The sequence below is a fragment of the Coregonus clupeaformis genome, chromosome 16 (assembly GCF_020615455.1).
Source record: "Coregonus clupeaformis isolate EN_2021a chromosome 16, ASM2061545v1, whole genome shotgun sequence".
Lineage (NCBI taxonomy): Eukaryota > Metazoa > Chordata > Actinopteri > Salmoniformes > Salmonidae > Coregonus > Coregonus clupeaformis.
This window is the reverse complement of record NC_059207.1, coordinates 36,778,022-36,850,110: the sequence shown is the minus strand read 5'-3', so window position 1 is coordinate 36,850,110 and position 72,089 is coordinate 36,778,022. Positions and strand designations below refer to the sequence as shown.

Below are 72,089 nucleotides of genomic sequence, written 5' to 3'. Positions count from 1 at the left end.
GTCGTCAGTCCAGCACAACCCGTGCCTGGGTCATATCCGGAGCCGGATCCGCCGCTGAGGCGGAGTGCCCACCCGGTCCCTCCCCTGTTGTGGTTGTTTGGCGCGGCCGGAGTCCGCGCCTTTGGGGGGGGGTACTGTCACGCCCTGGCTCTGGGGACTATGTTATGTTGAGCCAGGGTGTGTAATTCTATGTTTGATTTTCTATGTTGGGCTGAGTGACTCCCAATCAGAGGCAACGAGTGTCAGCTGGGTGTCTCTGATTGGGAGCCATATTTAACTGTCTGTCTTTCACTTTGTGTTTGTGGTTTCTTGTTCATTTCGGTTTGTGTTAAACTGTAGACGTCACGTTATCGTTTATTGTTTTGATCGTGTGATCAGTAATAAAAAGATATGTTCACCTTCAACGCTGCGCCTTGGTCCTCATCTCTAACCAACGATCGTGACACAAGCAAGATTTCTGGCTCTCACAGACCTGTAACTTCTTCTTTAAGAGGCTCCTCTGTCCTCCACTCGTTACCTGTATTAATGGCACCTGTTTGAACTTGTTATCAGTATAAAAGACACCTGTCCACAACCTCAAACAGTCACACTCCAAACTCCACTATGGCCAAGACCAAAGAGCTGTCAAAGGACACCAGAAACAAAATTGTAGACCTGCACCAGGCTGTGAAGACTGAATCTGCAATAGGTAAGCAGCTTGGTTTGAAGAAATCAACTGTGGGAGCAATTATTAGGAAATGGAAGACATACAAGACCACTGATAATCTCCCTCGATCTGGGGCTCCACGCAAGATCTCACCCCGTGGGGTCAAAATGATCACAAGAACGGTGAGCAAAACTCCCAGAACCACACGGGGGGACCTAGTGAATGACCTGCAGAGAGCTGGGACCAAAGTAACAAAGCCTACCATCAGTAACACACTACGCCGCCAGGGACTCAAATCCTGCAGTACCAGACGTGTCCCCCTGCTTAAGCCAGTACATGTCCAGGCCCGTCTGAAGTTTGCTAGACTGCATTTGGATGATCCAGAAGAGGATTGGGAGAATGTCATATGGTCAGATGAAACCAAAATAGAACATTTTGGTAAAAACTCAACTCGTCGTGTTTGGAGGACAAAGAATGTTGAGTTGCATCCAAAGAACACCATACCTACTGTGAAGCATGGGGGTGGAAACATCATGCTTTGGGGCTGTTTTTCTGCAAAGGGACCAGGACGACTGATCCGTGTAAAGGAAAGAATGAATGGGGACATGTATCGTGAGATTTTGAGTGAAAACCTCCTTCCATCAGCAAGGGCATTGAAGATGAAACGTGGCTGGGTCTTTCAGCATGACAATGATCCCAAACACACCGCCCGGGCAACGAAGGAGTGGCTTCGTAAGAAGCATTTCATGGTCCTGGAGTGGCCTAGCCAGTCTCCAGATCTCAACCCCATAGAAAATCTTTGGAGGGAGTTGAAAGTCCGTGTTGCCCAGCGACAGCCCCAAAACATCACTGCTCTAGAGGAGATCTGCATGGAGGAATGGGCCAAAATACCAGCAACAGTGTGTGAAAACCTTGTGAAGACTGACAAAGTATTGAGAAATTTTTGTTATTGACCAAATACTTATTTTCCACCATAATTTGCAAATGAATTCATAAAAAATCCTACAATGTGATTTTCTGGATTTCTTTTTCTCATTTTGTCTGTCATAGTAGACGTGTACCTATGATGAAAATTACAGGCCTCTCTCATCTTTTTAAGTGGGAGAACTTGCACAATTGGTGGCTGACTAAATACTTTTTTTACCCACTCTATATACTGGGTTTAAACGAAGAAGAGGTTAGAGCGGCCATTGCAATCTGGGAAACGCTGCTCTCCGGGTGATCTGGACATCCGTAAACTCATGCTGAAATCTTGTGATATGAATAAACCTTATGATCAAAGTTCAGTATGAGCGGACTCCTTTGTTCAACAGCAATAATTACCAGCATTGACTCGACACTACACCTGTCAACTATGTGTCTGTCTATCCCTGTTCTCTCCTCTCTGCACAGGCTATACAAATGCTTCACACCGCGTGGCTGCTGCCACTCTAACCTGGTGGTCCCTGCGCGCACGACCCACGTGGAGTTCCAGGTCTCCGGCAGCCTCTGGAACTGCCGTTCTGCGGCCAACAAGGCAGAGTTCATCTCAGCCTATGCTACCCTCCAGTCCCTCGACTTCTTGGCACTGACGGAAACATGGATTACCACAGAAAACACTGCTACTCCTACTGCTCTTTCCTCATCTGACCATGTGTTCTCGCATACCCCGAGAGCATCTGGTCAGCGCAGCGGTGGCACAGGAATCCTCATCTCTCCCCTGACCCATCTGTCTATCTCCTCATTTGAATTCCATGCTGTCACAGTCACTAGCCCATTCAAGCTTAACATCCTTGTCATCTATCGCCCTCCAGGTTCCCTTGGAGAGTTCATCAATGAGCTTGACGCCTTGATAAGTTCCTTTCCTGAGGATGGCTCACCCCTCACAGTTCTGGGTGACTTTAAGCTCCCTACGTCTGCCTTTGACTCATTTCTCTCTGCCTCCTTCTTTCCACTCCTTTCCTCTTTTGACCTCACCCTCTCACCGTCCCCCCCTACTCACAAGGCAGGCAATACGCTTGACCTCATCTTTACTAGATGCTGTTCTTCTACTAATCTTACTGCAACTCCCCTCCAAGTCTCCAACCACTACTTTGTATCCTTTTCTCTCTCACTCTCCTCCAACACTACTCACTCTGCCCCTACTGCGATGGTAATGTGCCGTCGCAACCTTCGGTCTCTCTCTCCCGCTACTCTCTCCTCTTCCATCCTATCATCTCTTCCCTCTGCTCAATCCTTCTCCCTCCAATCTCCTGATTCTGCCTCCTCAACCCTCCTCTCCTCCCTTTCTGCATCCTTTGACTCTCTATGTCCCCTATCCTCCCGGACGGCTTGGTCCTCCCCTCCTGCTCCGTGGCTTGACGACTCATTGCGAGCTCACAGAACAGGGCTCCGGGCAGCCAAGCGGAAATGGAGGAAAACTAGACTCCCTGCGGACCTGGCATCTTTTCACTCCCTCCTCTCTACATTTTCTTCATCTGTTTCTGCTGCTAAAGCCACTTTCTACCACTCTAAATTCCAAGCATCTGCCTCTAACCCTAGGAAGCTATTTGCCACCTTCTCCTCCCTGCTGAATCCTCCTCCTCCTCCCCCTCCCCCTCCCTCTCTGTGGATGACTTCGTCAACCATTTTGAAATGAAGGTTGACGACATCCGATCCTCATTTATTAAGTCAAATGACACTGCTGGTCCTGCTCACACTGCCCTACCCTATGCTTTGACTTCTTTCTCCCCTGTCTCTCCAGATGAAATCTTGCGACTTGTGACGGCCGGCCGCCCAACAACCTGCCCGCTTGACCCTATCCCCTCCTCTCTTCTCCAGACCATTTCCGGAGACCTTCTCCCTTACCTCACCTCGCTCATCAACTCATCCTTGACCGCTGGCCATGTCCTTTCCGTCTTCAAGAGAGCGAGAGTTGCACCCCTCCTCAAAAAACCTACACTCGATCCCTCCGATGTCAACAACTACAGACCAGTATCCCTTCTTTCTTTTCTCTCCAAAACCCTTGAGCGTGCCATCTCTAGCCAACTCTCCTGCTATCTCTCTCAGAATGACCTTCTTGATCGAAACCAGTCAGGTTTCAAGACTGGTCATTCAACTGAGGCTGCTCTTCTCTGTGTCACGGAGGCTCTCCGCACTGCTAAAGCTAACTCTCTCTCCTCTGCTCTTATCCTTCTAGACCTATCTGCTGCCTTTGATACTGTGAACAATCAGACCCTCCTCTCCACCCTCTCCGAGTTGGGCATCTCCGGCGCTGCTCACTCTTGGATTGCGTCCTACCTGACAGGTCGCTCCTACCAGGTGCCTTGGCGAGATTCTGTCTCCGCACCACGTGCTCTCACCACTGGTGTCTCCCAGGGCTCAGTTCTAGGCCCTCTCCTATTCTCTCTATACACCAAGTCACTTGGCTCTGTCATATCCTCACATGGTCTCTCCTATCATTGCTACGCAGACGACACACAATTAATTTTCTCCTTTCCCCCTTCTGATAACCAGGTGGCGAATCGCATCTCTGCATGTCTGGCAGAAATATCAGTGTGGATGTCGGATCACCACCTTAAGCTGAACCTCGGCAAGACGGAGCTGCTCTTCCTCCCGGGGAAGGACTGCCCGCTCCATGATCTCGCCATCACGGTTGACAACTCCATTGTGTCCTCCTCCTAGAGTGCGAAGAACCTTGGCGTGTCCCTGGATAATACCCTGTCGTTCTCCGCTAACATCAAAGTGGTGACCCGATCCTGCAGGTTCATGCTCTACAACATTCGCAGAGTACGACCCTACTTTACACAGGAAGCGGCACAGGTCCTAATCCAGGCACTTGTCATCTCCCGCCTGGATTACTGCAACTCGCTGTTGGCTGGGCTCCCTGCCTGTGCCATTAAACTTCTTCAACTTATCCAGAACGCTGCAGCCTGTCTGGTGTTCAACCTTCCCAAGTTCTCTCATGTCACCCGCTCCTCCGCACACTCCACTGGCTTCCAGTTGAGGCTCGCATTTACTACAAGACCATGGTGCTTGCCTACGGAGCTGTGAGGGGAACGGCACCTCCTTACCTTCAGGCTCTGATCAGACCCTACACCCAAACGAGGGCACTATGTTCATCCACCTCTGGCCTGCTAGCTCCCCTACCTCTACGGAAGCACAGTTCCCACTCAGCCCAGTCAAAGCTATTCGCTGCTCTGGCACCCCAATGGTGGAACAAGCTCCCCCACGACGCCAGGACAGCGGAGTCACTGACCACCTTCTGGAGACACTTGAAACCCTACTTCTTTAAGGAAAACCTGGAATGGTATAAAGTAATCCTTCTTCCCCCACCCCCCATTAAATTTTTTATTTTTTTTTAAAGGTGGTTGTCCCACTGGCTATCATAAGTTGAATGCACCAATTTGTAATTCGCTCTGGATAAGAGCGTCTGCTAAATGATGTAAATGTAATAATAATAAATAATATGCCATTTAGCAGACGCTTTTATCCAAAGCGACTTACAGTCATGCATGCATACATTTTTGTGTATGGGTGGTCCCGGGGATCGAACCCACTAGCCTGGCGTTACAAGCGCCGAGCTCTACCAGATGAGCTACAGACGACCACAAATGTAAATGTAAATGCTGTTGTATGTTATTGCTGTAAGAGCGAGTTAGCTAGCATGCTCGAGATGAAATGGTCACATAATCCCCTGCTAATTCACAGTTATTTATATGCTAACAGACTAATCACGGATCTACAGCCATGAACATACTGTTGTTGTGCACATCTAATGTGCTTCCTTGTGTCTATCTTCAGATACTTACATTTATTGTATTTTGTTCTATCTTTGTCATTGTTATGATATTGTCTGATATTGACATGCAAGCGACGAATTGCGAATCTACAGCCATCAACATACAGTTGTCCTACACATCTAATGTGCTCCCTTGTGTCTATCGTCAGAAAATAAACTACTGATCAACTGGGACCGCCACACCTGTTACACTGGTGTCGAGACCAGTCTTCTTGTCTTCGTGGGACATCTGTTACACTTACATGGACATTTCTGTATCCACTATAGATTGTTATACAATTATATAAGAAACTACATCTCTCAAAGGCATTCAGACCCATTCTTTACAATATTCCCAGCCAATAATAGCAGATTCAGCAGCCCATCAAAAGCAAAGTCTTTCACCTTGGAGTAAAAAGAAAAGAAAAATGAAAATACATTAGAGGGGGTTGTTGAGGGTAAATGTAAGCCTATGTGCTTGTAAAAAAAACATATTCAGTTTGAATGTTTCGAGGGAAATTCTCCAGGGAATCTCAAGATGTTGTCTGTGCTCCCCTTGGTGGTGAATATTTTACATACAGTGCACAGTCTTGGGCCTTGAATTATGTGTGGATTTTTTTTTTATTACTGTATGTGTGGTTTCTAAGAATTCTTACAGTCCATGGAAGTTCATTGTAAAATATGTAGATGTTTTAAATCAGGCCAGGCTTTACCCAAAGCTGAGACTCTAGGGATTGAGTGAAGAACAGTGTTGTGAATCTGAGGAATCCTTTGGAGAGTCTTTCACTAAATCCATTGGTCAAGACTGAGAGGATTAAAAAGTCAACAAATTAAACTAAACCACTCTAAGGCTCATATATCCATCTGCTTTGCCCAAACAGACCTGAGCAACCACGCTGCAATGGGGCACCAGCCTCTGGGCTCAAATGGTCCATGATTATGGGGTGAGGATTTAGACAAGAGTGCAGTAGTGTTAAGTCTTCTGACTATTAGGGAGCTGAAGCCCCCACCCTGACACAGCCTGTGGTCAGGCCTGGAGTGGAGTGAGTCAGGCTGGCTCATATGCAGACAGGATGATTGGGCTTTTTCATGAGTGACAAACATTATAAACTATTAAATCCGCTGAGTTTCTGACCCTTTGGCATCTTTGTCTCTTTTATCCTCATCGCCCTGAATTTTCTTAGGCATTTTGTATGGTGATGAAATGCAAAGGGATTTAGTCTAGCAGAGATGTTCTTACAGTGCATTCGGAAAGTATTCAGACCACTTGACTTTTTCCACATTTTGTAATGTTAAAGCCCTATTCTAAAATTGATTAAATTGTTTTTTTCCCACACAATACCCCATAATGACAAAGCAAAAACAGATTTTGAGAAAAAGTAATAAAAATAAAACTGAAATATATCACATTTACATAAGTATTCAGACCCTTTACTCAGTACTTTGTTGAAGCACCTTTGGCGCTACAAGCTTGGCACACCTGTATTTGGGGAGTTTCTCCCATTCTTCTCTGCAGATCCTTTCAAGCTCTGTAAGGTTGGATGGGGAGCGTCGCTGCACAGCTATTTTCAGGTCTCTCAGAGATGTTTGCTCGGGTTCAAGTCCGGACTCTGGCTGGGCCACTCAAGGACATTCAGAGACTTGTCCCGAAGCCACTCCTGCGTTGTCTTAGCTGTTTGCTTAGGGAGATCCTGATGGAAGGTGAACCTTCACCCCAGTCTGAGGTCCTGAGCGCTCTGGAGCAGGTTTTCATAAAGAATCTCTCTGTACTTTGCTCCGTTCATCTTTCCCTTGATCCTGACTAGTCTCCCAGTTCCTGCCACTGAAAAACATCCCCACAGCATGATGCTGCCACCACGCTTCACCGTAGGGATGGTGCCAGGTTTCCTCCAGACGTGACGCTTAGCATTCAGGCCAAAGGGTTCAATCTTGGTTTCATCAAACTAGAGAATCTTGTTTCTCGTGGTCTGAGGGTCCTTTAGGTGCCTTTTGGCAAACTCCAAGCGGGCTGTCATGTGCCTTTTACTGAGGAGTGGCTTCCGTCTGGCCACTCTACCATAAAAGCCTGATTGTTGGAGTGATGCAAAGATGGTTGTCCTTCTGCCTAGAAGGTCAGCATCCCGGAGTCGCCTCTTCACTGTTGACGTTGAGACTGGTGTTTTGCGGGTACTATTTACTGAAGCTGCCAGTTGAGGACCTGTGTGGCGTCTGTTTCTCAAACTAGACACTCTAATGTATTTGTCCTCTTGCTCAGTTGTGCACCGGGGCCTCCCAGTCCTCTTTGTATTCTGGTTAGAGCCAGTTTGCGCTTTTCTGTGAAGGGAGTAGTACACAACGTTGTACGAGATCTTCAGTTTCTTGGCAATTTCTCGCATGGAATAGCCTTAATTTCTCAGAACAAGAATAGACTGACGAGTTTCAGAAGAAAGTTATTTGTTTCTGGCAATTTCGAGCCTGTAATCTAACCCAAAATTGCTGATGCTCCAGATACTCAACTAGTCTCAAGAAGGCCAGTTTTATTGCTTCTTTAATCAGCACAACAGTTTTCAGTTGTGCTAACATAATTGCGAAAGGGTTTTCTAATGATCAATTAGCCTTTTAAAATGATTGATCAAATCAATTTGATGTTATTTTAATGGACAAACTAATGAACGGTAGTGTATGCTACATGTTAACATCAACAACAGTTTATTGCATTTTGTCACGCCCTGGCCTGACAAAATGAGTTTTCTTTAGTTGGTTTGGTCAGGGTGTGAATTTCTATGTGTACATTCTATGTTTGTAGATCTATGTTGGCCGGGTGTGGTTCCCAATCAGAGGCAGCTGTCGATCGTTGTCTCTGATTGGGGATCATCATACTTAGGTAGCCATTTTGCCTACCTATGTTGTGGGATCTTGACTCTTGTTTGGCTTGTTTGTGTGTAGCCATTGTGAGCTTCACGTTACGTTGCTTTTGTTGTTTTGTCGTGTGTTAACTTCGTGAAAAAACATGTATGTATTCCATGCTGCACCTTGGTCCAATCCTGTACTCAACGAACGTGACAGAAGATCCCACCACCAACGGACCAAGCAGCGTGCCCAGAAGGAGCAAACACCCTGGACACAACGGGAAGCAACATTGGTAGATGTCCTCCTCGGTTGGGGGAAAATTACTGAGGAGGAATCCGTCCGTTACGGTGAGGTAATGGAGGAGGGCTGGAGTCCGGATCGACGGTGACTCCAAAATGCGAAACGACGAAGGAGACCCGAGAGGCAAACCCAAGAAAAAAAATTGGGGGGGGCACATGGGGTGGTCGACGAAGCAGCAGGAGGCCGTGAAAGGGCTGACTGTGGAGGAGGAGGCCGCTATTGTAGAGGTCCTCCAAGACCTGCGGATCAGCAGTATGAGAGAGGAGGCCACCATATTACGGGGGCTGTTAGAGAAGAGGGAGCAGGAGCTCTCACTTCAGAAGGAGGCACTGCAGGAGGCCCAAAGGGAGAAGGAATTAGTGGGTGCACGGAGAGAGGAGCTGGCCAGGCAACAGGAGGAGCTGAGAGAGGAGTTAACCCTCAAGCAGCAGAGAGCTCGGGCCTTAGAGCAGAGGCTGGCGGAGCCAGGTTTAGCAGAGCCAACTCCCCGTACTCGCTGTAAGAAGCGTGCGCCTTCACAGCCCAGTGTGTCCTGTGCCAGCGCCCCGCACGTACCGTGCGAAAGTGGGCATCCAGCCAGGATGGGTTGTGCCAGCTTTACACTCCAGACCTCCAGTGCGCCTCCACGGTCCAGTATATCCTGCTCTGGTTCTACGCACTGGGTTACCAGTGCGCCTCCCCAGACCGGTACGCCCCATACCTGCTCCTCGCACCAAACCAGTGGTGCGTGTCTCCAGTCCGGTACGGCCCGTGCCTGCTCCCCGCACCAAACCAGTGGTGCATGTATCCAGTCCGGTACGGCCCATACCTGCTCCCTGCACCAAACTAGTGGTGTGTGTATCCAGTCCGGTACGGCCCGTGCCTGCTCCCCGCACCAAACCAGTGGTGCGTGTCTCCAGCCCAGTACGCCCTGTACCTGCTCCCCGCACCAAACTAGTGGTGCGTGTATCCAATCCGGTACGGCCCGTACCTGCTCCTCACACCAAACCAGTGGTGAGTGTTCCCAGTCCGGCACAGCCTGTGCCTGCTCCTCGCACCAAACCAGTGGTGCGTGTCGCCAGCCCGGTACGCCCCGTGCCTGCTCCTCGCACCAAACCAGTGGTGCGTGTCTCCAGTCTGGCATGGCCCGTGCCTGCTCCTCGCACCAGACCAGTGGTGCGTGTTCCCAGCCCGGTGCGGCCCATGCCTGTACCTTGCACCAGACCAGTGGTGCGTGTCCCCAGCCCGGTACAGCTGGTGCCAGAGCAGTCCGCTCCACCAGTGTCTAGTCCAGCTCCGGTCAGCTGCTCCACTCCAGTGCCAGAGCAGTCCGCTCCACCGGTGCCCAGTCCAGCTCCGGTCAGCTGCTCCACTCCAGTGCCAGAACAGTCCGCTCCACCGGTGCCCAGTCCAGCTCCGGTCAGCTGCTCCACTCCAGTGCCAGAGCAGTCCGCTCCACCGGTGCCCAGTCCAGCTCTGGTCAGCTGCTCCAGTCCAGAGCCAGAGCAGTCCGCTCCACCGGGGTCCAGTTCAGCTCCTGTCAGCGGCTCCATTCCAGAACCAGACGTCAACCCCTCTCCAGGGTCGGGGCCTCCCACACCAGGGTCCAGACAGGGCTTGGTGCATCGCGGGGGGATTGCTTGTCCAGGCCCAGACGTCAGCCCCTCTCCAGGGTCGGGGCCTCCCATACCAGGGTCCAGACAGGGCTTGGTGCATCGTGGGAGGACTGAGAGGGGAAGCATCGCGCCGAGGTCGAGACCGGACCAGGGGTGCAACGGGGAGGCAGTAAGGGAGAGGACGTCACGCCCGGAGCCGGAGCCGCCACTGAGGCTGAATGCCCACCCGGACCCTCTCCTAATGAGTCAGGTTGGTGCGGCCGGAGTACGCACCTTTGTGGGGGGGTACTGTCACGCCCTGGCCTTGAGAGCCCGGTTTTCTTTAGTTGGTTTGGTCAGGGTGTGAATTTCTATGTGTACATTCTATGTTTGTAGATCTATGTTGGCCGGGTGTGGTTCCCAATCAGAGGCAGCTGTCGATCGTTGTCTCTGATTGGGGATCATCATACTTAGGTAGCCATTTTGCCTACCTATGTTGTGGGATCTTGACTCTTGTTTGGCTTGTTTGTGTGTAGCCATTGTGAGCTTCACGTTACGTGCTTTTGTTGTTTTGTCGTGTGTTAACTTCGTCAATAAACATGTATGCATTCCACGCTGCACCTTGGTCCAATCCTGTACACAACGAACGTGACACATTTATGTTTTGTAGTTTGGAGAGATACAGTGAGGGAAAAAAGTATTTGATCCCCTGCTGATTTTGTACGTTTGCCCACTGACAAAGACATGATCAGTCTATAATTTTAATGGTAGGTTTATTTGAACAGTGAGAGACAGAATAACAACAACAAAATCCAGAAAAACGCATGTCAAAAATGTTATAAATTGATTTGCATTTTAATGAGGGAAATAAGTATTTGACCCCTCTGCAAAACATGACTTAGCAATCACAGAGGTCAGACGTTTCTTATAGTTGGCCACCAGGTTTGCACACATCTCAGGAGGGATTTTGTCCCACTCCTCTTTGCAGATCTTCTCCAAGTCATTAAGGTTTCGAGCCTGACGTTTGGCAACTCGAACCTACAGCTCCCTCCACAGATTTTCTATGGGATTAAGGTCTGGAGACTGGCTAGGCCACACCAGGACCTTAATGTGCTTCTTCTTGAGCTACTCCTTTGTTGCCTTGGCCGTGTGTTTTGGGTCATTGTCATGGTGGAATACCCATCCACGACCCATTTTCAATGCCCTGGCTGAGGGAAGGAGGTTCTCACCCAAGATTTGACGGTACATGGCCCCATCCATCGTCCCTTTGATGCGGTGAAGTTGTCCTGTCCCCTTAGCAGAAAAGCACCCCCAAAGCATAATGTTTCCACCTCCATGTTTGACGGTGGGGATGGTGTTCTTGGGGTCATAGGCAGCATTCCTTCTCCAAAGAAGGCGAGTTGAGTTGATGCCAAAGAGCTCCATTTTGGTCTCATCTGACCACAACACTTTCACCCAGTTCTCCTCTGAATCATTCAGATGTTCATTGGCAAACTTCAGACGGCCCTGTATATGTGCTTTCTTGAGCAGGGGGACCTTGCGGGCGCTGCAGGATTTCAGTCCTTCACGGCGTAGTGTGTTACCAATTGTTTTCTTGGTGACTATGGTCCCAGCTGCCGTGAGATCATTGACAAGATCCTCCCGTGTAGTTCTGGGCTGATTCCTCACCGTTCTCATGATCATTGCAACACCACGAGGTGAGATCTTGTATGGAGCCCCAGGCCGAGGGAGTTTGACAGTTCTTTTGGGTTTCTTCCATTTGCGAATAATCGCACCAACTGTTGTCATCTTCTCACCAAGCTGCTTGGCGATGGTCTTGTAGCCCATTCCAGCCTTGTGTAGGTCTACAATCTTGTCCCTGACATCCTTGGAGAGCTCTTTGGTCTTGGCCATGGTGGAGAGATTGGAATCTGATTGATTGATTGCTTCTGTGGACAGGTGTGTTTTTATACAGGTAACAAACTGAGATTAGGAGCACTCCCTTTAAGAGTGTGCTCCTAATCTCAGCTCGTTACCTGTATAAAAGACACCTGGGATCCAGAAATCTTTCTGATTGAGAGGGGGTCAAATACTTATTTCCCTCATTAAAATGCAAATCAATGTATAACATTTTTGACATGCGTTTTTCTGGATTTTTTTGTTGTTATTCTGTCTCTCACTATTAAAATAAACCTACCATTAAAATTATAGACTGATCATTTCTTTGTCAGTGGGCAAACTTACAAAATCAGCAGGGGATCAAATACTTTTTTCCCTCACTGTATACAGTATATACCACACCAAGAAATAAACAAATGCATGAAGCTAGCTAATAGTTGGGAGCAGTATCCATGGTAACCCATATTGAGTAGGACCAAAAAAAAGGCTGAATTGATTTCAAAGCGAATGAAGTAAAGTGCTGATGGGAGCTGCCCATGGAGACCATAAAAATTTACTTCAGAATCCGGAGATGAATGAAGGTGAAATTGCTTGTAAATATGTAACAGTCTGTGAGTGCACTGTAGATTAGATCCAGGGGGTAAAGCGTTCTACCTAATTTTTGGATGCAATGAGGTAAACAAAATCCAATCACTTCCCCATCCATTCCGTATTATCAAGAGTGACCAATGAGAGGTTTATATTATGCCGGATGCTGTGCAGTAAGGGGAATATTATGGAACCATACGGTATAATTACAAACTGGATGAAGCCTACCAACCAGACCCTTAGAGCAGATCCTCAAAGCAGTCTTTAGGGCATACTGTATACTGCTCGTATTGTCAATTCAAGAATAGACAATACTATTTGCTACTGCATTCTGCAAACAGAAACTCTTCTCTGCTAGTCTCCTGAGTGGCAGAGAGACATCCTGGGGAGCGGTTTAATTAAATCTGTGCCACACACTTCAGTCTCTCATTCTTCATCATCTGTCATGTTGGCCAGGGAGACTCAGTGGGCTTAGACCATGTGTGCAAACATGACCCAGACCATCATTTGAAGAACACCCATGAAAACTAGTGACTTTCCTCTTCTAGAAAATTATGTATGTTGGCCAAATTCTGAGCCTAATGGATTCTAAGACACAGAGAAATGCATTGTCATGTGAAGTTTAACTTAAAGGTAATCAGAGCTTTTAGATGACACATTTAGTAATTTGTTTATTTATTTTTGAAGAGTAAGGTTGCAATAGGAGGTAATTAATGCCGTGCTGTTAAAAAGGCCTTTCATGACTTGACAGACAACAATTCTTCAGTGCTTCAGTTAATAGAATCAATGAGCTCTTTGTAATTATGCTATGGCTCTGCCGTCCACCATAGGACAGCTCCCATCAGTGTTGAAACCACCTCAACAAAGTGACTGTACAAGCCTAAGATAGGCCTACATGGTTGAAGAATGAAAAAAGCAATCACAACTTATGAGATCAACATTTGTTTTTCATTTCACAGCTGACCAAAAATGCAATCGCTCTACTTGCAAAATACTAGCAAATCTCCAGATTTACTTTCAGAGTGTTTTTTATTTCAACAAGAACTGAGTTAGCATACCGTGACAGCTTATCTCCCTAAATACGATCGTGAACACTTCATAGTGTTGACTGAATTTCCCATTTCATTACTGTAAAGTCTTGTAAAATATGCCCAGCCATCAGTCATTCCCTAATGTGATATGTCAGATGATGAGCTGTGCTGTTTGAGGTTGTCATTTTCTATTCTTATCATGTGAATCCTGCTAATTATTGTGTCTGTCTGGGTATCAGACAGTCAGAACCAGATGCACCTGTGCTCACGGCGTCTCAGGGCTGTTTAAGTAGGTCAGCTCTAGAAATATCTCTGTTCAGTGAGAGAAAGAGACATCAGGGACCCCCCCATCTCTGCCATCTCCCTCCCTCCCTGTCAGTGACAATGCAAGGCTAATGTTATCACAAAGATGTCCCAATCCTTTATTAAATCCTTTATTAATCTCAAGCAAGATAATGAGAGCTAAACACTGCATGGCAGACTAACAGTACCAGTCAGGGCTTGTGTGGAGCTGTAGACCTGAACTACTTCCTAAAAGCTTTTAAATATGTTTGCTGTATTTGCTCCTTTAACTAATACACAAAGTTGCATTGGAATGTGTGTTATTTTGTCATATTAAAACACTTTTCTTACTTCTGACAGATTGACAACATCTCATATGTCACTGTCATTTCACCTCCACTCTACATCATGGGGTTGTCAGTGGTTGTCAGTGCGATTCTCATGTCATATCATATCAACTCGAGATGTGGCGGGGTAGCAGGAAACGACACTAAGCCATTTGTATGCCAGGAGATCAGAGAGTGATTTTGTGCAAGTGCATACTTGTTCAACATGAAATCATCTCATCACTGTCTAGATGAAGGTCTCTATAGGACTAAAATTTAAATGTAAAATGTCATCAGATATTTCAGAAGATTTATGGTTGGGATAGCATACTTAGATTATTCATATACAACATAAAGCTAAAAACAAACAAGCAAACAAAAAATTATGTTGGGCTATGAAGCAAACCCTCTGTCGAGAGTACAGAGACCAAGACGGGGAAGGAGTAATAACAATCTCCTCTGTATCTCTTTGGCTGGATGGGGTAGATGCTGCTTTTGTCTGGTAGAATAGTTCCAACAGTAACAAGTAGTTTTTATTGACACTACAGGGCTTGTGTGTTTGCTTGTTGTACTGTATATAAACCTTGAATTAACACATTTGTTGCACTGAAAAAAAAAAAGAAAAAAAAAAGGCTTGATCATCTTTGGATATTTTCTATGCGTGCTCTGTTTAAATTAATGGGATCACTTCAACGTTGGCCTATGTGTGTAGTATTTTGTACTAATACTGGCACTAAATCTTATTCACCAGATCTTTCCACCTCATACCACATTCATTATCCCTTTTGCATAGCTGGCATATTATGCATGAAAGTAGGGTACAATCTTAAAAGATTACCAGACATTTATAATCTACTCTATAGCTCTGTTGTTACTGCCAGGGCTCACTTGAAAAATAATATAAATCTCAATGTGACTACTCTGACTTCTCATTCCTTTTAAGGTGGCTCACACCTGTTGTATAATTAGGGCCCTGTGTTTTGTGGAATCATAACATGCTTTTATCCTGTTTAAGCCTTATCCAGAAATAAGAATTATACCAAAAAGTCAAGCAATTGTCTGAGGATGGTGCTGGACCATCTGACATAAAATGAAAAGGGGACAGTTTGATGAAAAAGCTTTAAATAAAGGTTCAAATCCAGTCATGTCACATGATCACGCAAAACACAGGGGCCTAGGTATAATATGCTGTATCTCTGTAGCTCTTATTACATGTTCTCCAAGCATTAAAACATTATATCTGTCCTTACAGCAATATGATAAGAAAGACATCATCAGAAAATACAATTTAGGTCACTCCCCTCTACAGTATCCCAAGCTCGGATCTCATTTTGGTGCATTGGTAGTTGTGATGTGATAAAGTTCACAGTAAAGTATACTGTAGAGGCCTTTGAGTCTCCAGCTGGTTGGTCAGTCTGGTCAGTCAGACTGCAACCCTGCACCACCTTGTGGTCACATTGGTGGAGCTAAACCTTTTTACACCAATAAAGCATAATATGACAGTTGTTCGACCTCATGTTATCGAGTAAAACCTTATGTATGGAATAGCTCTTCTACAACTCCACAAGAGGAAATTAGCCATTGGCCATTCACATTTTTGCACTGGGCTTGCTGTCATCATATCTACTCAGAATGGTAAGTAATTTTTTATCTGAATCATTCATCATTTGAATATTATGAAGACAATGGTTCATCATTGTTACAAATGGTCTTGAATGGTCTTGAACTTTATTGAATATGTGCACATGTTGATAGCATAATTATTCAGGTACATCGCAAATAACATCAAAATAACATCAAATATACTTTTCTACATGTATTTGAATACTCCACCATGATTTACAATATATGTAATATTTATCATTTTTGTCTATTTTAGATACATATAGATTTCTTGTTTTATACATCTGGCAGGCATCAATATTGACCATCAATTTCACAGAAATTCATAGTGCAGATAACACATAAAACCTTTTTTAAATAAAAAATACTTACATCTGCATTTAGGAAAACTACTTAAGCAAAGAAAAAAGGCATACAAATTGTAAACATACATTCAAATATATCCATCAAAAAGAATGTAAACGAAAGAAACATTTCAACACACGTCTATGAATATCAACAAACAGGATTCAAAAAGATTGTTTCAATTATCACGACATCCACAGGAGGATTATAACTCCAAACACAGCTATGATGTTCTCTGATGGATGTTCTCTGTTACAAGCAGAAGCAGAGAGCTGAGTAAAACAATCAAGTGTTCATCCAGTCAAGTAATCTTTTTGTAGCAGGTATCATTTGAGGTTTCTCTGATCCATTCATTCAACGGTATACCCTGACAATTCTGTTTGCTGAGTTATGATTTCCATTGAGTCCCATGATAAGAAGTGTAATAGACATTTTCAAACTTAGACATATAATCCTGAATACAAGAGAAACTAAGATAAAAAAGCTTTTTCAAAAAGTAGAAATAATGCATAATTCATGACTGTGAATGCCAGTAATGAAAAAGGGCTTAATTCCTACCCACCCCACCAGAAAAATTATAGAAATGCCAAAAATTATCAACCAAAATCCACAAGAATTAATTGCACATAATATCAACAAGTACAGCCAGCAGCAGGAGGGAAACTTGACGAATCTGCATCATTCGTAGGTCACTATCTGTACAACACTTCTATTTGGTTTTACAAAACAACATTTACACGTTTATGCACAATTTATCACAAGGGGTCACTGTGGATACACAAAGGGCCAATGCGCAGAGGAAAAAGAGGGGTTCTGCAGGGAGATTGGGACTTTCCGAATTAGCTCCAAAACACATATTGCCTGGTTGACATGGAACATACTCTTTTTGGAAGACATATTCAGTGCCCTAGAAACAGAAGGTTTCAGCCATGGGCTCAGGGAATATGTAGGGATTGTTTTCTGACCAATGATCAAAGAAGTCATTGATGTTTTGGGGAGAAAGTATTAGGTGTAGAAAATCAAACAGAAGTATACTGCAGTGGTACTGTAAATCCCACAGGGGACATACCAGTACATTTATTTTACACTGCCTAGATGACCCATGGTACATTCTTTGGCTGAGCATTTATTTGGACTAGGCTCCTTGCTCACAAGCTGTGACCCTGCTGGGAGCCAGACTGGACAGGCACCCAGACACTTTCCACTCACAGAGACAGCAGCATCCCAGGCCCTTGTGATGGCTGGTAAAATAGAGCACTGAGCTGGCTGTGTCTCTACAATCTGACAAACTGACATTAAAATCTCAAAAATATCGCTTGACTCATGTCTTATGTATTCAAGTATGATTTTGTTATATTTCATGTGAAAATACATTTGAAAGAACAAATACTTTCTACCTCAATAAAAACACATGCTTTCATTTGCAGTAGCTCATCATCCTCATTTCAGTGCAACTTATGGAAGACCTGACCCCGACACGCTTGTGTCACTTACCAGGACATCCCTGAGACAATACTATCTGACTGAACTTTGTGTCTGTGTAAGGCATGTTTTCCAAGTTGAGAGCTATTGAGATTTTGTCTTAATCTAACAGAAGAAGGGAGAGGGAGGCAGCAATGGCATTCTCACAAAAACAACACATACTTTTGCTATGCTAACTACTCTAGCTAATTACATGTGACAACACAGTTACAAGCGGCGATGTGAGTGGTTGAAATTGCAACCATATCTCCTTTATTGACATGCATCTAAAAAAACATAACATAGAATGAAAGGGCAGCTCAAACAGCTGTAGTGTTGGTGTCACGTCTCCTCCTGTTGCTCCCCTCCGGCGCTCTGATTCGCCGGTCTACTGAGCCACCGGTCTGAGCGCACCACCTCGGCAACACCGGAATGGAAACCCAACGCACCCTAATCACCTCCAGCGCACCTCATCATCTCATCACACCCCTATTTAGCCCTGGACTGTTCTGTAGGATATTGTGTGTGATTGTTTTGCTTCGTGTCATGTACTCTATATTTGTTAATTCTCTTTGTCATTGTTTGAGTAAACAATGGATGTTTTATATGTGCATTTTCACATCAATGTACATCAATGTCCATGATAGGGAGGTGTTAGTCCTATTGGTCCTTTGTGTGTTGAGGGAGGGGAAGGGTCTGCCTTTCAGTCTGTCTGTCGTTCTGTCGGCGTAGGAGGGGGCTTACTCCATCTCTCAGTCTGAGAAGAGACTGGCAAAAGATTTGCGTAGGTTGCGTATGGTCTCAGCCTTCACTTCATCCTGGCTAAGGCTGGTCCGTGGCGCTGGGGTTTCTGGAATGTTGAAGGCATTGGTAAGAGACTGGGATTTGCTATAAAGAGAGGAAATGGCAATAGAGGAGAGGAAGAGGCTATTAAAGTCATGCAGCAAACCCATGTAATGCTAAGAAGTGTAGGGCATGGCTGGAGAAAGAAAGAGAGAGAACATACATAGGGGATAGACAGAGTTCCTTCAGTTTGTATGGTCATTCCTTACATAACTGATTCAGTGCATTGATCAACTCAACTTGATATGTATACCGAATGATTGATCTGGATGCAAATGCATGCTTTTTTCATCACTCCCCCCTCCCCTTGACCAGTGTTCCTAGTTCGGGACTCTGGAGGGCACAAAGATAAAGTAATTGAACAAATTGCTTGCAGTTCCCTTTCAGTCAGTCAACTTTGGTACAACATACTATGGGGAGTCACACTGTCACGACTTCAGTTGAAGGATCTACAATCACGCCTGACAAGGCCAATGAAATCCGCGCCTCACTGGAAGCCCCGCCTTCCACAGGTGATAAGCGTGATACTCGGATTCATTACTTCAATTATTCCACTCTTCAGTTCAGTGTGAACAGGAACAATTCACGCTACTAAAACAAACAATTGGAACATGAGACTGTCTTACGTTGCGCCAACTAAACTGTCCCTTAGTGGTAGAGTGTGCTCACCCCCTGGACGTTGTGTGCTGAAGTTTGAACTTTGTTCTCATAAGTTTCCTAATCACGAACTATTTATTCAAATTGCTTGGCCTAGCTATTGAAATAAGTAATATGAAACTACTAACAAGCCGGGTTCGGGTTCGTGACCATGCCCCAGTATATTAAAATATACTAATGTTTGTTGTCTTGTATGTCTCGGCTCGGTGCATGCTCAGGCTGCCCTCGCTCGAATCAGTTTGTGTGCGAGACTAAGAGACGGCTGGCACTGTTCCCATACTAGTCCACGGCGCTTTAGGGGGCTTGGTGTTTCCGATAGTGACTTCCTCTCCTGGGTGTCCGTACCTTGGCTGAGTCAGAGTTGCGGAACGAATGTCTACCGGCTCATGTGCGCTCTGTCGACAGTTACGGGAGGCTACTCGTAGAGAGAGGGCGCCAGGTTCTGTGGATATCCCCCCCACCACCTGTTTCTGCCTTGGTTAATCACCGATTGCCTCTCTTCCCAGAAGGGTCTGGGTCCCACCTCTGTATTCCGGTCCTACGTAGACTTTTGAGACCAGGCTAGCTAACAAGCGCTGCATAGGGTTAGCTAACTTGCCGAGGTGAGCTAGCTACTGCTAGTTTCCTAAAGGTGGAATTGCTTGGGTAGCTCTCGTTTAGTATACGTATCTATCATGAAGTCGCTTGGTTATTCTAAATGGACAGTGCTGCAGTCAAAGAGGCTAGTTTGCTTAGCTTTAATTTCTGGCGAATGAAGCTTACTAGCTTTCACCCGGCAGTATGTCAATCACATTCATATTTCCAATTCCTGGAGTTGGAGAGAGTGGAGGAAGCAGGGCTTGCGGGCACCTCCGATGAGGAAGCAGTCTCTGAGAAGTTGGCTCGGGTAACCCCAGAGCGAGGGGTCTTAGCACAGGTCTGAGCGACCAGTGAGCGCCTCCACAAAAACATTACTGTGACGTCATTGCCGGAGCCCCATGTGTCCATAAGGGACTGGACTTCATCCAAGGCTATACAATGTCACGGAATCACAACTAAGTTTGTTTGCTTGTCCATGTTTAAAGGGACATTTAAAAAATGTTCTACTTCATATTCAGCATCTCCAGCACCACCCCAACATCAACATATGTGAAAATGGCACGTTTCTATGTTTTGTAGTAAACAAGATAGAGGAAGATGTGTTTCCAATGACATCATCAACCAATTAGTAGACAATTAGTAGGCAATGCCTATTCATAATTGGTTAAAATCACACGATGCACACCAATGATGTCATTGGAAACACATGTCTTCCTCTATCTTTTTTACTACAAAACAGAAACGCGCAATTTTCACAAATGTTGATGTTGGGGTGATGATGAATATGAAGTTGAACAATTTAGAAATGTCACTTTAAAGCCCCCTCAGTTACCTCATGTTCCATGGGGTTCAAGGAGCGTATCAATCTCCGTGGCTGAGAGTAATAAGTTGGGTGATTTGCTCTCTGTCCAAAAAGGGGCACTCCTCCCCAATAGGTGGCTCATACTAGGATTCATTGCTGATTCCTGCCTGTAGTTTACTATCCCCTATGAGGTGCTTCGTGATACAGGTTATGGGTTCTATAGGCGATTGGTTCCATTCCTGGAAATTATAATAAATTATGAATCGCCCTTGTCTATTACCACAGAAGGGGTCCATTTTTCAGAGCTGTCTGTCCATTTTCCAGCTGGATTACAAGGTGCTGTGGCACCGCTACCTATGACTGGTGGGTATAATAACCTTCATGATAGCGGTTTTCCTCTGGGTCTATTTCTAATGCGTGCGGTCCAGCGCTGGGTGCTAGCCGGTTACCGGGACACATCTTACTGCCTGAGTGAGGCTCGTTAAGACAGAAGTACCCCCAAGGGGCACTGCCAATCGGGGTATGTCACTGATTGCCGGAGCCCCCAAACCCAGAGTGGACCGGACAGGTTTCAGGCAAACCTTGGCACATAAACACAGTTGTGTCCACCCAAAGTTCCACAGTGTTCACGGGTGTCAATAGTGTTGCGTCTCCCATATGTGGGTGCAATGAAAAGTGTCCCTTCTCCACATTCAGACACATGGTGGTTGAGAGTGGAGGAAAGGGAAAAATATCCAATCTCTCACAGTCCACAAGGTGGTGTCCCGACCCTTCAGATGGCAAAGGACGGGAGGCTCGCTATCTGCTCCAACCAATGGCACGCATGCACAATGTTGCTCTGGATCATGCGAAAAGTGACATTGAGGTACAGGCTACAATTTGTTGCGCGTCCCCCATGCTTCTGCGGCGTCATCACATCAACTGTTCCCAGGGCCTTATTGCCTGTTTTGAGTAGTTTCTATTTCAGATCCAGGACGGCTGGTACAGCCGGTATTTCCTGGTTCCGGAAAGGGGTTTGGACTTTACGCCCCGTTCTAGAATTATGTGTCCTCAGCAAGCATCTCAGAGTTTGCATGTTCAAAATGCTCACAAACCAGCGGATGTTATGGTCCGTGCTTCCCGGCGATTGGTTCACCACCATCAACCTAAAGGATGCATACGTTCGTGTGCCCATGTGCCTCAGTCACAGAAAGTTTCTGAGGTTCCATTACTAGGCGATAGCCTACGAGTTATTGGTCCTCCCGTTTGGCTTATCCCTCTCGCCTCACATCTTTTCAAAGGTGGTGGATGCGGCTCTGGTACCCATGAGGGGCCAGGGGCTGAGGGTGTTGGCCTATCTAGACGATTGGCTGATAGCAGCAGAGTCAAGGGAACAAGCAGTGTTACACACATCCAGGCTTGTGCCCCATTTTCTGTCGCTACTGGGCACAGAAGTCAGTTCAACGTCTAGTTTTGATTTAGATTTGGTTGAGTTGTCAACTAATGTGAATTTAATCTGAAATCAACAAAACATTTCACCATGTTATTGGATTTAGGTTAAAAGTTGGGTGAAAAAAATACGAAATTCCCTTATGTTGATTACTTTTTTCAAATCGAATCAGTTTTCCCACGTTGGTTCAACGTTATCACATCAAATTTGTTGTTTGAAATGACGTGGAAACAATGTTGATTCAACCAGTTTTTGCCCAATGGGTAGGTTAAACCAGAAAAAGAGCTGTCTAACCCCATTGTAGCACATTCCATTCCTGGGTCTCAAGTTAGACTCGTACGTAAATTGCGCTTTTCTATCCCCTGTCAGGGTGTCCAGGTTCCAGCTCTGATTGCCCGAGTTTCGGTTGGGGCGCACTGCACGTTTTCACCAGTTCCTGTGCTTGATAGGGATGATGGCTTCAATGTGGCGCTCAGGTTCCCCCTCCCGTGTTTGTCGGGACGACGTGCTGGTCAGACGATGGAGGCATACATCAACAGGCAGGGTGGGACTCGGTCCCTTCCCCTCCTCACCTTGGCACACTCCCTGTTACTGTGGAGCAGTGGGCATTTGCTCTTACTTCGAGTGATGCAAGTTCACGGTTGCCTCAACTTGGGTGCAGATCACCTATCCGGGGGGGCTCTCAAGAGTCGAGACACCCCTGGGTGGTTGCCCAGATATGGGAGATGTTCGACAGGGCCGACGTAGATCGTTACGCATCACGAGAAAATGCGCAGTGACGTCTATTTTTCTCGATGAGGGACCCGAGTGCCATGTTGGGAATGGAAGCTCTGGCACACCAGTGTCTTCGGACCCTCTTTTACGCATTCCGCCAGTGGTTCTGATTCAGCCCACGTTGGAGAGGGTGCGCCGGGAGGGCTTACCATTGATTCTTGTGGCTCCCCGTTGGCCCAGGCAGCCTTGGTTCATGGAGATTATTTGCCTTTTAGGCAGGGACCCGTGGCAACTCCCTTTGTGCAGCAACCTCTTGTCCCATGCACACGAGCAGGTTTGGAAAGCGAGGCCGGAGATTTGGTTCCTATGGGCCTGACCCCTGAGAGGGCCAATCTGATGGCTAGAGGCTTACCTCTGAATGTTATTGCTACCATTCAGTCCGCAAGGGCGCCCTCTACAAGAGGGCTGTATGTGTATAAGTGGCAAGTGTTTGAGGTCTGGTGCCAAGATAAAGGGCTGGTTCCTTTTCAGTGCTCTGTGAGGGACATCCTTATGTTCCTACAGGAGCATTCGAGCAGGAGTGGGCATTCTCCACTTTAAACGTGTACATGGCCGCTTTCTCAGCATACATGGCCGCTATCCCTGGTTGTGCAGTCCTGAAAAGTGTACGTAGTCTCAGGCCAGTCACTAAACCCATTGCTCATGGCTTTGGCCTCAGCTAAATGTGTTGGGGACCTCCACGCATTATCCGTACACCCTTCCTGTACTCAATTCGCCCCAGGCGACTCTAAGGTGACGTTGCGTCCAAATGCGCCCGGAAAGTCATGACTGTATCCTACAGGTCCTTAGCTTTGAGCAATTTCCCTTTTCGCCTCCTCCTTTTGCTTCTGAAGAGCAACAGCGGTTACATGCCCTGTGTCCAGTGCGAGCTTTATGCATGTACATTGAACTGACCCGGGATATCCGGTTATGTGACCAGCTTTTGGCTATTTTGCTAATCCAGCTCGCGGCAGGGCGCTCTCTAAGCAGCGTCTCTTCCACTGGATTGCGGAGGCTATCTCACTGGCATATAGCAGCAAGCGGCAAGGGTTAGCTAGCGGTGTACGCGCCCACTCCACCAGGGGTGTGGCTGCATCTTGGCCATTGTTTAAAGGGTTGACTGTAGGAGATATTGAAAGTGAAACGTGGTATTAAATTGAAGGAATTAATCCGAGCCTCACGCTTATCACCTGTGGAGGCGGTGCTTTCAGTGAGGCACGGATTTCATTGGCTTTGTAGATCCGCGAAAGTGCAACTCCCCATAGTATGTTGTGCCTCGTTTCCCTCCTTCAGGGAACAGTAGTTATAGTCATAACATTACGTTTTGACTGTTAATAGCTTGTTAAAGCCATATTTTCTATGCTACAGTGGGGAAAAAAAGTATTTAGTCAGCCACCAATTGTGCAAGTTCTCCCACTTAAAAAGATGAGAGAGGCCTGTAATTTTCATCATAGGTACACGTCAACTATGACAGACAAATTGAGAAAAACATTCCAGAAGATCACATTGTAGGATTTTTTATTAATTTATTTGCAAATTATGGTGGAAAATAAGTATTTGGTCACCTACAAACAAGCAAGATTTCTGGCTCTCACAGACCTGTAACTTATTCTTTAAGAGGCTCCTCTGTCCTCCACTCGTTACCTGTATTAATGGCACCTGTTTGAACTTGTTATCAGTATAAAAGACACCTGTCCACAACCTCAAACAGTCACACTCCAAACTCCACTATGGCCAAGACCAAAGAGCTGTCAAAGGACATCAGAAACAAAATTGTAGACCTGCACCAGGCTGGGAAGACTGAATCTGCAATAGGTAAGCAGCTTGGTTTGAAGAAATCAACTGTGGGAGCAATTATTAGGAAATGGAAGACATACAAGACCACTGATAATCTCCCTCGATCTGGGGCTCCACGCAAGATCTCACCCCGTGGGGTCAAAATGATCACAAGAACGGTGAGCAAAATCCCAGAACCACACGGGGGACCTAGTGAATGACCTGCAGAGAGCTGGGACCAAAGTAACAAAGCCTACCATCAGTAACACACTACGCCGCCAGGGACTCAAATCCTGCAGTGCCAGACGTGTCCCCCTGCTTAAGCCAGTACATGTCCAGGCCCGTCTGAAGTTTGCTAGAGTGCATTTGGATGATCCAGAAGAGGATTGGGAGAATGTCATATGGTCAGATGAAACCAAAATAGAACTTTTGGTAAAAACTCAACTCGTCGTGTTTGGAGGACAAAGAATGCTGAGTTGCATCCAAAGAACACCATACCTACTGTGAAGCATGGGGGTGGAAACATCATGCTTTGGGGCTGTTTTTCTGCAAAGGGACCAGGACGACTGATCCGTGTAAAGGAAAGAATGAATGGGGCCATGTATCGTGAGATTTTGAGTGAAAACCTCCTTCCATCAGCAAGGGCATTGAAGATGAAACGTGGCTGGGTCTTTCAGCATGACAATGATCCCAAACACACCGCCCGGGCAACGAAGGAGTGGCTTCGTAAGAAGCATTTCAAGGTCCTGGAGTGGCCTAGCCAGTCTCCAGATCTCAACCCCATAGAAAATCTTTGGAGGGAGTTGAAAGTCTGTGTTGCCCAGCGACAGCCCCAAAACATCACTGCTCTAGAGGAGATCTGCATGGAGGAATGAGCCAAAATACCAGCAACAGTGTGTGAAAACCTTGTGAAGACTTACAGAAAACATTTGACCTGTGTCATTGCCAACAAAGGGTATATAACAAAGTATTGAGAAACTTTTGTTATTGACCAAATAAATTTTTTCCACCATAATTTGCTTAAAAATCCTACAATGTGATTTTCTGGATTTTTTCCCCTCATTTTGTCTGTCATAGTTGACGTGTACCTATGATGAAAATTACAGGCCTCTCTCATCTTTTTAAGTGGGAGAACTTGCACAATTGGTGGCTGACTAAATACTTTTTTCCCCCACTGTATATACTCTAGAAACCTACATAATTTACTGACCCTTTCCACATTGCCTTCTATCACATGTTTAAAGGAACACTGCTTTAGTTGTAAATTATATAGTGTTATTTAAACTTTCCTTTTCATGAATCACCAGAGAATTACCAGGACATTAAACATGGTCAATGGTACTTAATACAATGCCAACCAGCCTTTTGGTGTCCCTATACGAAATGTTGTTGCGAAATTGCACCTTGTGTATTCTGCTATTCTAATGCTCATCAGTCATTTTTGTCATTTTTGTGGGGTTGGGACACTCTGGCAGCCGCGGGGCCCTAAGCGGACGCTTATGTCGCTTATGCCTAGGGTCAGCCCTGACCAACATCTCATCCATAAAATCTAGCATTATCCAAAATAACAGTCCTTGTAATTTCCTGGTCATCAATGTAAAAATAATGTCTTTCATCACATAAAAAAAGGTGACAGAGTGAATTAAGAGAGAGAGAAAAGTATGACTTTTTCAGTGTAGACTGAAATTGGACACATTGAATGCAACAGTTTAATCCTGTGAATAATGATCTGGATCAAAACTTGATCAGTCATATCTACTGACTTGCCTGATCGTAAATGCTTTTAACACACAATTCTACAGTTTTTGCTAATTATTTTGTAGAGCAATGATTAAGGTGAGCACACAAATATAAGCTACAATAAGCTACAATAAAGTCCCAAGGTTTGTCAAACAAAGAAAAGGTTTGAGGGAGTGCAGGAAATTCAAATTGATTAAAGCTTGTTGAAAAATTTAGCCAAATTCTATACTAATATTTGAAAGTAACCCAATCTCACAATATTTTGTAACAATTGCAACATGAAAATGAATAATGAGCAGGACACAAAAAGTGTGAACATTCCATTGGAATCGTCTTGAAAAGACTTATCCATATTCATGCACACTCAGTCCAAACATTTGGATCAAATAACAAATCGCACTCTAAACATCTGATAACATATCCCATGACAAAATATAGCTACATAGATTTACAAACTCAATATTCATCTCAATATCTAGCCTACAGTACAGATATAACAGCATCATGCACATCAATCCCCTTCATGGAGATAAAAAGAAATGAAAGCTAAATCTGGAACACAGAATCCTCTCGTCAGTTAATTACTCATCCGTATCTAGAATGAGATAGACATAGCATCCTGTGTGGCTGATTGGTATCATATTATATCTGCCAAAAACAACAGGAGGATGTTACATCAAATATTGAGCTATTGAGTAATACAGTTGGGATACACTGAGCAAAAAGTATATTGGCATTGAATGTTTTGGAATATTTTATGAAAGCTTTGCTTACTTCAGTGGAGGGGTGGCTCCCATAGCAGGGGGGTCCTGGATGGGCTTCTGTGGGGTCTGGGGCTTCTGCAGCAGAGGAGGTTTCCCTCCGGGGCCTCCCTGGCCCTGGGCAATAGGGCGGGGCTGCTGAGTGGTAGGGGCCCCAGGGCGACCTTGCTGGGCTGGAGCCCTCTGCTGCTGGGGGGCCTGGGGGTCTCCTCCCTGGGACTGCTGCCTGGCAGGCTGGCCTGGCTTCTGCTGGGGCCTCTGCTGGGGATGGCCCCCTGTGGGCTTCTGGCCCGGGCCTCCAGGGGGGGATCTCTGCTGCTGCTGGGGACCTGACTGCTGTGGCCTCTGGTTTTGAGGGGAGCCCCCCTGGCTCATGGATCGCTGGGGGGATCCCTGACCAGAGGGGGGTTTCTGCCCCTGCCCTGGGGGACGCTGCTGAGAACCAACTCCTGGGTTGGCCTGTCTGTCTTGCTGTGGTGTCTGAGCAGGGGGGTTCTGGGTGTTGGGGCCGGGGGCAGGGGGCTGGGCTTGTGCAGGGGGCTGACCTTGGGGAGAGGGGCGCTGCTGTGAGGGGGCTCCTTGGCGAGGGGCGGCAGTGCCTGTGGGTGCCTGTTGTGGGCCACCTGGAGGAGATAGAGCACTGTTTATCCTGATTCCCTATCAAGCAGTCATTTTAAAAAAAACGATTTATCTATCTTATTACCAGTTAATGAACAAAAGCAAGTGTCCATTGGGATTTGGGGCCTTAATATTACAGAGCCATCTTCTTACCTTGTGAGATGGGCTGAGGGGATGCAGCTTTCTGCATGGCCAACATGTCACAATGAAACACAAAGTCAATGGGTTATAAATACACACCAAATATACTGGCCTATTAACAAAAGAGACCACTCATCTAAACATATTCCTTTTGACAAATGTTGACTCATTTGAAGTCTATTAGACTGAGTTGTGGTTAGCAACAGTGTCACCTGTGCGGGCTGTGCAACTGTGGGACGGACAGGAGAGGGACTTGCAGTGCGTGGGACTGTCTGGTTCATTTTGGAGATGACCAGGTCTGCAATTTGAGCACGGTCTTCATCCTGCTGGTCTCCAATCAAGGGCATGGAGCAACCCACCACCTGAGAGAACGAGAGGCAGAAACACAAGGTATTACAATGTTGTTACCAGTGTAATTACAGTGTTACTACACAGTTTAAGAGTAGTTTCAAGTTTTATTTGTCACATGCACAAGTACAGTGAAATGCTTAACTTGCAAGCCCTTCCCAATAATGCAGTATTCAATATCAAAATAGTACGGAAGCCCTGAAGCCCAAGGCAAAAAAATTAAACTTCGGGTCTTGGAATTATCTAATTTGAATGACTTAGTATCTCGTTTGAATGACCCTGATTGATAAATATGCCCTTATATATTGTGACACTTTTGTTTACCAAATACTCCACAATTAGACATTAGTTAAACTTCTTCCTGCTAATAAAAAAGCCAAATCCATCCATTACGCACGGATCTCCCTCTCAAGCGCTCCTTCTCTAGGAGCTTTGCCTTATCACCAAATGAATAGGTTGTTGTCATCGGTGCTATTGAAAATCGGATAGCTTCCTTATGTTTCAGTAAACCATTAGCCAACAATTCAAAGATTAAACAAAGTGTCATCATGAAAGTTTATTATCTCTTCATTTTATTTGGGTGAGTAAATGTATTTTTTCCTGTTATTGTGAACTGTAGGCTATAACAAATTAACCCTTTCAATCGAAGGCCTATCACAAACCTCTTTTTGTAGGTGATTCTGGTAGGCTAATAAAAGCATGTTGTTCGCAGCATAAACCAGCCTATAATCTCTTAAGTTTATTCATTTATTGGTAATGGATACTTTAACTGTAAATTTAGGCTACTGTTAAAGCGTTCACATAAGCTACTTCTCTGCCAGAGCCCATGAGATAACTAAACTAGTCCTACCGGTAAGTGCGGTCTAAGCGATTCCCTTATGATATCACGTTACCTCCCTACAGTAATTCTAATGATGGAAAACTGTTGTTAACCTCTTGTGTCACACACATTTAATTCAACATTTGATTCTAGCTCACAATCAAGCATAGCCACAGGAAGTAGGGGTGCTGAGGGAGCTGCACCACCCACTGCAAAATCATAATAAATAAAAAAAGATTAATACAAAAATATATATATATATTGTACTACAAAAGAAGTGCACTGGGCCTTTACTAGTATTAGCAGACCGATATAGATGTCTCTGCTTTGGCAAAAAAGGTAGTTGTATAATTAAGAACAGTATCTTGCAGGATTCAATAGTTGAAATTGTAAGAGTTGTTGCCCTGTCCCTTTCTCTGCGATTGTCATTCTAATGATATCCAGAAAGAATAAAACCCTGTCCTCAAACATTTACATCAAAAGGTGAAAAGTTATGGGTAAAGCCACAAAACATTCACATCAAATTAAATAAATCTTGATCAAATAACATGGAAAATAACCACTTTTTGTGCAGTATTGTAAGGACAAACAACGCAATGTAAATGTACATTACTGCATTGTACATAGGCTGGTCATCTAGGTTTGTACCTGTAGACTTTCCATCACCATGAAGAAAAACAATGCACAATACAGTAATTGAGTACATTGAGACATCAAGTGGTTTGTGATGATTTGATGATGTGGCTCAGTTGGTAGAGCATGGCGCTTGCAATGCTAGGGTTGTGGGTTTGATTCCCACTGAGAATCTAATTCCAAGACTCTTCCTAGAGCTGGCCACCCGGCCAAACTGAGCAATTGGGGGAGAAGGGCCTTGGTTAGGGAGGTGACCAAGAACCCGATGGTCACTCTGACAGAGCTCCAGAGTTCCTCTGTGGAGATGGGAGAACCTTCCAGAAGGACAACCATCTCTGCAGCACTCCACCAATCAGGCCTTTATGGTAGAGTGGCCAGACGGAAGCCACGCCTCAGTAAAAGGCACATGACGGCCTGCTTGGAGTTTGCCAAAAGGCACCTAAAAGACTCAGACCATGAGAAACAAGGTTCTCTGGTCTGATGAAACCAAGATTGAACTCTTTGGCCTGAATGCCAAGTGTCAAGTCTGGAGGAAACCTGGCACCATCCCTACGGTGAAGCGTGGTGACAGCATCATGCTGTGGGGATGTTTTTCAGCGGCAGGGACTGGGAGACTAGTCAGGATCGAGGGAAAGTTGAACACAGCAAAGTACAGAGAGATCCTTGAGACCTGAAAATAGCTGTGCAGCGACGCTCTCCATCCAACCTGACAGAGCTTGAGAGGATCTGCAGGAGAAACTCCCCTAATACAGGTGTGCCAAGCTGCCAAAGGTGCTTCATAAAAAGTACTGAGTAAAGGGTCTGAATACTTATGTAAATGTGATATTTCTGTTTTTTTTTATATATACATTTGCAAAAACTCATTTTGGGATATTGTGTGTAAATTGATGAGGGGAAAAAACAATTTAATCAATTTTAGAATAAGGCTGTAACGTAGCAAAATGTGAAAAAACCCAAGGGGTCTGAATATTTTCCGAATGCACTGTACATGCTCTGGCCTTCAGCCCTGCTTTAAGCTATCAAAGAACTGTCAATTAATAATCATATCAATGGATGGAATCAGTGAATGAATGGCTGCAGCAACCATTACATGGTCTGACACGCTGCATAACAACTTAGGCCTAATTAGACAAAGGAACAATGAAGTCGTTGGAACGAGATACTAAGACGTTCAAATGAGATACTTTCTCAAACGAGATAATTCCAAGAGTCTACGTATTTTTTATGTTTGGGGGGCTTGGGCTTCAGGGCTTCCGTAAAATAGTATAAATATTTGTTTTAATTAAAAAAACACGAGAAATAAGAAAGAAAGAAAAAAAACTGGATAGTGTAAGCTATATAATAAGTATAAGAGCAACATTGTTAACAATACTTCTAATCCCTTACCTCTATGATGTAATCCTTGCCATCTTTTCCATGCAGAGCCTCCACAGCGCACATATCCAAACCACCAAACACCTCAGAGCAGGAGTCCACCCACATCCGATACCTACGATGTTGGAGAACACAGTTAGTAACTACTAAACACACTGCTGTCTGTCTGATGCACAAAGGCCCAGACTGTGTTAACTCTCACCTGTCTGACATGGCTATCTGCTCCAGCATTGCTGAACCAGTGTTGGTTTTCCAGTTCCCTGAAATCGATGTCCGCCTGATAAACAGACAAGATCTACCGTTTAGCATGTTCTCTCTTGATCATCTAATTCACATCAATGTTGGGATATGCAGTATACATTTTCTGTAGCCTGTGCTGAATAGCTTGGGGATTTGTAGAATGGATTGCCCTCAGAGTCACCACAACAAGGCGCTCATTTATTTCACTCACATGTATGCCTTGTAATTGACTCCGATCTTCTGAATGCGGACATCATACTTTGCATCGATGAAAGGTTCAGATGTGGCATAGGTCTTGGTCAGGGCAACAACACTGGCAATATCTTGGAAGTCATATTGATTGTCCACTTTCACCTGCAGGGTAAAGGCATGAATAACATTGTGTTAATAGTATTGATTTGTGAAGCATAAACACTAATCCAGGCCTACTTTGTCTCCTTTCAAACAGTAACAAGAGCAGTCCAGTCCTACCTTCCCTATCCCTGAGTGGGCGTGGCCCATTTTCACCACCACAGGGAAACCAGGAGTGGTAATCTGCAGCAAAAGACAACACAAAATCCCCCATTGGAAAACGTCATACTACATAGGAGCCAAACACCTCAGGACTCCACCCACATCCGATACCTACGATGTTGGAGAACACTGTTAGTAACTACTAAACACACTGCTGTCTGTCTGAAACGGCAGCCTCTCCCTGACCGAGTCTGTAATACCTACATGTTTCATGCAGAACATCATATTCCCTGTGCCCAAGAAAGCAAAGGTAACCTGCCTAAATGATTACCACCCCGTAGAACTTATGTCAGTAGCCATGAAGTGCTTTGAAAGGCTGGTCATGGCTCACATCAACACCATCATCCCGGAAACCCTAGGCCCACTCCAATTCGCATACCGCCCCAAAAGATCCACAGATAACGCAATCTCAATCGCACTCCACACTGCCCTTTCCCACCTGGACAAAAGGAACACCTATGTGAGAATCCTGTTCATTGACTACAGCTCAGCGTTCAACACCATAGTGCCCACAAAGCTCATCACTAAGCTAAGAACCCTGGGACTAAACACCTCCTTCTGCAACTGGATCCTGGACTTCCTGACGGGGCGCCCCCAGGTGGTAAGGGTAGGCAACAACACATCTACCACGCTGATCCTCAACTCTGGGGCCCCTCAGGGGTGCGTGCTTAGTCCCCTCCTGTACTCACTGTTCACCCACGACTGCGTGGCCAAGCACCACTCCAACACCATCATTAAGTTTGCTGACGACACAACAGTGGTAGGCCTGATCACCGACATTGATGAGACAGCCTATAGGAAGGAAGTCAGAGACCTGGCAGTGTGGTGCCAGGACAACAACCTCTCCCTCAACCTGAGCAAGACAAAGGAGCTGATTGTGGACTACAGGAAAAGGAGGGCAAAACACACCCCCATTCACATCGATGGGGCTGTAGTGGAGCGGGTCGAGAGTTTCAAGTTCCTTGGTGTCCACATCACCAACAAACTATCATGGTCCAAACACACCAAGACAGTCGTGAAGAGGGCACGACAACGCCTTTTCCCCCTCAGGAGACTGAAAAAATGTGGCATGGGTCCCCAGATTCTCAAAAGGTTCTACAGCTGCACCATCGAGAGCATCCTGACTGTTTGCATCACCGCCTGGTGTGGCAACTGCTCGGAATCCGACCATAAGGTGCTACAGAGGGTAGTGCGTATGGCCCAGTACATCACTGGGGCCAAGCTTCCTGCCATCCAGGACCTATATACTAGGCGGTGTCAGAGGAAGGCCCAAAACATTGTCAAAGACTCCAGTCACCCAAGTCATAGACTGTTCTCTCTGCTACCGCACGGCAAGCGGTACCAGAGCGCCAAGTCTAGGTCCAAAAGGCTCCTTAAGAGCTTCTACCCCCAAGCCATAAAACTGCTGAACAATTAAGCAAATGGCCACCCAGACTATTTACATTGAGTAAACTGTGAAATCAAATTGAGTTGCTACTATTTGCTAAATGTGTCAGGATGCAGCTAAATAACAAAGTACCATCAAGTTTTAATGTGCTATATAGAAAAGATGCAACAGTGACATCAACTGAGAACCCATGTAATTACAAAATCTACAACTACTTCATTGTGTGAAAATTCATTGCCCAAAAAGCAGTTATGGAGTGATTCATGATGATCATTGAGGCGAGCTGAGCCGAGAGCAGGCCTGCGACTGCAGGGGTGGAGGGGGGTAGCACTGCGGCAGCACAGACACTGATCTCAGTGCAGTGCTACTGAGGGGATCCATAGGGCACAGGGAATAATCAAACCTACTCCGCCTCTACTGGGACCTGTACACATGCACCCTCAGTCTAATCAGAGACAATACTAAGATTGATTGTTGTGATAGATCTGAGATGGAATATTGATGTAAGCTAGCTACTCCTTTGTCATTTTCTTACAGGACACAGAAATGTATGTGTTATCCAAACAGAGGGGCCACTTAATAGTCTTTGCTTAGGTCTGTTTAGTGTGAAGACATGGCCATGTTGTGGTGGGGGAGGAGTAGAGAGAAGCAGATGGCAGAACACCCACCATTTCCCTGTGGTTGGGATAGTAAACCTGCTCGATCAGTGGGAATTCCTCTGGTCCCAGTTGCTTGTACAATCTCACCATATTAGCAAACTGAAAGAAGACGCGATAATACACAAAAGAGGTTACTTTTTCAGTTAAATCGAAAGTCATGATCTGTCTAGCAGTCATAGCTGTTTACTTGAATTAGATTAGGCTTGGAAAGCAAACAACAAACAATTGTATCTGTTTTATATTGCCATGCTTACCACCCATGGTTTGTCACAGAAGTTGTAGACAGAGTGCAGAGAGTTTACACCCATGAGACCAGCATACTGTAACCCAATCACTATGTGTCGGTGGTCTCCATTCTTGGCCATACTGAAGGCATGCTGCCTAACCAGCACAAAGTCTGGCCTGAAACATCTTGGCAAATAGAAAATCACACATTACCAATACAGTCAACATTTTATTCTGGGTTTTGCACTTGAAAATTGCAAGAAATCATGCATATCTTGTAACATCAGCAATCAGGACACACTTATGATATTTGTTTCTGATTATCGTAAACATAATGTAGAACACTGTATTCAAAGGATGTACAGTAGACTTACTTGGTGACCTTGGTTCCATTCCGGATTGCTTCGATATCAACACTATAGCCCCCCGTAGCATGAGCTATTAGGTTGATTTCAGAGAAGTCAGCCTGAGTGGACAACATCAGTGTCAATCCCAGTCAAACATCAATGTGATCTTAACAGGGACATTTTAAGGTTATAGTTCACTGTCAAAAACCAAAGTTTGGCAGGCGTGATGAAATCAGATGGTTCCTATCTTTTTCATTTCTTTGGAGTTGATGCAGGTGGCTCTACAACACAGATGGTATGGAACCCTGATTCATCTTCACATTAGCCCACTTAAGAGATCAGAAACGTCTGACAGACTTTGATTTTGGAGTGAACTACTGTATTACTTCAATGGCTTTGTCGCCAAATACTACGAGGCAGAAGGTAGCCATGATCACCGCCACAGATAATGAGACATTCATTGCACAGGGCTCTTCCGGCTGAGAGACTCATGGGGTGCATAGCGGAAACACTCTAATGCAACATAAAAGGAGAGGACAGAAATAGGAGACATTGAAAATGCCGGAAGAGAAAATAATCCAAAAGTATTTTCAAGTCTTCATTTACAAAGCACAGAGGGTAGCATTAACTTCATTTTTCTATAAAGCCACCACTGGGTACAAATGTTTTGGGGTCCATGAGATCATCTTATTTTCCATAGATATTGTTATCAGATACAGAGTGACCTATTTCCTTAATACATTTGACAAATATGACAACATTATTATCACACTTGATAATTATCCAACTCTCAGTCCACTTAACATAGTTCAACTATAGTGTGTGCATCATGTCTTGTGATTTCTTTGATTTATTGTTTATTGCATACAGTATGTGCAGGTCTGCAGCACCCATGTACAGTCTGATAAGGTCACTACACTCTTAGAAAAAAGGGTTTCAAAAGGGTCTTCAGCTGTTCCTTTTGAAGAACCCTTTTGGTTCTGGGTAGAACTATTTTGGGTTCCATGTAGAACCCTCTGTGGAAAGGGTTTTACATGGAACCCAAAAGGGTTTTACCTGGAACCAAAAATGATTTATCCTATGGCGACAGCTGAAGAACCATTTTAGGTTCTAGATAGCGCCTTTTTTTCTAAGAGTGTAGATGCAGGGGTTGTCTATCTGTGTGCTTCAATCCCTGTACTCAATAACACCAAGCATGAGGTGACCTGTGAGTCTCATTGGCTGTTGTATAACCTCAAATCACCTCTCCATCTCTGATATAAAATCATCTCTATTCTAAATTTTTCTTCTTTCTTTCTTTTTTTCTTACTTTTTCTTTCATACAAACACCCTTTTATTCTACATTAATGTCTAGCTAAATGTTTTAAACGCCTTATATGGAAAAACCAGTCACCAAAATTATTCTACAGGTAAAATAGACAATTAAAATAACAAAGGTGAACGAGCAACCCACCTGTTCCACCTTAATGTCGAATTCACCATGAACCTTTTTACCTTTGAAGACCTTTACCCTAGAGAAGAAAGGGAAGAAAAAATATTTCACTTGCATAGCAACTAGGCCTACTGTGGAGAACAGTTTTATACTGCTATCTCACAAGCATACTCAATGGTGACATGTAAAGTGCCTTCAGAAAGTATTCACACCCCTTGACTTTTTTCACATTTTGTTGTGTTACAGCCTGAATTTAAAATGTTTTACATTTAGATTTTGTGTCACTGGCCTACACACAATACACCATAATGTCAACGTGGAATTATGTTTTTTGAAATGTTTACAAATTAATAAAAAATGAAAAGCTGAAATTTCTTGAGACAGTAAGTATTCAACCCCTTTGTTATGGCAAGCCTAAATATGGTCAGGAGTAAATATTTGCTTAACAAGTCACATAATAAGTTGCATGGACTCACTCTGTGTGCAATAATAGTGTTTGACATTATTTTTTAATGACTACCTCACTCTATACCCTACACATACAAATACAGTGCATTCGGAAAGTATTCAGACCCCTTGACTTCATCCACATTTTGTTACGTTACAGCCTTATTCTAAAATTGATTAAATAAAAAATGTTCCTCATCAATCTACAAACAATATCCCATAATGACAAAGTGAAAACAGGTTTTTAGAATTTAAATAAAAATAAAAAACAGAAATACCTTATTTTCACAAGTATACAGACCCTTTGCTATGAGACTCGAAATTGAGCTCAGGTGCATCCTGTTTCCATTGATCATCCTTGAGATGTTTCTACAACTTGATTGGAGTCCACCTGTGGTAAATTCAATTGATTGTACATGATTTGGAAAGGCACAAACCTGTCCATATAGAGCAAAAACCAAGCCATGAGGTCGAAGGAATTGTCCGTAGAGCTCCGAGACAGGATTGTGTCGAGATACAGATCTGGGGAAGGGTACCAAAAAAATTCTGCAGCATTGAAGGTCCCACAGTGGCCTCCATCATTCTTAAATGGAAGAAGTTTTGAACGACCAAGACTCTTCCTAGAGCTGGCCGCCCGGCCAAACTGAGCAATAGGAGGAGAAGGGCCTTGGTCAGGGAAGTGACCAAGAACCCGATGACAGAGCTCCAGAGTTCCTCTGTGGAGATGGGAGAAACTTCCAGAGGACAACCATCTCTGCAGCACTCCACCAATCAGGCCTTTATGGTAGAGTGGCCAGATGGAAGCCACTCCTCAGCAAAAGGCACATGACAGCCCACTTGGAGTTTGCCAAAAGGCACCTAAAGGACTCTCAGACCATGAGAAACAGAATTCTCTGGTCTGATGAAACCAAGATTGAACTCTTTGGCCTGAATGCCAAGGGTCACATCTGGAGGAAACCTGGCACCATCCCTATGGTGAAGCATGGTGGTGGCAGCATCATGCTGTGGGGATGTTTTTCAGCGGCAGGGACTGGGAGACTAGTCAGGATTGAGGGAATGATGAAAGGAGCAAAGTACAGAGAGATCCTTGATGAAAACCTGCTCCAGAGTGCTTAGGACCTCAGACTGGGGCAAAGGTTCACCTTCCAACAGGACAACGACCGTAAACACACAGCCAAGACAACACAGGAGTGGCTTCGGGACAGGCTCTGAATGTTCTTGAGTGGCCCAGCCAGAGCCCGTACTTGAACCCGATCTAACCTCTCTGGAGAGACCTGAAAATAGCTGTGCAGCAACGCTCCCCATCCAACCTGACAGAGAGTGAGAGGATCTGCAGAGAAGAATGGGAGAAACTCCCCAAATACAGGTGTGCCAAGCTTGTAGCGTCATACCCAAGAAGACTCAAGGCTGTAATCGCTGCCAAAGGTGCTTCAACAAAGTTTTTTTTTTTTTTTTCACCTTTATTTAACCAGGTAAGCCAGTTGAGAACAAGTTCTCATTTACAACTGCGACCTGGCCAAGATAAAGCAAAGCAGTGCGATAAAAACAACAACACAGCGTTACATATGGGGTAAAACAAAACATAAAGTCAAAAATACAACAGAAAATATATATACAGTGTGTGCAAATGTAGCAAGTTATGGAGGTAAGTCAATAAATAGGCTATAGTGCAAAATAATTACAATTGGTATTAACACTGGAATGATAGATGTGCAAGAGATGATGTGCAAGTAGAGATACTGGGGTGCAAATGAGCAAAATAAATAACAATATAGGGATGAGGTAGATGGGCGGGCTAATTTCAGATGGGCTGTGTACAGGTGCAGTGATCGGTAAGGTGCTCTGACAACTGATGCTTAAAGTTAGTGAGGGAGATAAGTGTCTCCAGCTTCAGAGATTTTTGCAATTTGTTCCAGTCATTGGCAGCAGAGAACTGGAAGGAATGGCGGCCAAAGGAGGTGTTGGCTTTGGGGATGACCAGTGAGATATACCTGCTGGAGCGCATACTACGGGTGGGTGTTGCTATGGTGACCAATGAGCTAAGATAAGGCGGGGATTTGCCTAGCAGTGATTTATAGATGGCCTGGAGCCAGTGGGTTTGGCGACGAATATGTAGTGAGGACCAGCCAACAAGAGCGTACAGGTCACAGTGGTGGGTAGTATATGGGGCTTTGGAGACAAAACGGATGGCACTGTGATAGACTACATCCAATTTGCTGAGTAGAGTGTTGGAGGCTATTTTGTAAATGACATCGCCGAAGTCAAGGATCGGTAGGATAGTCAGTTTTACGAGGGCATGTTTGGCAGCATGAGTGAAGGAGGCTTTGTTGCGAAATAGGAAACCGATTCTAGATTTAACTTTGGATTGGAGATTCTTAATGTGAGTCTGGAAGGAGAGTTTACAGTCTAACCAGACACCTAGGTATTTGTAGTTGTCCACATACTCTAGGTCAGACCCGTAGAGAGTAGTGATTCTAGTCGGGTGGGCGGGTGCCAGCTGCGTTCGATTGAAGAGCATGCATTTAGTTTTACTAGTGTTTAAGAGCAGTTGGAGGCTACTGAAGGAGTGTTGTATGGCATTGAAGCTCGTTTGGAGGTTTGTTAACACAGTGTCCAATGAAGGGCCAGATGTATACAAAATGGTGTCGTCTGCGTAGAGGTGGATCTGAGAGTCACCAGCAGCAAGAGCGACATCATTGATATACACGGAGAAAAGAGTCGGCCCAAGAATTGAACCCTGTGGCACCCCCATAGAGACTGCCATAGGTCCAGACAACAGGCCCTCCGATTTGACACATTGAACTCTATCTGAGAAGTACTGAGTAAAGGGTCTGAATACTTATGTAAATGTCATATTTCCATTTTTATTATATTTTTTATTGGGAAAGATCAACAAAAAAAAAAGGTCAAGGGGTCTGAATACTTTCCAAAAGCACTGTATGTGTAAGGTCCCTCAGTTGAGCAGTGAATTTCAAACACCGATTCCACCACAAAGACCAAGGAGGTTTTCCAATGCCTTGCAAAGAAGGGCACATATTGGTAGATGTGTAAAAAAACAGATATTGAATATCCCTTTGTGCATGGTGAAGATATTAATTACTCTTTGGATGGTGTATCAATGCACCCAGTCACTACAAAGATACAGGTGTCCTTCCTAACTCAATTTCCGGAGAGGAAGGAAACCACTCAGGGATGTCAACATGAGGCCAATGGCGACTTTAAAACAGTTACAGAGTTTAATGGCTGTGATAGGAGAAAACTGAGGATGGATCAACTACATTGTAGTTACTCCACAATACTAACCTAAATGGCAGAGTGAAAAGAAGTAAGCATGTACAGAATACAAATATTCGAAAACATGCATCCTGTTTGCAATAAGGCACTAAAGTAAAACAGCAAAAAATGTGTCAAAGATATTAACTTTATGTTCTGAATACAAAGTGTTATGTTTGGGGCAAATCCAACACATGTCAGGTGTCAGTGTGCAGCGGTAGGACGCAGTCAGGCGCAGGACACAGAACTGAGTAATAGACAAACTTTACTCTAAAAACAACAAATCTAATTTCCACGCAGGGAAATACATCAGCTCACAGCAGTATAAACACCAAACAAAGAACAATCACGCCCAACACCATGAGGGAACCAGAGGGTTAAATAGGGAAACAAATTAACGTGATGGGAACCAGGTGTGTACAATACAGACAAAACTAATGGAAAACAGAAACGTAGATCGGTGGCAGCTAGAAAGCCGGTGACGACGACCGCCGATAGCCGCCCGCACAAGGAGAGGCACCAACTTCGGCAGAAGTCGTGACAGTAACCCCCCTTGACGCGCGGCTCCAGCAGCGCGCCGACACCGACCTTGGGGACGACCCGGAGGACGAGGCGCAGGACGATCCGGGTGGAGAAGGTGAAATTCCTGTAGTAAGGAAGGGTCTAGGATGTCCGCCACCGGCACCCAGCATCTCTCCTCCGGACCGTACCCCTCCCACTCCGCGAGGTACTGAAGGCCCCTCGCCCGACGCCTTGAGTCCATGATGGCTCGCACAGTATACGCCGGGGCCCCCTCGATGTCCAGCGGGGGCGGAGGAACCTCCCGTACCTCAGACTGCTGGAGCGGACCAGCCACCACCGGCCTGAGGAGAGACACATGGAACGAGGGGTTAATACAGTAATCAGGGGGGAGCTGTAACCTATAACAAACCTCGTTCAGTCTCCTCAGGACTTTAAATGGCCCCACAAACCGCGGACCCAGCTTCCGGCAGGGCAGGCAAAGGGGCAGGTTTTGGGTCGAGAGCCAGACCCGGTCCTCACTGCGGTGGCGGTCGGCGCTCGCCTTCTGTCGCCTGATGGCCCGTTGCAGGCGCACATGGGCAGCGTCCCAGGTCTCCTCCGAGCGCCGAAACCATTCATCCACCACAGGTGCCTCAATCTGGCTCTGATGCCACGGTGCCAGGACCGGCTGATACCCTAGTACACACTGAAATGGAGACATGTTAGTGGAGGAGTGGCAGAGGGAGTTTTGGGCCATCTCTGCCCAGTGGATGAACGCCGCCCACTCCCCCGGCCGGTCCTGGCAATAGGACCGCAGAAACCTACCCACATCCTGGTTAACTCTCTCCACCTGCCCATTACTCTCGGGGTGAAAACCTGAGAGGGGACCCCGATCAGACACTATATCCTCAGGCACCCCGTAGTGCCGGAAGACGTAGGTAAACAGAGCCTCCGCAGTCTGTAGGGCCGTAGGGAGACCGGGCAAAGGAAGGAGACGGCAGGACTTAGAAAACCGATCCACAATGACCAGGATCGTGGTGTTACCTTGTGACGGAGGAAGATCCGTCACGAAGTCCACCGATAGGTGTGACCACGGCCGTTGTGGAACGGTAGGGGTTGTAATTTCCCTCTGGGCAGGTGGGAAATTACAATCGATCGCGGACATCAAACGGAACGTACAGACGCCCAACCAGACACTGGGTGGGAGTGGGCTCCGTACGTAACGCCCGCTTGATGTCCGCGTCAACCTCCCATACTACCGGTGCCACCAGGCAAGAAGCCGGAAGTATGGGAGTGGGATCCGTGGACCGCTCCTCTGAGTTATACATCCGGGACAGAGCGTCTGCCTTAGCGTTCTGGGAACCTGGTCTGTAGGATAGGGTGCCTGGCGAGGGTTCAGTCTCCTCTCCGCCCGGATGTACTCCAGATTGCGGTGGTCAGTCCAAATGAGGAAAGGGTGTTTAGCCCCCTCAAGCCAATGTCTTCACGCCTTTAGAGCCTTGACAACAGCTAACAGCTCCTGGTCCCCCACATCAGTTTCGCTCCGCCGGGCTGAGCTTCTTCGAAAAGAAAGGAGCTTTGGGTCGGAGCTTTGGTGGCGTACCCGAGCGCTGAGACAGCATAGCTCCTATCCCAGCCTCGGACGCGTCCACCTCTACTATGAATGCTAAGGAGGAATCCGGATGAGCCAGCACGGGAGCCGAGGTAAACAGAGCCTTCAGGTGACCAAAAGCCCTGTCCGCCCCAGCTGACCGCTGCAGTCGCACCGGTCCCCCCTTCAGCAAGGAGGTAATGGGAGCCGCTACCTGACCAAAGCCCCGGATAAACCTCCGGTAGTAGTTGAAAAACCCTAAGAACCGCTGCACTTCCTTTACCGTGGTTGGAGTCGGCCAATTACGCACGGCTGAAATGCGGTCATTCTCCATCTCCACCCCTGACGCAGACAGGCGGTACCCTAGGAAGGAGACGGACTGTTGGAAGAACAGACATTTCTCAGCCTTGACGTACAGGTCATGCTCCAACAGTCGACCAAGCACCTTGCGCACCAGGGACACATGCTCGGCGCATGTAGCGGAGTATATGAGAATGTCATCTATATACACCACTACACCCTGCCCGTGCAGGTCCCTGAATTACATTTGAGTCTACAAAGGATTGGAAGACTGGTGGAGCAATCATCCCTTCAGAGCCCTCTGTTGTCACGAAATAGTGTGGTCATGATGGGCCAACCAGGGAATCCCCAACACCACAGGAAACGCAGGAGAATCAATCAGGAAGGGACTAATACTCTCCTCATGACCCTCCTGCGTTATCATACATAGTGGAGCTGTGACCTCCCTAATCAGGCCCGATCCTAAAGGACGACTATCTAAGGCATGTACAGGAAAGGGCACATCAACAGGAACAATAGGGATCCCTAATCTAAATGCAAATGCACGGTCAATAAAGTTCCCAGCTGCACCTGAATCTATTAGCACCTTATGCTGGGAATGCGGAGAAAACTCAGGAAACTTTATACAGACATACATGTGCGCAACAGGGAGCTCTGGGTGAGTCGGGTGCCTACTCACCTGGGATGATCCACCAGTGCCCTGCCTGCTGCCTCGACTCCCTGGGGAACCTCCCCAGCACCGACCAGCAGTGTGCCCTCTGCGGCCACACTTGGTGCAGGAAACGGCCCCCCCTCCGGTCACCCTTAGAGCAGCACCTCCGAGCTCCATAGGGGTAGGGTCGGAGGTGCTGGGGGATGGAATGGACGGACCCTGATCCGGACGTCCGCGGGTGGCCAACAGGTTATCCAGCCGGATGGATAAATCCACCAGCTGGTCGAGTGTAAGGGTGGTGTCCCTGCAGGCCAGCTCCCGACGAACGTCCTCCCGTAGACTACACCGGTAATGGTCAATCAGGGCCCTCACATTCCATCCCGCGCTGGCAGCCAGGGTCCTGAAGTCCAGAGCGAAGTCCTGTGCGCTCCTCTTCCCCTGTCTGAGATGGAACAAGCGTTCCCCCGCCGCTCTCCCCTCAGGCGGATGATCAAAGACCGCCCGGAAGCGGCGGGTGAAATCCTTGTAGCGGACCAACGTAGTGTCTATCCCTCCCCATTCGGCATTGGCCCACTCCAGCGCTTTCCCTGACAAACAGGAGATGAGGGCGGACACTCTCTCGTAACCCGAGGGAGCCGAGTGGACCGTCGCCAGGTAGAGCTCCACCTGGAGCAGGAACCCCTGGCACCCGGCAGCCGTCCCATCATAGGCTTTCGGAAGCGAGAGCCGAATCCCACTGGGTCCAGGTGACGGAGGGGTGGACAGCAGTGTGGGTTGAGGTGAAGTTGATGGGGTTGTGGGAAAACCCTCTCTCTCCCATCGCTCCATGGTGTGCAGCACGCGATCCATGGCTGTGCCCAGATTGTGGAGCATCGTCGCGTGCTGCTGGACGCGCTCCTCCACCGGTAACGGAGGACTGGGTGCACCTGCTGACTCCATATGTGGTGCGTGATTCTGTCAGGTGTCAGTGTGCAGTGGTAGGACGGAGTCAGGCGCAGGACACAGAACTGAGTAATAGACGAACTTTACTCGAAAAAACAACAAATCTAATTTCCACGCAGGGAAATACATCAGCTCACAGCAGTATAAACACCAAACAAAGAACAATCACGCACAACACCATGAGGGAACCAGAGGGTTAAATAGGGAAACAAATGAACGTGATGGGAACCGGGTGTGTACAATACAGACAAAACTAATGGAAAACAAAAACGTAGATCGGTGGCAGCTAGAAAGCCGGTGACGACGACCGCCGATAGCCGCCTGCACAAGGAGAGGCACCAACTTCGGCGGAAGTCGTGACAACACAACACATCACTGAGTACCACTCTTCATATTTTCAAGCATGATGGTGGCTGCATCATGATAGGACTAGGGAGTTTTTAGGATAAAAATAAACTAAATAGAGCTAAGCACAGGCAACATCCTAGAGTAAAACCTGGTTCAGTCTGCTTTCCAACAGACACTGGGAGATAAATTCACATTTCAGCAGGACAATAACCTAAAACCCAAGCCGAAATATACAATGGAGTTGCTTACCAAGATATAATTTAATGTTCCGGAGTGGGTCGTTATAGTTTTGACTTAAATCGGCTTGAAAATCAATGGCAAGACTTGAAAATGGCTGTCTAGCAATGATCAGCAACCAACTTGACAGAGTTTGAAGAATTTCTTTAAGAATAATGAGCAAATATTGTACAATCCAGGTGTGCAAAGCTCTTAAGAGACTTACCCAGAAAGACTGACAGCTGTAATCGCTGCCAAAGGTGATTATAACATGTATTCAGTCAGGGGTGTGAATACTTATGTAAATGAGATATTTCTGTATTTCATATTCAATAAATTAGCAAAAAAGTCTAAAAACATGTTTTCACTTTGTCATTATGGGATATTGTGTGTAGATGGGTGAGTGAAAAAAAAATCTATTTAATTGATTTTGAATTCAGGTTATAGCACAACAAAATGTGGAATAGTTCAAGGGGTATGAATACTTTCTGAAGTCACTGTAGGTATACATGTATTATCAAATAAAACAGACCCAGTTTAACACACTGGAAAGGAACATGAACTATCATGGACCAATAAATCATCACGGTATCTTACACATTTGGCTTAAGGTAAAAACTGAATCATTTGGGGCTCTCATATGGGCTGATATTAAGCATACCAAAAAACATTACATTCTGCATGCATCCTTATTTGGCCTGACAGAATCATTTGCATATGTAGCCTAGTCTAGTTTACCATGCCTGGCACACGTGAGGCTATCTGGAATGTGCTGGTGGTGCAAAAGTGCAATTGCACCATTTGCGTTGTCCAAGACATCTTCATTATTTTGGTGGCCTATGTAGGTATGATAATAACTGTGGATAACATATGTATTTTACATATACACTGAGTGTACAAAACATTAGGATCACCTGCTCTTTCCATGACATAGACTGACCAGGTGAATCCTGGTGAAAGCTATGATCCCTTATTGATGTCTCTCGTTAAGTCCACTTCAATCAGTGTAGATGAAGGGGAAGACAGGTTAAAGAAGGATTTTTAAGCCTAGAGACAGTTGAGACATGGATTGTGTGTGTGCCATTCAGAGGGTGAATGGGCAAGACAAAATATTTAAGTGCCTTTGAACCTGGTATGGTAGTAGGTGCCAGGCGTACTGGTTTGAGTGTGTCAAGAAGTGCAACGCTGCTGGGTTTTTCACGCTCAACAGTTTCCCGTGTGTATCAAGAATGGTCCACCACCCAAAGGACATCCAGCCAACTTGACAGAACTGTGGGAAGCATTGGAGTCAACATGGGCCAGCATCCCTGTGGAATGCTTTCGACACCTTGTAGAGACCATCCCTCGACGAATTGAGACTGTTCTGAGGGCAAAAGGGGTTGCAACTCAATATTAGGAAGGTGTTCCTAATGTTTTGTACACTCAGTGTACACTGTAGTAGGCGGGAGGCCTGGTGAAATGTCCCCACTTGTCAGAATTGTCCTTGTTGTACTATTCTTGTGAGGATACATGTGTGTTATGACCATAGTAAAGATGAATTATATCCTAATGACGTTATGTTTCTTGGTAGCATACTGGCACACATTTGAGTCTAGACAGGGGCCATAATGTATAACCTTACACAGCACTCTCCTTACCAGTCTGTCTGTTGGTCATCAATAACCAGGAGTATCTTGGCACCAGAGGCGACGCCTGCTTTGTCTGCTACCTCGGTGACTTTCTCAGCTACAGCAGCAGTAGTTTGTTTGACAGCTTTAGTAAAGGAGGATAAAAAGCCAGCTCCGGCTCCGGCTCCGCTGCCAGTGCCCTCCGACTGCTGGCTGGTAGACAGACGCCTCTCCGATGGTCCAGGCGACACTACTGCAGGGTCTTGCTGTGGTGGGTCAAAGCGTTGTAGATCAGTCATGTACCCATTCGGCAAATTGGACATAAAATTGCTGTCCGACAGACGACGACGCAGGTAATTCATGTTGAAAATTTTAGGCTACGAAAAGGTGTATGGCGAATCTTCCCCTCTGATGCAAATTGATAAATTAGCCTACCAATAGCCTGTAACACTATTTTGCCATTTGAATAGAAGGATCAGTGGGAAATGTATAAACCCTGAGTCGCAGAATAAAAAAACTAGTGAGGTCGTCAAAATAGGTATGTCCATAAAATTATTTAATTTTCCAATTCTATAGATGGATTGGCCTGTATCCCCTTCAAGGTTTAGACCTCTTCAGTTGACTCGAAGACAGTCACGGTGAGAAAACACAGTCAACACGAATATCTAAGCTTCGCCTCCCTCAACCAATTGTCCAAATTCGAGCCGCATCCATCAAAACATTAGTGAGTGGTGCGTGAAATAGATAACATACGAGTCTGGCGTCCACGTCCTCTGACCAGACAGGCCGTGCTTCGGTCTCTGTTCTAGGGAACGGAGGTTCCGTGATTTACAATTAGGTGTCCAGAATTTGTCTTATTGCATCACCCATACACAATACATCCTTCGAGGTTCGGCGCAGTTTTCCCGTCTATCCTGCGTCCCTCCGCTGCATTCCTTTGAGAGGAGCGGGGCAGGTTGGATGAAGGGTGGTGCTGAGGAGAGACGATTGAGGGGCGTTTCTCTCCTGTCATACGTAACATATTGTACGTTTTGCGAATTCGTAACATATTGTAAGTTTGCAAATTCATAACATATAATCAAATCAAATTGTATTTGTCACATGCGCAGAATATAACAGTGAAATGCTAACTTACAAGCCCTTAACCAACAATGCAGTTAGTAAGTGTTAAGAAAGTATTTACTAAAATAAACTGAAGTAATAAATAAAAAATAAAAAAAATAAAAGAGCAAAAATAAAATAACAGTTGGGAGGCTATATACAGGGGGTACCGGTACAGAGTTAATGTGCGGGGGCACAGGTTAGTCGAGGTAATAAAGGTAATATGTACATGTAGGTAGAGGTAAAGTGACTATGCATAGATAATAAACAGAGATTAGCAATGCAAATAGTCCAGGTAGCCATTTGATTAGCTGTTCAGGAGTCTTATGGCTTGGGGGTAAAAGCTGTTAAGAAGCCTTTTGGACCTAGACTTGGTGCTCCGGTACTCCTTGCCATGCGGTAGCAGAGAGAACAGTCTATGACTAGGGTGGCTGGAGTCTTTGACAATTTTTAGGGCCTTCCTCTGACCGCCTGGTATAGAGGTCCTGGATGGCAGGAAGCTTGGCCCCAGTGATGTACTGGGCTGTACACACTACCCTCTGTAGTGCCTTGCGGTCGGAGGCCGAGCAGTTGCCATACCAGGCGGTGATGCAACCAGTCAGGATGCTCTCGATGGTGCAGCTGTAGAACCTTTTGAGGATCTGAGGACCCATGCTAAATATTTTCAGTCTCCTGTGGGGGAATAGGCTTTGTCGTGCCCTCTTCACAACTGTCTTGGTGTGTTTAGACCATGATAATTTGTTGGTGATGTGGACACCAAGGAACTTGAAGCTCACAACCTGCTCCACTACAGCCCAGTCGATGAGAATGGGGGCGTGCTCGGTCCTCCTTTTCCTGTAGTCCACAATCATCTCTTTTGTCTTGATCACATTGAGGGAGAGGTTGTTATCCTGGCACCACACGGCCAGGTCTCTGACCTCCTCCCTATAGGCTGTCTCATCGTTGTCGGTGAACAGGCCTACCACTGTTGTGTCGTCAGCAAACTTAATGATGGTGTTGGAGTCGTTCTTGGCCATGCAGTCATGGGTGAACAGGGAGTACAGGAGGGGACTGAGCACGCACCCCTGAGGGGTCCCAGTGTTGAGGATCAGCGTGGCAGATGTGTTGTTACCTACCCTTACCACCTGGGGGCGGCCCATCAGGAAGTCCAGGATCCAGTTGCAGAGGGAGGTGTTTAGTCCCAGGGTCCTTAGCTTAGTGATGAGCTTTGAGGGCACTATGGTGTTGAACACTGAGCTGTAGTCAATGAATAGCATTCTCACGTAGGTGTTCCTTTTGTCCAGGTGGGAAAGGGCAGTGTGGAGTGCAATAGAGATTGCATCATCTGTTGATCTGTTGGGGTGGTACGCAAATTAGAGTGGGTCTAGGGTTTCTGGGATAATGGTGTTGATGTGAGCCATGACCAGCCTTTCAAAGCACTTCATGGCTGCAGACGTGAGTGCTACGGGTCGGTGGTCATTTAGGCAGGTTACCTTAGTGTTCTTGGGCACAAGGACTATGGTGGTCTGCTTGAAACATGGTATTGGTATTACAGACTCAGCCAGGGACAGGTTGAAAATGTCAGTGAAGACACTTGCCAGTTGGTCAGCGCATGCTCGGAGTACACGTCCTGGTAATCCGTCTGGCCCTGCGGCCTTGTGAATGCTGACCTGTTTAAAGGTCTTGCTCACATCAGCTACGGAGAGCGTGATCACACAGTCGTCCGGAACAGCTGATGCTCTCATGCATGTTTCAGTGTTGCTTGCCTCGAAGCGAGCATAGAAGTAATTTAGCTTGTCCGGTAGGCTTGTGTCACTGGGCAGCTTGCGGCTTTACTTCCCTTTGTAGTCTGTAATAGTTTGCAAGCCCTGCCACATCCGACGAGCATCGGAGCCGGTGTAGTATGATTCAATCTTAGTCCTATATTGGCGCTTTGCCTGTTTGATGGTTCGTCTGAGGGCATAGCGGGATTTCTTATAAGCGTCCGGATTAGTGGCAGCTCTACCCTTTAGATCAGAGCGGATGTTGCCTGTAATCCATGGCTTCTGGTTGGGGTATGTACGTACAGTCACTGTGGGGATGACTTGTAATTTGTTAAATATTTTAGGAAATGGGTGATGGACATTCACAAATTAATACATACCATACAAAACGTAACATATCATACTAAATGGGGTGTCTCGGATTTACATAGAGAATAATACGAAATGCTCTGAGACCAGGTTGCTCTGAGTTAAATTATTGCCAGCTAAGAACCCTGTACAGCACCCTCACTGATTCCATTATACAGAGTTCACCGGTTGAACTTCTTCATGGTGGATTCATGTTATAGAAATACAGGTCCAGCAAAGCACTCATATCCCTGTTGTTGTTACTTTCAATTACAGCACTTATTGCGATGCAGCCTCTGCAGATGTCAGGACTTTCATACTTCTTGCGCCTAGTGGAGCAAAGCAGAGCTTTTGTGAAGGAAGTTGTCAAAGAAGTTGTCAAAGAGTTTGTGTTTATACTGGACCGCTGGCGCACGCCATTCCGTACAGAGTTCAATTTGGCCTTTGCATGCCTCTGGAGCAGGGGTGTCAAACTCATTTTAGCTCAGGGGCCACATGGAGGAAAATCTATTCCCAAGTGGGCCGGACCGGAAAAATCATGGTATATATAACTTAAAAACAACAACTTCAGATTGTTTTCTTTGTTTTAATACGATCAACATACAACATAAAGCTGGAGCCTGAGGACAGTGTGTCCAAAATAGTACAAGCACAACATCACTATTAATCATAAAACACGTCAAGTTTATTTGAAAATTCTAAAGAAAAAGAACACAAACACACAATGCCTCAGTGATTAACAGAACTGTTTCACAGATCACAGAACTATATCAGGGGGTCATTTCTCAGGCAGAAATGTAGATAAAAAGAATGAAATCCTGTTCCCCAAACAAGTGCAAGAACCACAGAGTCAAGAATAGGTTAAATATACAAATAAAATAAAATCAATTAAAAACAATAGCACATCAACATAAAAACATATAAACATAAAGCTGGAGCCTGAGGACAGTGTGTCCAAAAGCACAACATTGTTAGGCCTACTGCTGCTAGGTAGCTCTCTCTCTGCTCTCCCCCTCCCCTCTGTCTGTTCTTGATTGCAGGAGTGAAGTCTGGTGTGCGGGAGTCAGGGTTCCAGCTGCAGCTCATTCACCATAATCACCTCAGCCTTAAAGACCCGGTCAAACTTGCCACTCATCGTCAGATCATAGTCAAGACGACCATGTTAGTCTCGCTGCTGACTCAACCTGCTTGTTTTCGCTCTTTGTGTTTTTGGCCTGTTCTATTTACTTTTCTCCTGTGCCACAGATTATTGGAACCTGACTCCTGCCTCCGCTTCACTCCTGCCACCACCATCCTACTTTCCACTACTGGACCTCCCTTTTGGACTCACCACGGACACTAGGACGTTACGGTACCACTCCTGCTCAGAACCTGGATCTGTTACCCTCCCTGTAGACCTGGACTTGCTCTTCCCCTATTTTTGGAAACCTGGACAATTGAACTTTGTAAATAAACCTGTTAAACCTTCTCTGGCTCGGTGTAGTTGTCTGCATTTGGGTTCATATCCAGTTAAATCGTGACAAACATCACTATTAATCATAAAACACCTCAAGTTATTTGAAAGTTCTGAGGACAAAGAACACACAAACACACAATGCCTCAGTGATTCACAGAAGTATATCAGGGTGTCTCATGTAGCACTTTAAGTGGGGTTGCATAGTTTATTTGACTCCTGATACCTGGCATCTTTTAGCTTTCACCAGCGCATCAATATCAGGCGTCACATCCTGAGTGGTAGCCAACTTCAGGATGTGATTCAAGTGCTTGTCGTGAGCCTTGAGCGCAGCTTTGTTTTATTTATGCTCATTACAGAGAAAACTTGCTCACAAAGATATGTGGTTCCAAACATGCACAACAGTTTTGCAGCGAGGGCTGTCAAATTTGCCCTTCAAATCCGAGTCACACTGCAAGTCTATTATTTCAAGTTGGATGCTGACGGGCAGATCAGAGGGATTCACGGTGAATGGCGAGCAAAAAACGTTGAAGTCTTTCTCCAGTTCACCAAAAATCTGTAAGCGTTGCTCAAACTCCCGTAACAGTCCCGTTATTTTATCTTTGAACCGCTTCATGTCTGCCACATGTTGGGTCGCGCACACATTTTTCAGACAGGGGAAGTGAGCTGCATCACCACCGGCAAGTTGCGTCTCCCACAATGACAGCTTCAACTTGAAAGAACGTATGCTGTCATAATACTGCGTGACAACTTTGTTGCGCCCTTGCAGCTGTTTGTTCAAGTTATTCAGGTGCTCTGTAACATCCACCATAAATGCAAGGTCCTGCATCCATTCTGCGGAATGGAATTCTAACACTGGTTTGCCCTTTTCTTCCATGAACTGTTCAATTTCTTCTCGTAAATCAAAGAAACGCCTCAGCACCTCGGCTTAACCATCTTACCTCAGTGTGGTATGGCAGGCCATAGATGTGGTCTTTCTCTCTGAGAAGTCTGTCAAACTGACGGTGATTCAGGCTTCTGGATCGGATGAAATTAACAGTTTGGATGACCACCTTCATGACGTTATCCATCTTTAATGACTTGCAACACAAAGCCTCCTGGTGCAAAATACAGTGAAAAGTAAAAAAATCACGTCCTCCATTTGCAGATTGCACTTTCTCTCTGAATTTTGTCACAACGCCTGCTTTTTTCCCGATCATTGAGGGCGCACCATCTGTAGCCAGGCTGACAGCGCGGGACCAGTCCACTCCGACCTTGTCCAGCGCGCCGACGAGTGCGGTAAAAATATCAGCTGCTGTCGTTGTATCTGTCATCGGCACCAACTCCACGAACTCCTCGGTGACGGTCAATGTGTCATCAACTCCGCGGATGAAAATGGCCAGTTGTGCAACATCTGTAATGTCCGTGCTTTCATCATTTGCAACCGAAAACGCAATAAATTACTTTACTTTTTGCTTCAACTGGCTGTCCAAATCCACTGAAAGATCGGAAATCCTGTCTGCAACTGTGTTTCTTGTCAGGCTGATATTTACAAAAGCCTGACGCTTTTCAGGGCACACAATCTCCGCTGCCTTCATCATGCATGTTTTTACAAATTCACCCTCACTAAATGGTTTTGAAGCCACTGCGATTTCATTAGCAATGAGGTAGCTAGCTTTCACTGCAGCGTCACTGATGTCTCGGCTGTGAGTAAACACAGACTTGACCTACTTGCTCTGCCCCGGTATAAACAGTTTGCTTGCTTAACACAATTGCTATTGCGCCATCAAGTGGACGCAATTGGAACAGCAGTTTATTTTATTGAAAAATTGCAGCGCATTTTTATACTTTACAAAATCATCTCGCGGGCCTGATCCGGCCCGCGGGCCGGACGTTTGACACCCCTGCTCTGGAGGCTCCGCAATTGCGTCACACCATCCAAATGACGGTTCCGAACACATTTACAGTTCAAGCATAAATTGGCTTTTAGCCTACTCATCCAGAACACTCATAAGTCGTATCTAAACTTGACACTTACATGCGACTTCTGCTATCGAAAGCGCATACAGTGGGCAACGTCATAAGCACTCCTCCCACAAATCTACAGAAAACGTGTGTTTTGGGACGAAGAGGCACATTTTCATTATAACGTTGGTGGAAATACGTTTCTAGCATCCCTTACAAAAATGTTCCATTGTACTACTATGGTACTTTCACTTACAGTGGGGGAAAAAAGTATTTAGTCAGCCACCAATTGTGCAAGTTCTCCCACTTAAAAAGATGAGAGAGGCCTGTAATTTTAATCATAGGTTCACGTCAACTATGACAGACAAATTGAGAGAAAAAAAATCCAGAAAATCACATTGTAGGATTTTTTATGAATTTATTTGCAAATTATGGTGGAAAATAAGTATTTGGTCACCTACAAACAAGCAAGAATTCTGGCTCTCACAGACCTGTAACTTATTCTTTAAGAGGCTCCTCTGTCCTCCACTAGTTACCTGTATTAATGGCACCTGTTTGAACTTGTTATCAGTATAAAAGACACCTGTCCACAACCTCAAACAGTCACACTCCAAACTCCACTATGGCCAAGACCAAATAGCTGTCAAAGGACACCAGAAACAAAATTGTAGACCTGCACCAGGCTGGGAAGACTGAATCTGCAATAGGTAAGCAGCTTGGTTTGAAGAAATCAACTGTGGGAGCAATTATTAGGAAATGGAAGACATACAAGACCACTGATAATCTCCCTCGATCTGGGGCTCCACGCAAGATCTCACCCCGTGGGGTCAAAATGATCACAAGAACGGTGAGCAAAAATCCCAGAACCACACGGGGGGACCTAGTGAATGACATGCAGAGAGCTCGGACCAAAGTAACAAAGCCTACCATAAGTAACACACTACGCCGCCAGGGACCCAAATCCTGCAGTGCCAGACGTGTCCCCCTGCTTAAGTCAGTATTTGTCCAGGCCCGTCTGAAGTTTGCTAGAGTGCATTTGGATGATCCAGAAGAGGATTTGGAGAATGTCATATGGTCAGATGAAACCAAAATAGAACATTTTGGTAAAAACACAACTCGTCGTGTTTGGAGGACAAAGAATGCTTAGTTGCATCCAAAGAACACCATACCTACTGTGAAGCATGGGGGTGGAAACATCATGCTTTGGGGCTGTTTTTCTGCAAAGGGACCAGGACGACTGATCCGTGTAAAGGAATGAATGAATGGGGCCATGTATCGTGAGATTTTGAGTGAAAACCTCCTTCCATCAGCAAGGGCATTGAAGATGAAACGTGGCTGGGTCTTTCAGCATGACAATGATCCCAAACACACCGCCCGGGCAACGAAGGAGTGGCTTCGTAAGAAGTATTTCAAGGTCCTGAAGTGGCCTAGCCAGTCTCCAGATCTCAACCCCATAGAAAATCTTTTGAGGGAGTTGAAAGTCCGTGTTGCCCAGCGACAGCCCCAAAACATCACTGCTCTAGAGGAGATCTGCATGGAGGAATGGGCCAAAATACCAGCAACAGTGTGTGAAAACCTTGTGAAGACTTACAGAAAACGTTTGACCTGTGTCATAGTCTACAAAGGGTATATAACAAAGTATTGAGAAACTTTTGTTATTGACCAAATACTTATTTTCCACCATAATTTGCAAATAAATTCATTAAAAATCCTACATTGTGATTTTCTCATTTTGTCTGTCATAGTTGACGTGTACCTATGATGAAAATTACAGGCCTCTCGCATCTTTTTAAGTGGGAGAACTTGCACAATTGGTGGCTGACTAAATACTTTTTTTCCCCACTGTATACGATGGTATAGTCTGAATCATGGAAATGGTTTTAGCCTTGAAGTATGATGGTACTACCATGGTACTGCCATTGTACCTAAATATTACCATGGTATTGCATAATTTATACCATGGTATAGATCTGAATCATGGAAATGTACCACGGTTTTAGCTTTGAAGTATGATGGTACTGTCATTCACCTAAATAATACATTTACATTTTAGTCATTTAGCAGACGCTCTTATCCAGAGCAACTTACAGTTAGTGAATACATATTTTTTAAATTTTTTATACTGGCCCCCCGTGGGAATTGAACCCACAACCCTGGCGTTGCAAACGCCATGCTCTATCAACTGAGCTACATCCCTGCCGGCCATTCCCTCCCCTACCCTGGACGACGCTGGGCCAATTGTGCGCCGCCCATGAGTCTCCCGGTCGCGGCCGGCTGCGACAGAGCCTGGATTCGAACCAGGATCTCTAGTGGCACAGTTAGCACTGCGATGCAGTGCCTTAGACCACTGCGCCTCATTTTTACCATGGTATAGCTATGGATCACGAAAATACCATGGTTTTAACCTGTATTATACATTCTACCATGGTAACGCACAATTATCTTTTTTAATTGGGCGTTACCATAGTACAATGTTAGTATAATGCATTACACAAATAACCCCCCCAAGGTCAAAATAGGTTGGTTGGTATTATATTGATGAATTTATTTATAGTTTCTGATAAAGTCAGAGGCAGGCTACAATTGTTGGTCCTAGTTTGTCTGTAAAATCAAAGAAAAGGGGAAATAGTTGCTGTGAAAAAGGGATTTTAATTTAACTAGGCAAGTCAGTTAAGAACAAATTCTTATTTACAATGATGGCCTACACCAAAGCTGGGCCAATTGTGCGCAGCCCTATGGGACTCCCAATCATGGCCGGTTGTGATACAGCCTGGAATCGAACCAGGGAGTCTGTAGTGACGCCTCAAGCACTGAGATGCAGTGCCTTAGACCGCTGCGCCACTCGGGAGCATAATACTTTCTTTATTAATAGTACCGTTTTTTGCTGATGTTTGGGTTCCCTGTGTTGCCAACCTGATATGTGGGGGAATGTGAAATACATGGTAGCCTAATCTTTAGCATTTGGTAATAATTTATAGAAAGGGGTGTTGTGCTTATTTTGGCCCGCAGAGGGAGCCGCTGGCTCTAGTGGTTGCTTCAAGCTCTCGCACTAGCCTGTCTTGTCAGTGAGTCAGTTCAACGAGAGAGCCAAGACTGAAAACTGAATAGAGAAGCGCCAGATAAACGAAATATTTTAAACGTTATCATCATGGTGAGCGAGTTATAAAGCATAGGATATGAAACACCAAGTTAAACGGAGTGTAATGATATAATTGTTGTTATTTATTGATGACGTTTTGATAGTTTAATTAATTTATAAGCGTCTGTTAGCATAGAAGCTAACGTTGGCTAAAGTTAGCTCCAGTCAAGCATGTCGTCATGGCGACAGGACCAACGAACGTTCACACAGTGTAAACAAATGGAAACATTGTAACTTGCTGTTTTTAGGGATATGTTGATAATTATATGTTGAAAATGAATCTATGCGATATGATCATTAAAAAATGTTTACACTTTTTTTTTTTTTTGTATGTTGGCTATTTAGAATTGTGTTAGAGAGCCAAGTCATTTGAATGAGTGAGAGCCAGCAAAAAACTTTATTGAAGAGAGAAGCACCAGATAAACTAACTATTTGAAATCTTCAAGGTTTCAGACTCAGACCTTCATTCTTCTCACGGTACCCTATCCAAGTCCCAAGGATTAAGAGGGTACACTACACTACCAGACCATGTGTATTTTGTATTGTGGTTTTTCACCATGAGCTAAAGGGATTTAAGAGGGTACTAGGCCTACGCTTTGCCATTGCAGAACGAGTAGTCAATGTTGCATTATGTGAGTACCATAAATGTCTATGTTTTTGGTCACTTTACCCGAAAAACGGTGGGACACAGACCCTCATAATACATTGGAAACAACTACCATGCTTTCATGTTTCACTACATGCTGCTAGTACAAAACCATGGTATTTCTTTCATTGTACTACCATAGTTCTACCATGGTAGCTAGTACAATGAAAGAAACATCATGTTTTTTTGGTCACTACCATGGCAGGAAATACCATGGTACTAGTGCAAATGCCATGGTATTTTCCTGCCATGGTAGTGTAACAGGTCAAAGAATTACAGATTTTTGCAACCGTTCATTTTCTATTTTTTATTTTATTTTGTGAGTTGATTTCACCAAAATATTGTATTGTTCAGCATTTCGTGTAGTTTACAGATATTGGGAGAGTTAGTTGTGTAAGTGCGCCCTCTAGAGTGTTGGTTTGGTTATATGTGGAGTTGTCTCATGCTTTTCTCAGTCTGCATTCTACTCGACTGAGAGAGGTATGTGTTCACTTCGGCGTGATATAAACTTGATATACCTGTTAAAACTAAAACGTTTCAGTGCACATAGTAACTTGTATGTATATTATATGATGAGTGTACATACATTTAATCAAGCTGTGTCGTGAATTTAGCTATTTTTGAGAGTTTGAGAAATTGCTAACTTAGCTAACCTCGTGTTTTGTTTAGCTGTAAGTTAGCGATTGTCATTCTATCCTCTTGTGTTGAAGCCCACGTTTCAGTTGTTTTTTTATGTTAGGCGGATTCTGGTCGAGGGTAGAGTTTTGAACATTTTCTCTCCTTGATGTTGAACAGGTATGTATTCCCTATATCAGGTTAAAAAGATGTGTTCATTTAAAATGTTTTCATGTATTGATTAGTGTTTAATGGCACTGAAAAGCTCAAATGTGAAGGATTACATGTTGCTTCGTGCATATTACTGTATGTATTACCTATTTGAAAGATGGTTTATGTCATGTTGCACAGTATTAATGTAAAGGCTAAAAGCTCAGAGTTTTTGGCAGAGATAACATGCAATATGACACATACATAAGATACACCAGATGCGATGTTTATTTTCCAATTATGTTGTATTTTATTCCTTGGATTTTTGAATGTGATTATACTCAGTCTGCATTCTACTCGACTGAGAGAGGCGGATGCTGGTCGAGGGTAGAGTTTTGAACATTTTCTCTCCTTGATGTTGAACAGATTGAGAGAGTTGTACACAATAAAGTGCCTTCAAGTACGCCAGTGTCTTGTCTTCAGTGCACCGGAACACAACGCAGTAGTCGGCAACGAGCAGACCGCGCCGGCTACATTGGTGCCGTGACCCGGATATCTTCGCTTCAGATCATCGCCAGGGTGATCGCCGGTGGTTGCTGTGACGAGTAGGAACCTCTTCGGAACGTTGACAAGTATAAGGGCAAACATTAATGTGTAAATTGTAGCTCTTAATTGCTTACCTCAGCTACTTCTATCATTTTACAATTATTTTTTCATATTCACATGTTCTGGTGATTCACATATCATTACCATAGTCTATTACAACTTTCTATTTTTTTATTTTTTATGACTGATGATAAGGATGCGCAGACACCATTTAGTGTTGGAGATGCTGCAGGGGTAAGCCTGGGGAGGGGCAGGTTTATGAGTAGGGTGGAGAGCACGCCGGTTAGGGGTGCTGGTATACTAGGCAGACCTGTACTCTCGTCCACACGCTTACGCACTGATGAATATTCCCCCGCACCACACATGCGTAGCTTAAGAGATGCTCCAGACATTGCAAGCAGCGTTAGTTCAGTGGGCCGTCCTGCATTTTCATACACTCACACCCAAACAGATGAACATTCTCCACGTCAGCCAGTGTCTAGTTCACATGTGAGTTCTGCAGACCTAGGGAGTCTCATCACACAGTTAGCTCATGAAATAGGAGAGAACATTGCTAGCCAATTACAGAGATCTGTTGGTAGTGCAGATAACCAAACCACTCCTACGCCTAGCCTGAACTTAGGATATGGACAGTCTGATTTGAACATGACAGGAGTAAAGTTAGTCATGAAGACAGATGTCAAAGAGCCGCCGTACTTCAGGGGTGATGGAACAGACAAACACACAGTGCATGAGTGGGAAGAGATTATGAGCGTTTGCCTGAATAAGAGGGGTGTACACCCGCAAGAGCACTCCCAGGAGATAATGTCAAGACTAATGGGAAAGGCTAGAGACATTGTTAAAGTTACCCTGCGCAGTATGCCATCGCTGCAGCCAGCTGAGAACTCCAAGCTCGTCTTTGATATTCTGAAACAACATTTCAGTGAGTTAACCTACTCCTCTATGCCTTTAGCAGATTTCTATAACACACTTCCTCTGGTCGGAGAAAGTCCCATGGACTATTGGATACGCTTGAACAAGGCTGTGGATGTCGCAGATGAGTGTCTGAGAAGGCAGGGGCGAAACATTGAGGACCCCTCTCACGAAGTCACAATGATGCTGGTGAAACACTGTCCCGACCCCGCTCTTGCAAGTGTCCTAAAGTGCAAAACAGCTGAAAAGTGGACAGCAAATGAGATTCAGGAACACCTCGTTGAACATAAGAGAGAGGCTAGAACAATGTGTCAAGCCAAATCTTATCGGCCAAAGAACATTGGTGCACATGCTCAGGCATTAACCACAGAGACAGTCGCTGCTGAAAACCCAACAGACCTTACTGGTTACCCAAAGGCAATGGGGCTTCCATCCTCTCCTCAGACAGAGAGCATCTGCATGCAGTCTCTCATTGGCTTGCTGAACCGTGTGCTAGAGCAGATGGCACACACAACAGCAGTCGTGCCACCAAGCAGGGGGCCAGCAGCCATTGTTCAGAGTAGATGTAAAGTCTGTCAGTCTGCCGAACACTCAACTACTGCACACTGTAGACAGGCGAACCTCTGTATGGGCAGTTACAAGCCCGGCCACTGGAAGAGAGAATGCCAACAGCGCCGGCCAAGAATTAACGCTCAGCCACAGTTAGCGCACACACCACCTAACTCTGAGCAAGGTGGAGCCAGTTTAAACTAGATAGCTCACATACGGAAAGGGGATGTGTGAGCGTTGAAGATTCAACCCTTGAAGAAAGTGAAGAATTGAAGGAGATGTATGTCAATGTCTGTAAAGCAATGTCTGATAATTGCACGGTAATTGTTCAGAATATTCACAGAGTTGAGACGTTCAGTGAGTTATTTCACGCACCGGTGACAGTTAATGGCTGTGCTCAGTTGCAAGGGCTCCTCGATACAGGCTCAATGGCCTGCACGATAAGTGAAGAGGCAGAGCAGAGACTACTATCGGATAGCGTCTTGACCCCACATCAAGAACTCTCACAGCATATCATCCTTGTTGGCTGTGGAGGAGTACAAGTGCGCCCCAAGTGCATGTATGACATGGAACTAAGTCTGTATGGGGTAAAGTGCATGGTCCCAGTTCTGGTGATCACTGGTCAGAAAGACGACATAATAGTAGGCACCAACATGTTGAAACGTGTACTGCATCAGCTGAAAAACGAGAACAGTTATTGGACACTTATCTCGAGCAACACAAAAGGGTCTCCAGATGGCGAACAGTTTCTAGAAATGATGACCAGTCTCACAAGATGGAGGGGTGAAGATGTCCCAGGAAAAGTAGGGACAGTGAAGCTAACTCAGGCGGTGACTCTCCTTCCCAAACAAGAGTACCTGCTGTGGGGAAGACTGCCAAGTAATATGCCCAAGTCACCTGGGAGTACAGTTATGGTGGAGCCTACAACCTCCAGGTGTGTGCCTCGGGGCATTATGGTGGGAGAGTGGTAACACCGCTATGGGGAGATGGCTGGACTCCCATGAAAATCACTAATATCTCAGACAAACCACTCACACTGAAAAGGAACAGCAAGCTTGCGGACGTCTCTACTTGTGTTGCAGCTGAAGATCTCACACTGTTCCAGGGTTCCTGTCAGAGTGATGCTGGCTCTGTTAGAGTGACTCATGTGAAACAGGACGACAACGGTGACCTGAAAGACAGACTGCAGAAGTCTGGTCTAGGAAATGTCGACATTGATCATTGTGAAGCGAGCCCCTCCACCAAGCTCCAACTTGTGATATTGCTGGAGAAATATCAGGATATATTTTCAAAGCATAATCTTGACTGTGGAGAAGCCAAGGGCTTTGCCCATAGGATCCGCCTCACTGACGACCGTCCCTTCCGTCTTCCATATCGCAGAGTGCCGCCAGCCCACTATCAAAAGCTGCGCCAAGTTCTCACCGAGATGGAGGAACAGGAAATCATACGGAAATCAATGAGTGAATATGCTTCTCCACTCGTGATGGTTTGGAAGAAAAATGGCGACCTCCGGATATGCACAGACTTTCGATGGCTGAATGCAAGAACTATCAAGGATGCTCATCCTTTGCCCCATCAATCGGACTGCTTGGCTGCCCTTGGCGGTAATGCTGTCTTCAGCACCATGGACCTCACGTCTGGATTTTATAACTTGCCCATGCATGAGGAGGACAAAAAGTATACCGCCTTCACAACACCATTAGGCCTGCACGAGTATAACAGAATGCCACAGGGGCTTTGCAACAGTCCAGCGTCCTTCATGAGGATGATGCTGATTATCTTTGGCGATCTTAACTTCAGCAGTCTCTTGTGCTACCTAGATGATCTCTTGATATTTGCCCCCAATGAACAGCAGGCCCTCAGCAGATTAGAGGTTGTTTTCCAGAGGCAACGGGAGCACAATCTAAAGTTGAGTCCAAAAAAATGCCATCTGTTGCGGAGATCTGTGAAGTTTCTCGGACACATCGTTGACAGTGACGGTGTTGCTGTTGACCCAGAGAAGGTCGAGATCATCACCAAAATGTCAAAGAGGGACTTGATGGAAGATGATGGCTGCACTCCTTCAGTTCACAGAGTAAAGTCGTTCCTGGGGATGGTATTTTATTACCAACACTACATACCAAATTGCTCCTCCATCGCAAAACCCCTGTTTGCTCTCACAGCTGGCCAGAAACGGAGAGGAAAGGCCGGGAAGTACAGTCAGAATGCGGGAGTCTACAGAAAGCTCAAACCTGCGGATTGGACCCTTGACTGCGATTCCGCTTTCGCCCGGCCTTAAGGGGAAGCTCCTGAATTGTGTGGTCCTTAGCCATCCAGACTTTTCTAAGCCCTTGGTTCTGTCCATTGATGCGTCTCTTGATGGCCTTGGGGCAGTTCTGTCCCAGATACCAGAAGGAGAAACGAAGGCACGCCCGATCGCCTTTGCCAGCAAGACCCTCACTGGCTCACAAAAGAGGTATCCTGCTCACCGACTGGAGTTCTTGGCGCTCAAATGGAGTGTTTGTGAAAAATTCAGCCACTGGTTGAAAGGCCACACGTTTACAGTGTGGACCGACAATAATCCTTTGACCTATATAATGACCAAACCAAAACTTGACGCTTGCGAACAGAGGTGGGTGGCAAAGCTTTCCCCATACACCTTCAGTATCAAACACATTCCTGGGGTAAAGAACATTGTGGCAGATGCCCTGAGTAGAGATCCGTTTGCTAAATCAGTGAGCCAAAGGTTGATCAGTGAGCCCTATGAAAGTCTTTTGGCCGAGGCGGAGGGAACCAAAGAGGAGAAAGTCCAAGATCTCTTCCGGAGTAAGACCCAGTGTCTCCAGGCACATGATGCAGGGTGCTGTGTAACTATGGACCCCACTCAAGACAGGCTGGCCGGCAGTCAAGAACCCTCTCATGTGAAAAATGCTTGTGAAGCTCATGTAGAGTGGGAAAGGGGAGCAGAGATAAGAGCAACACAGTTTCTCAATGTTCTTCCCCAGGCGGTGCCCTCAGAACAAGACACAATTCCAGCCCTCTCCATCGGCGAGCTGAGGCACAGCCAGGAAATAGATCCAGTTATCAGGGAAGTCCTGCCACTCATTCAGAGGGGTGAGCCACCACCTAGGCGAGGGAGGAGGAGGTTAGCTCTTACGACCCAGACACTGTGCAAGCAGTGGCATCATCTAAAAGTCCAGGACGGAGTCCTATATAGGGTAACCAAAGACCCATTAAGCAGAGAGAAGAGGTATCAGTTTGTGCTGCCTGCTAGCTTGAAGGCCAAAGCTCTCGCTGGTGTGCATGATTTCGCTGGGCATCAAGGGCAGGCTAGAACAGCACACCTTGCCCGACAGCGTTTCTTCTGGCCGCAAATGGGAAGAGACATCAAGGAATATGTGAAATGCTGCCAACGCTGTATCCTTGCAAAGACCCCTGAACCAGCTGCCCGAGCTCCTTGGAGAGCATTCGCACTTCGGCACCCATGGAGCTGGTGTGCATTGATTTTTGGAGTGCTGAGGACTGTAAGCAAAGATCTGTCGATGTGTTAGTCATAACAGACCACTTTACAAAATTGGCTCATGCCTTTCCCTGCATAAACCAAACTGCAAAGCAAATAGCAAAGAAGTTATGGGATAACGTATTCTGCATCTACGGTTTCCCAGAGCGAATACATTCTGATCAAGGGGCCAATTTTGAAAGCAAACTCATAGCTGAACTCCTCAGCCTCACAGGGATTATGAAAACACACACAACAGCATACCATCCCATGGGAAATGGGCAAACCGAAAGGTTCAATAGGACACTTGGCAGTATGTTGCGTGCCCTACCCCTGACAGCTAAGCAACACTGGGTCCAACAGATACAGACTTTGACTTTTGTGTATAATGCCACCACTCATGAAACAACTGGATATCCTCCATTCTATTTGATGTATGGTCGAGTCCCCAGACTCCCAGTAGACATGGTCTTCAAACAAGTCTTGAGGGATCCAGTCGTGGTGAATTATAAGACCTATGCAGAGAAACTGATGGCGAACCTCCATGTGGCTGCCGACATAGCTCAGCAGCATGCGAGGAAAGGACAGCAACATCAAGCTGATGGCTACAACAAGAGAGTTTGTGGAACCCACTTGAACGTTGGCGACCGAGTTTTGTTAGCTAATAAAGCAGAGAGAGGGAAGAGGAAGTTAGCGGATAAGTGGGAAGCCACTATGTATACCATCATAGACCGGAACCCTCAGACTCACGTTTACAAAGTCAGAGACGAAAGTGGGAAAACAAAAAGTTGTTCATCGGAATTTGATGTTGGACGTGAGCTTCTTGCCCATGCCAGAACTAAGCGATGAAGAGATGAATGGAGCTGCCTCGGATGTGGCCAGTGAGTTTCAGCCTCCTTCTGTTGATGGTTTGAGTGGCCTAGCAGTAGATGCTTCTGAGGACCGTACATGTTCGTGGTTAAACGCATCCTCTGACTCTGAGTCTATTGGAGAAGCTGATGAGTCTGAGATGGAGAATGAGATGCCCCACTCTCTGTCCAGGAAGTCTGTTCAACTGACACCCACGAGAGCCCAGTCTAAAGAGGTCAGAGGCCAAGGGGAAAATGAACACTCACCTGTGAGAGACTTGTCGGATTCCAGTGACCCCCCTGATTTGCACATGACTGACACTGACTCTGTTGCCCCAATTGATGTTCCTGACTTAGATGAGACAGGGTCTTCGGACGTCAATTCACCTGTTACACTGACTGATAGTCAGATACCCTCCCAAGTACAAGGGTTTGAAAGTCAGGTTGTCAGAACACGTACTGGCAGGGTTGTTAAGGCAGTCGATCGCTTGATAGAGAACATGGTGCAAAAACCACTCACCAAGGGTTTTGTTACAGGAGTCAGAAGGTCACTGTCTTTCCGTTCTTTATTTTAGATACATTTTGAGATTAAGATATTTTTCTTTATTACCAGTAGTATGACCTGGGTCATGAGATGTTCATATTGGAGGGAAAGTGTTCCAAGATCTCATATGGTGTATAAGGCATCATATTCACTAGAAGGGGCAGTAGCCTGATCAACTGCTGTTTTCTTTTAACTTACTTTGTAAGTAGCTTTATGCGCTGTATATGGGAAATGGAGTCCCAGGGCTATCTTGGACCAAGTGGACAAGAGTTTTATTCTATATGTTTTTGGTTATTTTCCACCCTCGACGTGCGAAGGATTTTGGTGAAATTAAAGAGGGGTGAATGTAACAGGTCAAAGAATTACAGATTTTTGCGAGTTTTTGCGAGTTTTGTGAGTTGATTTCACCAAAATATTGTATTGTTCAGCATTTCGTGTAGTTTACAGATATTGGGAGAGTTAGTTGTGTAAGTGCGCCCTCTAGAGTGTTGGTTTGGTTATATGCGGAGTTGTCTCATGCTTTTCTCAGTCTGCATTCTACTCGACTGAGAGAGGTATGTGTTCACTTCGGCGTGATATAAACTTGATATACCTGTTAAAACTAAAATGTTTCAGTGCACATAGTAACTTGTATGTATATTATATGATGAGTGTACATACATTTAATCAAGCTGTGTCGTGAATTTAGCTATTTTTGAGAGTTTGAGAAATTGCTAACTTAGCTAACCTCGTGTTTTGTTTAGCTGTAAGTTAGCGATTGTCATTCTATCCTCTTGTGTTGAAGCCCACGTTTCAGTTGTTTTTTTATGTTAGGCGGATTCTGGTCGAGGGTAGAGTTTTGAACATTTTCTCTCCTTGATGTTGAACAGGTATGTATTCCCTATATCAGGTTAAAAAGATGTGTTCATTTAAAATGTTTTCATGTATTGATTAGTGTTTAATGGCACTGAAAAGCTCAAATGTGAAGGATTACATGTTGCTTCGTGCATATTACTGTATGTATTACCTATTTGAAAGATGGTTTATGTCATGTTGCACAGTATTAATGTAAAGGCTAAAAGCTCAGAGTTTTTGGCAGAGATAACATGCAATATGACACATACATAAGATATACACCAGATGCGATGTTTATTTTCCAATTATGTTGTATTTTATTCCTTGGATTTTGAATGTGATTATACTCAGTCTGCATTCTACTCGACTGAGAGAGGCGGATTCTGGTCAAGGGTAGAGTTTTGAACATTTTCTCTCCTTGATGTTGAACAGATTGAGAGAGTTGTACACAATAAAGTGCCTTCAAGTACGCCAGTGTCTTGTCTTCAGTGCACCGGAACACAACGCAGTAGTCGGCAACGAGCAGACCGCGCCGGCTACAGTAGTACAATGAAAAAACTACCATGGTACTATTATGTTTTTTGGTCACTACCATGGCAGGAAAATACAATGGTATTTGCACCAGTACCATGGTATTTTCCTGCCATGGTAGTTGTAAAAACGAAATAAGGACACGCCAATCATCATTATGTTATTAGCCAATCAGCAGCCTTTTTTCCCGGGACTTAGCATAGAACCTGACCAGCAGGGCCTCAGTAAGTCTGTAGTTGTCATTCTGATGACCAACTGGTTTTTCCCTCCTGCTTATTCTACCTCCTTAGAAAAAATACAGTGGGTTGCGAAAGTATTCAACCCCCTTGGCATCGTTCCTATTTTGTTGCCTTACAACCTGGAAATAAAATGGATTTTTTGGGGGTTTGTATCATTTGATTTACACAACATGCCTACCACTTTGAAGATGCAAAATATATTTTATTGTGAAACAAACAAGAAATAAGACAAAAAAAACTGAAAACTTGAGTGTGCATAACTATTCACCCCCCCAAAGTCAATACTTTGTAAAGCCACCTTTTGCAGCAATTACAGCTGCTTGGCACATCTAGCCACTGGGATTTTTGCCTATTCTTCAAGGCAAAACTGATCCAGCTCCTTCAAGTTGGATGGGTTCTGCTGGTGTACAGCAATCTTTTAAGTCATCCCACAGATTCTCAATTGGATTGAGGTCTGGGCTTTGACGAGGCCATTCCAAGACATTTAAATGTTTCCCCTTAAACCACTCAAGTGTTGCTTTAGCAGTATGCTTAGGGTCATTGTCCTGCTGGAAGGTGAACCTCCGTCACAGTCTCAAATCTCTGGAAGACTGAAACAGGTTTCCCTCAAGAATCCATCATTCCTTCAATTCTGACCAGTTTCCCAGTCCCTGCCGATGAAAATCATCCCCACAGCATGATGCTGCCACCACCATGCTTCACTGTGGGGATGGTGTTCTCGGGGTGATGAGAGGTGTTGGGTTTGCGACAGACATAGCGTTTTCCTTGATGGCCAAAAAGCTCAATTTTAGTCTCATCTGACCAGAGTACCTTCTTCCATATGTTTGGGGAGTCTCCCACATGCCTTTTGCCGAACACCAAATGTGTTTCCTTATTTTTTTCTTTAAGCAATGGCTTTTTTCTGGCCACTCTTCCGTAAAGCCCAGCTCTGTGGAGTGTACAGCTTAAAGTGGTCCTATGGACAGATACTGAGCTTTGCAGCTCCTTCAGGGTTATCTTTGGTCTCTTTGTTGCCTCTCTGATTAATGCCCTCCTTGCCTGGTCTGTGAATTTTGGTGGGCAGCCCTCTCTTGGCAGGTTTGGAGAGCTCCTTGGTCTTCTTGGTGCCGCTTGCTTGGTGGTCGCTCTTGCTTAGTGGTGTTGCAGACTCTGGGGCCTTTCAGAACAGGTGTATATATACTGAGATCATGTGACAGATCATGTGACACTTAGATTGCACACAGGTGGACTTTATTTAACTAATTATGTGACTTCTGAAGGTAATTGGTTGCACCAGATCTTATTTAGGGGCTTCTTTGCAAAGGGGGTGAATACATATGCACGCACCACTTTTCCGTTATTTATTCTTTAGAATTTTTTGAAACAAGTTATTTTTTTTATTTCACTTCACCAATTTGGACTATTTTGTGTATGTCCATTACTTGAAATCCAAATAAAAATCGTTTTAAATTACAGGTTGTAATGCAACAAAATAGGAAAAACGCAGAGGGGGATGAATACTTTTGCAAGGCACTGTAGCTTTTCTTTGTAATGTTTATTGTGCGTGCAGCTAAATGTAAGTGCCAAAATCCTGATGTCTTGTTGTTTGGAGCTAAATAGTGTCTGTTGTAAATATGTACCATTTGTGTTAAACTTCTTAGCTAGCTAGTGTACTCCCGCTAGCGTTAGCATTAGCATTGTCATCCGGAATGCATTACTATTTAGTGATTAGCATTTGTTAGCATTTCTCTGTGGTGCTAGGCTATTTTCAGTTGTAGATTGCTCATGCTTATTATGTTTTATAATGTGCATCTATTTCTACATTGCTAAATGTTGTATCTGTGCATCTAGCATGTGTTTGGGTCCACATAGCCAGTTTAGTTTGTTGACATGCAAATAGGCATATTTTCCCATACTGTGCTATAGCCTACGTTCTCCCCTTTTCTTTACAGAACCACAATTAGTATCAGAGATTGTGGTGTTGTATGTGTGTGTGGATCTTCATTAAACCCTTGAACTGGAACTACTGCTTCCTCATGTTCTGAACAGACACCCTGTGGTGGTTGCTACCAGCCTAAAATCCAGCACCTATGTTTTTTATCCCTTTTTATTGGTCCTTCGAATTCATAAACAACATATATTTTTCATGGTCCTTCGAGCCGCAGTAACTGCCAGATCCCAAGGATGCCAGTCACCAGAGAAGATCCTCCAAAAATGGTGGTTCGACCCCGCCGTCAGACTCGCCCACCTACATCGTCTGGTCGACTATGAGGTAAGGTACAAGTCAAGGCAGACAACACCACACACAACAACACACCACTCCAACGAGGGACCACGAGCAGAGGGCGCTGTGAGAGGAATTAATTCCTCTCACAACAAGGCCAGCAGCAGCTACCCTCCTGTATGAGATGCGAGAGAAACCCATTCTTCTTCCAGAACAGTCGTAATGTGCCTGAAGCTGATAGGAGAGGAAGGCAGCGTGATAAGATAGAGCAGCTCATTGAAAACCTTGGGATCAGAGGGCTCTCCTTCTCAGACCAGTAATCCTCATCATCATCTAATCAGTCAACCCCTCGCCGTCGTGAGCCATCACACCAGCGAGACCGGTCGCCTTCTCATTGCAGGACTCGTAGCCCTACAGTGCCACCTAGAGGGCTGACTTCACATGATCGCCAACGTCAACTCTCACCTAACTGCTGCAGTCAGCCTACACCTGATCGCCGTTGTCAGCCCTCACCTGACCGTTACGGTCAGCCTACACATGATTGCCTTTGTCAGCTGACACCTGACTGTCGCCGCCGCGACTAGTCACCTGACCATTGTCGTCAGCCCTCACCTGACCATCGCCGCTGCGACTACTCATTTGACCATCGCCGCCGGCTACTCACCTGATCATCGTCGGCACTCAATTGTCCGCTACCGCACACCTTTTCCACCCAGCCGGGAGTGTGCCTACTGTACCAACTCCTACCATCCCCAATTTCATCAATAAAGACCCACGAGAATTTTCAAGGCTGAAGGTGGCCCTCGACAATGTGCTGCCTGTAGATGCAACAGAGTGCTTCAAGTTTCAGATATTGATGGACCACATGAAGTTGTAAGAGACTTTGCTAATTGCAGACTCCTACAGCTACAGCAGGTACCCATACAGTGACACCATGCAGTATCTCACTGAACTGTATGGCCAGCCCCACCAGCTTGCCCTCCAACGCATTGCAGGGTTAATGGATGGCCCCAACATCAAGAGTGGTGACACCAAGGCATTCTGAAGATTTGCTCTTAGGGTGCGTGCCTTGCTTGCTTGGCATGTTGGATCAGCTAGGGAGTAATGGACAGACAGAACTGAGGTGTGGCTCACACGTCTCCCACCTCTTAGCTAAGTTACCACACGACCTAAGAGCCAGCTTCAAGAGATGTGTGAACCCCATCAAGACACCCATTCCAGCTCTCCTTCACCTGGCAGAGTGGCTCGAGTACAAGGTGAGAGTGCAAGTAGCAGGGACCACCCTAGCTCACGCCGAGGTCAGCGTAAAGACAAATCTTTTCCCAAGACCACCACCATCCTCCAAGGAGGTGAGCAGAGAAAGGACAAAACCGAAGTCTCTGCACAGAACCAGTCTCCGGAGGAAAGGTCACGGGAGAAGCCAAAGAAGTATTGTCTGTTCTGCAACACCACACAGCATTACATGAACCAAAGAACAGAAAGAATCCTGGATCAAGACAAATGAAAGATGTTGGAAGTGTGGACGCGAACACCAAGCAGCTCAGTGTACTCTCAAGGCTAAGTGCAAGAAGTGCGAGAAGAAGCATCTTGAGATTCTCCACGAGGTCAACACTAGCCCGACAGCTACGACAAACGCTAGCATGAACGGTATGAAGACCGCCATCACAAAGGCGCCAGCAGAGAGCATTTGTCTGGTGAGCTCCACTGCAGAGACCCTCTACGTTGCTCAACCTTCCGGCAGCAGCAAGGTGTTGCTGAAGATGAGTCGAGTCATCTTGCGGAGCGGCAACAAGTCACTTGACACGTACGCCCTGTTGGAAGACTGGTCGGCACGCACTATACTTCTACACAAAGCAGCAGAGCAGCGAGGCCTCAACGGCAATCCTGAGGACTTGCCAATTTGTACGGTGCGTCAAGATATCAGAGTCATCCATGGAGCCTCTGTGTCATTCTCTGTGGCCCCTGTTACTCAACAGGTCCTTTGACATCCACAGAGCCTTCACAGCTGAAGAGTTGGGTCTTGCACCGCATAACAACCCTGTTGAAACCCTTCAGAAAAGGTATCGGCACCTCAAAAGCCTTCCCCTTCAACTGCTGGATCAGGCGCAGCCGCTACTGCACATCAGGTCAGACTATCCCCATCTGAACACCCCGACAGAGCCAGTGAGTTTGGATCCCCCTGGCTTACCTGCCGCCATCAAGTCTCAGCTCGGATGGACCCTTCAAGACCCTTCAAAGTTCCTGCAGCAAAGTTTTGCTCCACAACCGTGCCTACAAGCATTTCGCTACACCAGCAATAACATTTGCTAAACATGTGTGTGACCAATAACATTTGATTTGATTTTGATTTGATTCATACACCCCTCGTCTCTCCATCTGCAGAGCACTTCAGCCATGTAGAGAAGCTCTGGCAGTTCGATACGCTACCGTACAGGAGTAAGAAGCTCATCACACAGTCCAGACAAGATGTAGAAGCCAATGATCTACTGGAGGAGAAGACAGCCAGGGTCAAAGTGGACAGGGTTCAAAGGTACGCCACTCCCCTCTTGTGGAAGAAAAACCTTCCTCCCTTGGAAGCTCTGAAGGAGGCAGTACTGGCTCATCTGTGAGGGACAGAGATGCGTCTGTCCAAGGATCCAGAGAAAGCAGCAGTGTACAACGCAGAGGTTCACAAGTTGGTGGAGTCCGGCCACGTCAAGAAGGCACCCTCAGTAGCAGTCGAAGATTACCAAGGTTGGTACATTCCCCATCATATGGTCCATCACAATGGGAAAAACAGAGTCGTCTTCAACTGTTCCTTCAACTACAGGGGCACAAGCTTGAACAAACAACTCTTTCCCAGACCTACCTTGGGAGCTATTCTGCTTGGAGTCAGTTTCCGGGAACACTCTGTGGCCATCAGCTGTGACATAAAGGGGATGTTCCATCATGTCCGCCTGCTACCCGAAGACCAGCCTCTTCTCCAGTTTCTTTGGCGAGACCTAAACCGTGATGATTACCCTGATGTCTACAAGTGGCAGGTTCTTCCCTTTGGGACGACATATAGCCCCTGGTGTGCCACGTTTGCTCTTCAGAAGCATGTGTTCGACCACAGTGAGCCCGAAGAAGATGTGCGCTTCTCTGTAGAATGCTGTTTCTATGTAGATAAATATCTACAAAGCCTCCCCTCTGCGGATGAAGCCAATAAACTGGTGGACAAGCTGAAGCAACTTCTTGCTGAGGATAGATTTGATCTACGCCAGTGGGCCAGCAACCTTTCAGCAGTCATCGGACACCTACCTCAAGAGTCCAGGTCATAGAGCAGTGAGCTGTGGTTTACCCAGGATGGCATGGAACCCCAAGAGTGCACCCTTGATTACGATGGAAATGTCTGTCTGACACTCTCGGCTACAAGCACGGTCAAATGAAGAAAGTTGAACCCACCATGCGCAACATATATCTGATCCTTGCCAGCCAGTACGATCCACTCGGCTTCATCGTTCCATACACCACACAGGCCAAGGTTTTGGTCCAGAAGCTCTAGGATAAGAAAAGGGGGTGGGATAACCCAGAACTATCTGAAGATCTTCTCCAAGCGTGGCTTACTTGGGAGAACGAACTTCGACAGCTGTCTCAGGTCACACTGCCAAGGTGTTACGTCAGCACCGACATGGATCTCCCAACCAGCACAAGAAGTGTTCACGTCTTCAGTGATGCCTCAGAACATGCATACGGTGCCGTCGCATACCTTCGTACTGAAGACACCAATGGACGGATCCAAGTAGCATTCCTTGCAGCAAGATCAAGAGTGGACCCGAAACGACAATAGTCACTCACCAGTACACTCACCGGTGCCCAGCAGGCCGTGGTCATCAGAATAAAACTCACCCTTGAAATCCATGAGGTCACGTACTGGTCGGATTCTACAACAGTCTTAACCTGGCTCCAGTCAGACTCCTGCAGGTACAAAGTATTTGTAGGCACAAGAGTCACAGAAATACAGGAGCTCACGCACCCCCAGGCCTGGCGTTACATGGACACAGAGAGAAATCCAGCTGACGATATCATGTGGCAAGACATTGTCTCAGATTTCAGAACACAACCGTTGGAGTCAAGGTCCTCCATTCCTGTGGCAGACCTAGTCATCCTGGCGGAGAAGACCAGACAAAGTACCTCCTGATGAAGCAGAGGAGCTGTGGAAGCCTGCCTTCTGTGGACTCCTGTCAGCGGACACCAAGTCGTCTCTCCCTGATGTTGCCCAGTTCAACACTTTCCCGGAGCTGGTGGAAGCCACTGCAGTTGTTACACGGGACGACCAGTAGTGCGGACAGCCCCTCAGCCGACGATTTCAAGCAAGCAGAACTCGAAGTTCTCAGACATGCTCAGTCTGAGAGCTTTCCAGAAGATCTCCGCTACTAGAGGCAGGCAAGCCAGTCCCTCCAAGCAGCTGTCTGGTGACGCTGGCCCCGGAGTATGACGACATCGGACTGATTCGTGTTGGATGTGGCCTTCAGAGGTGTAACCAGCTGGGCCCGGATGTTCTTCACCCAGTTGTTCTGGACCCAGGTCATCCGCTCACCAGGTTGCTGATCAAGAAATACGACGAGCAGCTGAGGCACCCGGGTCCAGAGAGGGTGTTTGCTGAGTTACGTC

General features: G+C 45.7%; 1 protein-coding gene across 3 annotated transcripts; it reads right to left on the bottom strand.

The window, feature by feature from the left end:
• Positions 1 to 18,131: 18,131 nt before the first annotated feature.
• Positions 18,132 to 46,562, bottom strand: LOC121584795 (synapsin-1). 3 transcript variants are annotated; one of them, XM_045225705.1, is made up of 13 exons: positions 45,606 to 46,562; positions 35,720 to 35,777; positions 34,294 to 34,385; positions 33,949 to 34,105; positions 33,704 to 33,793; positions 31,607 to 31,669; positions 31,347 to 31,489; positions 31,098 to 31,172; positions 30,908 to 31,010; positions 27,933 to 28,082; positions 27,733 to 27,763; positions 26,975 to 27,584; positions 18,132 to 18,509 (listed from the first exon to the last, which is right to left on the bottom strand). In XM_045225705.1, the coding sequence occupies exons 1-13, from the start codon at positions 45,935 to 45,937 to the stop codon at positions 18,374 to 18,376; spliced, it is 2,040 nt and encodes a 679-aa protein (XP_045081640.1). In that variant the 5' UTR covers positions 45,938 to 46,562; the 3' UTR covers positions 18,132 to 18,373. The 3 variants fall into 3 exon arrangements, with proteins under 3 accessions (XP_045081640.1, XP_041756858.2, XP_041756859.2); XM_041900924.2 differs by having other exon boundaries at positions 18,132 to 18,471; XM_041900925.2 differs by lacking the exon at positions 31,607 to 31,669.
• Positions 46,563 to 72,089: the final 25,527 nt, after the last annotated feature.

Bases quoted from the DNA above. Each gene is read 5' to 3' on its own strand.
- LOC121584795 (XM_045225705.1), bottom strand. From the start codon at position 45,937: ATGAATTACCTGCGTCGTCGTCTGTCGGACAGCAATTTTATGTCCAAT. The intron at 34,106-34,293 runs GTAAGTCTACTG...CTATTTGCCAAG, and splicing joins AATGGAACCAAGGTCACCAA to ATGTTTCAGGCCAGACTTTG. The intron at 27,764-27,932 runs GTGACACTGTTG...TTGGCCATGCAG, and splicing joins CAGTTGCACAGCCCGCACAG to AAAGCTGCATCCCCTCAGCC.